This window comes from Budorcas taxicolor, chromosome 1 (assembly GCF_023091745.1).
Source record: "Budorcas taxicolor isolate Tak-1 chromosome 1, Takin1.1, whole genome shotgun sequence".
Classification (NCBI taxonomy): domain Eukaryota; kingdom Metazoa; phylum Chordata; class Mammalia; order Artiodactyla; family Bovidae; genus Budorcas; species Budorcas taxicolor.
This window is the reverse complement of record NC_068910.1, coordinates 181,474,550-181,540,318: the sequence shown is the minus strand read 5'-3', so window position 1 is coordinate 181,540,318 and position 65,769 is coordinate 181,474,550. Positions and strand designations below refer to the sequence as shown.

General features: G+C 40.8%; 1 protein-coding gene across 1 annotated transcript; it reads right to left on the bottom strand.

Moving 5' to 3' along the window:
• Positions 1–8,945: 8,945 nt before the first annotated feature.
• Positions 8,946–50,894, bottom strand: ERICH6 (glutamate rich 6). Its single transcript, XM_052648775.1, has 14 exons — positions 50,501–50,894; positions 49,589–49,646; positions 47,590–47,681; positions 43,786–43,848; positions 43,376–43,431; positions 43,161–43,277; positions 41,299–41,412; positions 32,082–32,239; positions 29,836–29,906; positions 28,045–28,190; positions 22,310–22,395; positions 20,170–20,325; positions 16,956–17,184; positions 8,946–9,209 (listed from the first exon to the last, which is right to left on the bottom strand). The coding sequence occupies exons 1-14, from the start codon at positions 50,892–50,894 to the stop codon at positions 8,946–8,948; spliced, it is 2,004 nt and encodes a 667-aa protein (XP_052504735.1).
• Between the last annotated feature and the right edge of the window lie 14,875 nt (positions 50,895–65,769).

Genomic DNA, 65,769 nt, shown 5'->3' with positions numbered 1-65,769 from the left:
AATAGAATAATACTAAACATATCCATCTGCCCTCTTGATATTTTCATTCAAAGTGAAGAGGTTTTGAGGGTTGTTCATATTGATTTAGGTAGGTCTAGTTCATTCATTTCACTGCTGTATGGAATTCCATTATATGGAATATGTCAGTTCAGGTTGCTTAACTAAGTGCCACCGACTGGATAGCTTACAAACACAATTTTATTTCTCACAGCTCTGGAGACTGGAAATGTGAGATCAGGGTTCCGGCATGGTCACATTTTGATAAGAGCCCTTTTCCAGCTTACAGACTAATTTTCTCTTTGGATTGAAGCCCCTCTACCCTCAGTGCCTGGAGTAAAACCTGTGACCCTCCACCCCTCTCTTTGCATGTTTCTGGAAATCATTGTGGCTTCTGTAAGTGCTTGGTCAAGGGTAAGGGTTTGCTCGAGTCATCTCTGGCTGTCTCCTGCCAACCTGATGGGGTGGAAAATTCCTCAAAGGCCACTGAGCACATTTCACTTACTCATCATCTGGACACAGTGACTCTATGGGCATCATTTGAATTACCTGCGATTTCTGCAGTCACCCTGCTTAAGGATTACTAGTTGCCTTAGGCGGGGGAAATTCTGTGATTATTCTGAGACTGGTTAGCTGACTCGCTCACCTTTGTGCCTCCCTCTTCTACCCGACACGACATTTAGCTCCTGGGCTGGGACAGGTGATCTGTTTTTGGTGCTCCCTATAATTCTGCCTCTGCACTTACCTCATTGCTTTGTCATGGTCTCTTTTCCCCTGAGGATAGAGAAATGTGATTTTTAGCTTTGTATCGCTAGTGCATGGCACAAAGTAGGCATGTAATAAATACTTATTAAACAGGTGAAGAAATGAATGAGTGGTATGACCTCTAGATCTGGAATGAAAACCTGGTTTATTAGCACCTTCAATCTGAAGAGAGACACAGTGTGTGCCAGGTGTTTCTGGTAGAAATTTGTAATCAGTGGCTATTCACGCTTGAGAAAAGCAGATTTTCCACAGACTGGTAAACTGAACTACACTTGGGGCAGAGTCAGTTTTAGTGTATTCTCAAGCTCCACCATTAAGCACAAATAGAGCAGTGAAGAGACACCCAGAATTTTGCTCCCTGGCCATGTCCATCCCAGGTAGAAACTTCATTCATTCAGCATTCATCAGGTGTAAATATGTTTTCACATAAACAAGAGAGAAAGAGGCTGGTTTTTTCCCCTAGTGTGTTGTCACTTTGCTTACTAGTTTCCCCACAAAAAGCCTGTGTTATTTGGAAAATGACTCAATGGGTCATCATCTCTGAGGAGTCTGGATGGATGTTACATAGTCATTTTCATTTCCCAAGACAAGTATGTAAAAAGTGGATGCAGATGGTAGAGTCATTCCCCCCGCCCCCCACAGGACTGACTCCTCTATGCAATGGTCAATGCTGGGTCACTACAGGTGTGACAGAGAAATGTACGTGATTCTCTTCCTGGCTGTGGACACAAGTCAGTCTTTTTATCACCTGAGTTTGATTTCCCAGTTTGGCTCAAATCAAGGTTTTCCTAATTCTTGGATTTTACTATGTGTCATGGGGGAAAAACTGACACAGACAATCCCTCCAAGGAAGCATATAATTTGAGGAGTTCCCACTAGCTCATTGGCTATTTTTCCATTATAGGTTGTCTTGGGCCAGCCTTTAACTTAGGCTTCGTCAAAGAGATGCATTTAAAATAAATTATTATGCATTTATATATTTGGCTGTCCTGTGTCTTAGTGCAGCATATGGGACCGAGCTCCCTGATTAGGGGTTGAACCTGGGCCCCCTGCATTGGGAGCACAGAGTCTTAGCCACTGGACCGCCAAGGAAGTCCCAAAGGGATGCATTTTGGAAATAATTTTACTCCTCATACTATTTTCTTAGTACCTGAATTATATTCACCTATTTAAAAATTGTTTTTCTATATTGATTATATTCTGAAAATATTTCTTATATTGTTTCTGGAATAAGGTAGAGTATAAACAAAATATACATACATGATCTTTGTTGTCTCACAGGAAAATGAAACAGTAGAATGATCATGATAAATTACTTGGATTAAGTAAAATCTTAATTACCCTTTGGGCATTTTCTAACATAGTTTTAAAAAAGGACTGTGCAGTTTCTATGTTTATAAAAAATTATTAAACTATAATACTTGCTTCTTCAAAACATAACATTGGCATCCAAAATGTTACCAATTTTATTTGGATACATCTATTGAAACAACTTAGACTCTGAAAGCTTTTGCTTTATTCATTCACTCATTTTTCATAAAGTGGTAGTACATTTACCAGTGAAAATGGAAATACTAAAGTTTCACGAGATATTTGTTTCCAGTTCACTAAGAAATAGTGTGCATTTAATTTTTTGACTTATTTTGTAGCTCTCTACTTAATAGAGTTTAACTTTCTACAGCTTTTCTTGGGGAGTAGAAATCCAGTTTTCTTCCTCTTTCAAAATTCTTATTGGCAATGACTAAATTCCCTTGTTTGAGAGGCTTCTGTTTTCGTTTTCCAAAAACACACCCATACACAAATACAGGAAAAAGACTGGAAAGAAAGCACAACATTAGAGATGGATATCTCCATCTAGTGAGACTGCTTTCAAGATCTTTATGCCTTAGTGGTGATCACTTTGTAACGTATCAGTCAGTCAGTCAGTTTAGTCGCTCAGTCGTGTCTGACTATTTGCGACCCCATGAATTGCAGCATGCCAGGCCTCCCTGTCCATTACCAACTCCTGGAGTTCACTCAAACTCATGTCCATCGAGTCAGTGATGCCATCCAGTCATCTCATCCTCTGTTGTCCCCTTTTCCTCCTGCCCCTAATCCCTCCCAGCATCAGAGTCTTTGCCAATGAGTCAACTCTTCCCATGAGGTGGCCAAAGTATTGGAGTTTCAGCTTTAGCATCATTCCTTCCAAAGAACACCCAGAGCTGATCTCCTTTAGAATGGACTGGTTGGATCTCCTTGCAGCCCAAGGGACTCTCAAGAGTCTTCTCCAATGCCACAATTCAAAAGCATCAGTTCTTCGGCGCTCAGCTTTCTTCACAGTCCAACTCTCACATCCATATATGACCACTGGAAAAACCATAGCCTTGATTAGACAGACCTTTGTAGGCAAAGTAATGTCTCTGCTTTTTAATATGCTATCTAGGTTGGTCATAACTTTCCTTCCAAGGAGTAAGCGTCTTTTAATTTCATGGCTGCAGTCAAAAAGTCATATCAATTCACTGTAGAAATGATGCAAGATTACAGAAAAATATAGCTGACCCCTGAACAGCTGGGGTAAGGGGCGCCAACCCTCCACATACTGGAAAAAAAAAAAAAAAAGGAGGGAGAGTATTATTTTTAGTCACCCCTCCCTACCTCAGGTTCTCTGCATCCAGCGTGCCTCAGGAGCCACAGTCCCTCTAGATCGGCAGTTCTGCATCTGTGGATTCAACACACTTGGGAACAGAGGAGTTTGTGGTGGTACTACTGAAAAAATTCCCCGCACAAGTGGACCTGAGTAGTTTGAACACCTGTTGTTCAAGGGTCAACCATATAAAGATTTTATGTGTTTTATTAACATAAAACATTGGCACATGCGCCTGGAACTAACATAGTATTGCAGGGCATATATATGTCAATAAAATAAAATCCACAGATGCAGAACTGCCGATCTAGTGGGACTGTGGCTCCTGAGGCATGCTGGATGCAGAGAAACTGAAGGTAGGGAGAGGTGACTAAAAATAATACTCTCCCTCCTTTTTTTTTTTTTTTTTTTTTCAGTATGTGGAGGGTTGGTGCCCCTTACTCCAGCTGTTCAGGGGTCAGCTATATTTTTCTGTAATCTTGGATCATTTCTACAGTGAATTGATATGACTTTTTGTTTTTTTGCCCACCCCTTGTGGCTTATGGCAAAACTCTATTAGTCTTTGCCCTGCTTCATTCTGCATTCCAAGGCCAAATTTGCCTGTTACTCCAGGTGTTTCTTGACTTCCTACTTTTGCATTCCAGTCTCCTATAATGAAAAGGACATCTTTTTTGGGTGTTAGTTCTAAAAGGTCTTGTAGGTCTTCACAGAACTGTTCAACTTCAGCGTTACTGGTTGGGGCATAGACTTGGATTACTGTGATATTGAATGGTTTGCCTTGGAAATGAACAGAGATCATTCTGTCGTTTTTGAGATTGCATCCAAGTACTGCATTTCGGACTCATTTGTTGACCATGATGGCTACTCCATTTCAAAAGTTGGCTTAAAGCTCAACATTCAGAAAACGAAGATCATGGCATCAGGTCCCATCACTTCATGGGAAATAGATGGGGAAACGGTGGAAACACTGTCAGACTTTATTTTGGGGGGCTCCAAAATCACTGCAGATGGTGATTGCAGCCATGAAATTAAAAGACGCTTACTCCTTGGAAGAAAAGTTATGACCAACTTGGATAGCATATTCAAAAGCAGAGACATTACTTTGCTGACTAAGTAAGGTGCATCTAGCCAAGGCTATGGTTTTTCCTGTGGTCATGTGTGGATGTGAGAGTTGGACTGTGAAAAAGGCTGAGCACCGAAGAATTGATGCTTTTGAAGTGCGGTGTTGGAGAAGACTCTTGGGAGTCCCTTGGACTGCAAGGAGATCCAACCAGTCCATTCTGAAGGAGATCAGCCCTGGGATTTCTTTGGAAGGAATGATGCTAAAGCTGAAACTCCAGTACTTTGGCCACCTCATGCTTAGAGTTGACTCAATGGAAAATACTCTGATGCTGGGAGGGATTGGGGGCAAGAGGAGAAGGGGACGACAGAGGATGAGATGGCTGGATGGCATCACCGATTCGATGGACGTGAGTTTGAGTGAACTCCGGGAGTTGGTGATGGACAGGGAGGCCTGGCGTGCTGCAATTCATGGGGTCTCAAAGAGTCGGACACGACTGAGCAACTGAACTGAACTGAACTGTGGCTTATGGAATCTTAAGTTTTCTGATCATGTACAGAAACCACACTCTCCACAGTGAAAGTGCAGATTCCCAACCACTGGACTGCTTCGAAATTCCCTGGTGTGACTTTCGTTAGCAGGAAAACCTAGCAAGGAAATGCACTCTGGAATATGCTGCTCACTCACTATTAGAGCTGCATGGAGGCCAATACACTGGACGTGTCTCATATGTTTCAATCCCCGAGGGCTTTACTGACGCTGCTGCCAGCTTTACCTGAAGCAAAAAGTTGTCTTCTTTTTTTAAAAAATAATTTTTTATTTATCTTATTATTTATTTTTGGCTGGGCTGGGTCTTCGCTGTTGCAGGCGGGCTTTCTCTAGTTGCTGTGAGCAGGAGTTATGGTGCATCCGCTTCTCACTGTGGTGTCTTCTCTTGTTGCAGAGCACAGCTTCTAGCACGCTGGGGCTTCAGTAGTTGTGGCTCTTCGGCTCTAGAGCACAGGCTCAGTAGTTGTGGCACATGGGTTTAGTTACTTCTGGGCATGTGGGATAAAACTCGTGTCCCCTGCACTGGCAGACAGATTCTTATCCATTGCACCACCAGGGAAGTCCAAAAGTTTTCATTTTTTTACTCATCTGTTACAGTGATGTGCATATATGTATCTTCTCAAAGATGATAATTTTATCTGTTCAAAATTGTACACATAAAATGTAAAATATGCATAAGCAAAATAAAATGATAATCCTGAGATCAGGAATAAAAGAATACAAGGATTTGTAGTACTACTGTAAGCTTTAAGTATATCAATAATTCCTTTGAAATTTACAAATGGGCAGACCTACACATTTAGTGTTTTCTTCTCCCTCAATTTATGCAGTATTACTATATGACAACTTTATGGCTGCTGCTGCTGCTAAGTCACTTCAGTCGTGTCCGACTCTGCAACCCCATAGACGGCAGCCCACCAGCCTCCCCCATCCCTAGGATTCTCCAGGCAAGAATACTGGAGTGGGTTGCCATTTCCTTCTCCAATGCATGAAAGTGAAAAGTGAAAGTGAAGTCGCTCAGTCGTGTCCGACTCTTCGCAACCCCATGGACTGCAGACTACCAGGCTCCTCTGTCCGTGGGATTTTCCAGGCAAGAGTACTAGAAGAGTTTAATTTTTTTCTTATGTCAAACTGTAATTGATTTATTTTATTATTTTCAGATGCAAAGTGATTTGGTTATATATAATCTATACATTTATGTATATTCTTTTAAAAAATTATTTTCCATTATAGGTTATTACAAAATATTGACTATAGTTCTTTGTGAAAGTGAAAGAAAGTGAAAGTGAAGTCACTCAGTCATGTCCGACTCTCTGCAACCCCATGGACTGTAGCCTACCACGCTCCTCTGTCCATGGGATATTCCAGGCAAGAGTACTGGAGTGGGGTGCCATTTCCTTCTCCAGAGGATCTTCCCAACCCAGGGATCAAACCTGGGTCTCCCACACTGTAGGCAGATGCTTTACCATCTGAGCCACCAAGGAAGTCAATAAATCCTTGTTGCTTAGCTATTTTATATATGGCAATGTGTATCTGTTAATCCCATACTCCTGATTTTCCCCTCCTTCCCCTTCTCCTTTGGTAATCATAAATTTGTTTATGTCTGTGAGTTTGTTTCTGGTTTGAAAATAAGTTGATTTGTACTATTTTTTTTAGATTCCACTTATAAGTGATATCATATGATATGTGTCTTTCTCTGATTTGCTTCACTTAGTATGATAACCTCTGGGTCCATCCATGTTGCTTGCTGCAAATGGCATTTATTTCATTCCTTTTTATGGCTAAGTAATATTCCATTGTATATATGTACCATATCTTCTAGGTTGCTTCCTTGTCTTGGCTATTGCAAATAGTGCTGCTGTGAACACTGAAGTGTATGAACTTTTTGAATTAGAGTTTACATTTTTTCCAGATATATGCCCAGGAGTGGGACTGCTAGATCATATGGTACCTCTATTTTTAGTTTTGTGTTTATTTTTTTTAAAGAATCTGTATGCTGTTCTCCAGCATGAAGTGGCTGCACCAATTTACATTCCCACCAACAGTATAAGATGGTTCTCTTTTCTCCACACTTTCTCCAGCATTTATTATTTGTGACTGGAGTCGGGTGATACCTCATTATAGTCTCAATTTGCATTTCTCTAATAATTAGTGATGTTGAGACTCTTTTCATGTGTTTCTTGGCCATCTGTATATCTTCTTTGGTGAAATGTCTATTTAGGTTTTCTGACCATTTTTTTTTTTTGATTGGGTTGTTTGTTTTTTGATATTGAGTTGTATGAACTATTTGTATATTTTGGAAATTAAGCTCTTGTTAGTTGCATTGTTAGCAAATATTTTCTCCCCATTAGTAGGTTGTCATTTTGTTTATGGTTTCCTAGGAAAGTTTAATTTTTTTGAAGAGGTTTTTCTTGTGAAAAATGAGAAAAAAATACCCTATGAATTAACAGAGTAGGTTATTAAAAAAAAACACCAAGCTTACTGTAAACAGCCATGTGAAAAAACAGGCATTGATAAATAAAATCTATGGCATATCCCAATATACTCTGGGATGCCGATATCCAAAGTAAAAATTATCACTGTTGTTTTAACAACTGAAACCCTTAAATAACAACTGTCTTTTAAAAAATTTTTTATAGAAGTTAATTTACAATGTTGTGTTAGTTAATGGGGTATAGTAAAGTGACTTGGTTATACACATATGTTTTCTTTTTCATATTCTTTTCCATTATGGTTTATTACAGGATATTGAATAGTTCTCTATACTATACAGTGAGACCTTCTTGTTCATCTATTTTATATATAATACTTTGTATCTGCTAATCCCAAACTCCTAATTCATCCCTCCCGCACCCCCTTAACCCTTTGGTAATGTGTTTGTTAAAGGCAGCTTAAAAAAAAAAGGTGGTGAATGGATTAATACCAAGGCCAACCCTTAGTCTCCAGTAGCTCACCCCCTTCCTGCGGCCCAGCACTCAGCCCTCCCTGGGACACCTCATCCTTCCACTCCTCCTGTGCCCTTCAGCCCTTCCCCAAGCTTCCTCAGCAGCCTCTTAGTAGGGAAACAATATGATTTCATCCTCACACTAACTGATGAATAACTAGCGGCTAGATTTACTTCCTCTTGCTACACACACTTAACATCAAATCTGTTATTCACTGTAAGGAATGGCCCCCTCCAACAAGATTCTTCCCTCTCCCAAGAACAGATAACTGAAAGTCAGGGAAGTTCAGGAGAGGGCAGGCTGGGCATTCGTCTTTAGGGTTCTCCACCTAAAGACTCTCACCTCTGCTTTCTGCTCTTCAGTAATTTTATCACTGAGCAGAGGCTGCTGTGCTGTGCTGTGCTATCCCTGCGGATCCAGCAACATCCCTCCTCCCTCCCCTCAGAAAGGGAAAGACACGTGGTCCCATAATCCTTTGCCAGTGGGATCCCATTATGTTTCCCCAGGGAGAGGCCCCTGCCTGAGGTGTGGAAGGTGGGAGAGGAGCAGTGGCCATCGCTCACTTCTGGCAGGAGGATGGTCTTTGGAGGATGGCAGTTGCTTGCCATTTCTGCATTGGAGTATGAGTAACTCCTGCCACTCTCTCCCTTGGTGCTGTTGGCTTTGTGGCTTCCTGAGATTCTCTCATTTTCCCAAACAGCAGGGCTGTTCCTTGACCTTCACTTTCCCAGCCTTTCAGGAGGTTGTGAAAGCACCTGCTCCCTCCCTGCTTTCTGTTTTCCTGATGGAACTCTGACTGAAAAATAAGGCCTTTGGCTGACTTACTCATTCTCTGTTGTCCCCAAAGTCAGTGGTTTAGTTTTCCGACCAAGAGTGCAAACCAGGGATGACTCAGGATGTGCTCCAAATTTGTATTTCCTAGTCACTGTATACACTTTTCTTGAGATCTCCCACACTGCCTCCCAGAAAAACACAACAGAACAAATGAAAGCACCATCGTCATTCGTTAAATGTTTTCATTTATCATAGCTGCTATTGTTGTTATTATATCTTGCTTCATACCAGAATTGTGACAAAGGGCAATTAGTTTTAGAGAAAGTGAAGAAAGGTAAGAAGGTTGCTTTAATTTTTCCCAAACCTGGCTGGAGGGGAAATTCACACATCCTTCCAGTTTATGAAACAGGCGTCGGATCTTTATTAAACTGGCCAGCAGAAGAAGGTCATCCCCGTTCAGGTATCGGAGCGCTGGAATCTCCTTGGCATTTAGCAGCTTTTCAGCAAAGAGAAAGAGAAAGGAAGCTCAGGGTTCCGTGTGGAAATAGTGACTGCAGAAGCAGGAGGTGGGAGGAGGCGAGAGGCAACACTAGTTAGGGGCTGGAGTCCCCTGTGAGTCTGCTGCTGCTGCTAAGTCGCTTCAGTCATATCCAACTCTGTGTGACCCCATAGACAGCAGCCCACCAGGCTCCCCCGTCCCTGGGATTCTCCAGGCAAGAACACTGGAGTGGGTTGCCATTTCCTTCTCCAATGCATGAAAGTGAAACGTGAAAGTGAAGTTGCTCAGTCGTGTCCGGCTCTCCACAATCCCATGGACTGCAGCCTACCAGGCTCCTCCGTCCATGGGACTCTCCAGACAAGAGTACTGGAGTGGGGTGCCATTATTATCTATAAATAGGGGCAGTGGTATTAATTCTGATCTGGACAGGAATGAGCTCTGGAGATTTGAGAGACTAGAGCAGACCAGACCAAACAGAATTTGCATACTTTCTTTCAAATGCTTACAATGCATTCAAGTCATTATACCAGCATATACTATTTCACCAGCATCTACGGAGGAGGGCACAGAAATGCTATAGTTATCCTGTCCCCGGGACACACCCAGTGTGGAGTGAGTGCTGGCCTGGAGGCTGGCAAGGCGGTGGGGAGCACCTGAGCTGGGCTTTCCAGAAGGCCCTGGGATGACCGACACTCCTTTTCTTCTCCTGAATGCGCCCCCACCTCCAGGAGCTGCTGCACATGAACATTCCCAAGACCCTTCCTTGCCCTCTGTGCTGCCCATGTCCTCTCAGCCTTGGGTGACTCAGGCTGATGCTGTCTCCTTGAGCTGCAGGAAGGTCAAGGGTCCCAAGCCTTGCCTGGGATGTCTCCAAGGCTGAGCTTTAGGACCAGCCCAGGAGGGGCATGTAGTTTCAGTGGGGTGGGCTAAAAAGCAAGCCCATCTGCTACCTCCTGCAGGCAGAGCGACCACTTATTCACCTGCCAGAGATGTGAGATCACAGTATTCTTCTGCATTCTCACCCCTCTCCACCTTGGAAGGAAGGGAGAGAGAAAGGAAAGAGGGATGGGGGAAGGAGGTTGAGATAGCTGAGAAATAAAGGGTTAATCACCATTTTTAGTTTTCCTTCAAATCCCATAAAATGGGAAACGTTTTCAAAGAGTAAATCAATAGGAAATAGGAAAGATTTTTATCAGCAGGAATAATCTTAAGGAATTCCTGAAAATTGAGAAGCAGCTGGGACCATGTCCACTGAGAGATAAATGATCAAATGAAACCACTAGTCCAGAACACACATATTCTGAGCTCAAAGTCAAGTGAATATTAGGATGGCATTTCAGGCAAAGAGCATTAAGAGGGACACATATTGATGATGTTAAATTTTTTTGTCAAAATAGAAACAAAACCCCTCAGTGATACTCTGAGTCACATAATGGACACAAAGCTGAAGGGCCAATAGGTGAAGGGCCCAGGGGTGAAAGGTGTAACTCACCATGAAGATAACACCTTGAATTTCTTAACCACAGAACTTAAAGACAAGACAAAGCAAAACCTGATAGAAATTATACAGAAAATGGACAAATTCACAGTTGTACTGGGATATCTTCATACATCTCTCAGAAATAAACCAACAATATAAGAAGAAAAGGATATAGAGAGAAGTATGAATAGAACAATTAAACATACATTATACAATTTGTGCCAATAAACATTCAACCATCTGGGGGGTCAAATATACATGGAACAGTCATAAATTATGTCGTCAACTACAAAGAAAATATCCCTGCATTCTAAATAGCAAGAAAAAATACAAGCCATATTCCTTGACCATTTAGAAGTTAACGAGAAAAGGTAGCAAATTTAAAAAACCTTATTTGAAAGTTCAGTAACTACTGAGTTGAAGAAATCAAAATAGCACTCATAGACTATATAGAAGTGAAAGGAAACAAAAGCACTATATGCATGCCACGGTAGGGGTGGGGTGGGCTGCTGGGAGTTAACACAGGGTGGTCAGGAAAGGACTCTGAGAGCAGAACCTGAGGGAAGTGCTAAGTGGGGTAAGGGGCATTTTAGGTTGAGGGAACAGCAAGTGCAAAAGCCCTGTGGCAGTGATGTGCGTGGCATTCTCCACAACAGCAAAAAGGCCACGGTGGCTAGAGCAAAGTGGGTAAGAAAAGAGGACTACGGAGAAATATTTAAAAAGGAAGTCCAGATCATGTATCGTATTGTAGGTGTTTTATAGGCTCTTCTAACATTACTCTGAGTAATGTTAGAAGTCACTAGATAGACCATTTTCATTAGTCACTAGGTATATTTTGATTTCCTCTTTGATTTCTTCAGTGATCCAATGGTTGTTTAGTAGCATATTGTTTAGCTTTCATGTGTTAGTGTTTTTTACAGTTTTTTTTTTCTTGTGGTTTATTTCTAATCTTATAGCTTTGTGATTGGAAAAGATGTTTGATATGATTTCAATTTTATTAAATTTACTGAGGCTGACTTTGTGGGCCAGCAATCCTGGAGGATGTTCCATGTGTACTTGTGAAGAATGTGTTTTCTGCTGCTTTTGGACGGAATGCCCTATAAGTATCAATTATGTTTTCAAAATATCACCCTTACTATCATGATAGAATTGACTTTGGGAAGAGTGGATGCTGGGACACTCGGGAGGAGGCTATTGTAATAATTTAAACAAGATGCATTAAGTAGATACATGAGGCAGATGAGGTAACAGTAATGAAGGATGCAAGGAGTGTTGGAATCTGGTGACATCTTGGTGGTAGCATTTAGAGGACTTGCAGATGAAAGACGCGGACAGAGAAGAGAGGACCAACCCCAAAGTTGTGGGTCTGAGCAAATGAAAGAAAGGTGTTGCCACTTCCTGAGACAGAGAAGACCGAAGGTAGAACATGCCTTCCAATGTCAGTTTGCTCTGTGAAGTTCGTAATACCCTTTAGATGCCAGATGGAGATGCAGGGTTGGAATCAGAGATATTCAAGTTTAAAGTTCCTGGGAGATCCACCTGGAGATCAAAGGAGGGGTTATCAGCAAGCAGATGGTATTTCAGGACAGAAAACTAATGAGGGAGTTAGTACAGAGAGAGAAGAGGTGAGCCCAATGACAGGCCCTGGAGCCTTTCAGTATTTAAAAGAGAGGAGGTGAAGACAATAGGAAAGGAAAAATGAGAAGGAGTAGTCCCTGAGGTGGAAGTGAAATCAAGGCAGAGTAACTCCTGGAAGCAAGAGAGGAAATGCTTCCAGGGGGAGAGGGGTGAGAAACTATGTGTGCCCATTGTCACTGAGAGGGCATTAGATTTAGCATATAGTAACCGCAGTAAACGTGTAATACTATGCAACAACCAAATGGACAAATTTACTTGGATATCTAGACATGAAAGATATTCCATTTAACTTGTGGAAAACAAAAACAAATAGAACAAGTCTAATAGTACAATCAGTGTAGACAGATGCAATTTTTATTTTTAAAAAGATGTATATGAATAATTTATAAACATATAGAAAAGAGAAATACACACCAAATTTTCAATGTGATTACCTTTGGGAAGAGGATTAGAATAGAATAAAGGATGGAAGGGAGGAATATCGTTTTTAACTCTTTTATGTCTATATTATTCGAATCTTCAAATATAACAGTGTGTTCACATGTCACTTTTGCAATTTTAAAAAACTGAAAGGGTCATTATGAGGATAACAAGAAAAGCAAACTTTTTAACATCAGATTCTTTTGCACCAACTGTTCTTCTGATTAAAACTCATTTCGAAGGAGAGAGGCGAGGAGAAAGAGACAGAGCTTTTTTGACATTTTTGCTAAGGATGCATTTACCAAGAATGTATTGAACCAAAAAGAGGCCATATTGTAGATTTCTAACCAAGGAAGAAACTTGTTTGGACTTGCCAGCTGACTGCAGTAGCTAGATTGACTGGAAGCAGCTTGAATATTGCTTAGCACAGTGTGGACCCTCGCTCTTTGTTGACTGAATCTGAAGTCTCCCTTTTGTTTGGTGTTTATGAAATATCCCTGCCTATATGGAACCCTGAAGTCATATTTCCACTTACTTAAATGTATAGACATTTTAGAAACTGAAGATGTCTTTGGAGTTTGGAGCCATCTCTTCCTTGAATAATTGATGGAACAAGGTCCTCGGAGATTAGGATACTTATTCAAAGTCACATATTATGTATGTTCTATATATAGTCAATCAGTCGTGTCTGACACTTTGTGACCCCATGGACTGCAGCACTCCAGGCTTCCCTGCCCTTCACCGACTCCTGGAGCTTGCTCAAACTCATGTCCATCGAGTTGGTGATGCCATCCAACCATCTTATCCTCTGTTGTCCCCTTCTCCTCCTGCCTTCAATCTTTCCCAGCATCAGGGTCTTTTCAAATGAGTCAGTTCTTCCCATCAGGTGGCCAAAGTATTGGAGTTTCAGCTTCAACAGCAGTCCTTCCAATGAATATTAAGGGTTGACTTCCTGTAGGATTGACTGGTTTTATCTCATTGTGCTCCAAGGGACTCAAGAGTTTTCTCCAGCAACCCAGTTTGAAAGCATCAGTTCTTCAGTGCTCACCCTTCTTTATGGTCCAGTTCTCACATCCATACATGACTACTGGAAAAACCATAGCTTTGGCAAGATGGACCTTTGTCAGCAAAGTAATGTCTCTGCTTTTTAATACGCTAAGTTGGTCATAGCTTTTCTTCCAAGGAGCAAGTGTCTTTTAATTTCATGACTGCAGTCACCATCTTCAGTGATTTTGGAGCTCCCCCAAATACAGCCTTTTACTGTTTCCATTGTTTCCCCATCTATTTGTTGTGAAGTGATGGGACCGGATGCCATCTTAGTTTTCTGAATGTTGAGTTTTAAGCCAAGTTTTTCACTCTCCTCTTTCACTTTCATCAAGATACTCTTTAGTTCTTCTTCACTTTCTGCCATAAGGGCAGTGTTATCTGCGTATCTGAGGTAATTGATATTTCTCCTGGAAATCTTAATTCCAGCTTGTACTTCATCCAGCCCAGCATTTCACATGATGTACTCTGCATATAAGTTAAATAAGCAGGGTGACAATATACAGCCTTGACGTACTTCTTTCCTGATTTGGAACCAGTCTGTTGTTCCATGTCCAGTTCTAACTGTTACTTCTTGACCTGCATACAGATTTCTCAGGAGGCAGGTAAGGTGGTCTGGTATTCCCATCTCATTAAGAATTTTCCACAGGTTGTTGTGATCCACACAGTCAGAGGCTTTGGCCACAGTCAATAAAGCAGTAGTAAATGTTTTTCTGGAACTCTCTTACTTTTTCGATGATGTTGGCAATTTGATCTCTGGATCCTCTGCCTTGTCTAAAATCCAGCTTGAATATCTGTAAGTCACAGTTCACGTACTGTTGAAGCCTGGCTTGGAGAATTTTGAGCATTACTTTGCTAGCGTGTGTTAAGTCGTATGGCTCAGATGGTAAAGCGTCTGCCTGCAATGACCTGATTGACCCTGGGTTCAATCCATGGGTCAGGAAGACTCCCTGGAGAAGGAAATGGCAACCCACTCCAGTACTCTTGCCTAGAAAATCTCATGGACAGAGGAGCCCGGTAGGCTACATCTATGGTGTTGCAGAGTTGGACACGACTGAGCAACTTCACACTTTGCTAGCATGTGAGATGAGTGCAATGGTGCAGTAGTTTGAACATTCTTTGGCATTGCCCTTCTTTGGGATCAGAATGAAAACTGACCTTTTCCAGTTCTGTGGCCACTGCTGAGTTTTCTAAATTTGCTGAGTGCAGCACTTTCACAGCATCATCTTTTAAGATTTGAAATAGCTCAACTGGAATTCCATCACACCTCCACTAGCTTTGTTCATAGTGATGCTTCCTAAGGCCCACTTGACTTTGCATTCCAGGATGTCTGGCTCGAGGTGCGTGATTACACCATCGTGGTTATCTGGGCTATGAAGATCTTTTTTGTATAGTTCTGTGCATTCTTGCCATCTCTTCTTAATATCTTCTGCTTCTGTTAGGTCCCTACCATTTCTGTCCTTTATTGAGTCCATCTTTGCATGAAATGTTCCCTTTGTATCTCTAATTTTCTTGACGAGATCTCTAGTCTTTCCATTCTATTGTTTTTCTCTATTTCTTTGCATTGATTACTGAGGAAGGCTTTCTTATCACTCTTTGCTGTCCTTAGAAACTCTGCATTCAAATGGGTATATCTTTCCTTTTTTCCTTTGCCTTTCACTTCTCTTCTTTTCTCAGCTATTTGTAAGGCCTCCTGAGACAACCATTTTGCCTTTTTGCATTTCTTTTTCTTGGGGATGGTCATGATCACTTCCTCCTGTCCAATGTCACGAACCTCCATCCATAATTCTTCAGGCACTCTGTCTATCAGATTTAATCCCTTGAATCTGTGTATATACATGTAATCCCTTTTATATACATGTAATCTATTTATATACATATAATATTTATACATCTAATCCCTTGAATCTATACATATACATGCATATATACATATTTCAGCTTTACTGAGATATAATTGAGAAATTCTACGTCTCTATTGGGGCTTGCTTGGGAAATTCCATGGACAGAGAAGCTTGGTGGGCTACATCCATAGGACTGCAAGAGAGTTGGACAGGACTTAGCAACTAAACAACAACAACAAACATCTCTATTGACCTATCATTTATTAAGTAGTTGGTGCCAAGAAACATGCTAAGCACTTTATATTCTCATTGAATCGTCACAGCAATCAATAATATAATGGAGGAATCATCCCCATTTTATAGAGGAGGGCACTGAAGTTCAAGTTCACCAGCTTAGCTAAGTGTTGAGGTTTGAAACTATGTCCTATAACCTGAAGTCTGTGTTCTTAACCATCGTGCAGCATTGCTGGTCACTGAGAGTGTTCTTTGGGCCATGCCCTGGGCGGTGTAGAGAAATCAGTAAGAAAGAGATTCTATCCTGCAGGAGCTCACCATCCAGTAGGAAAGGCAGCCACAAAGGCACGTAAGGCACATAGTTCAATAGTTCAGCAAGCACACACATGGACAGAGATGAGTACATGGACAACCTAGAGAAGGACATGATTGACCTTATTTGGACAAAGGGCAAGGAGGTCTGGGAAGTGTCTCTAAGGAAACAGGGCTTGTGTTGGGTCTTGAACATGGTCAGAACCCAGGTCTTCTGACTCAGCCAAAGGCTTTCAGCTAGAACACAGAGAAAAAACAATACAAAATACTAAAACCCAAACCTCAAAGCTGCACTACCCTGGTGGCTCAGATGGTAAAAGCGTCTCTCTACAACGTGGGAGACCCAGGTTCAATCCCTGGGTCAGGAAGATCCGCTGGAGAAGGAAATGGCAATCCACTCCAGTTCTATTGCCTGGAAAATCCCATGGACAGAGGAGCCTGGTAGGCTACAGTCCATAGGGTCACAAACAGTCGGACACAACTGAGCAACTTCACTTCACTTCACTCATAGAGTAGACACTCAGTAAATGTTATTTGGAATCAAGTTTGAACTAAAAAGGAATTTGAGGAAGAAGAAACAATAAGGCTGTCTCAATTCCGTATGAATTCAATTCCATATAAAACTTTCACTGTTTTTTCCTTGAATTTCAAAATTCATAGTGGTGCACCGTAGATTACACACAAGTATAATCTGTCAGTAATAACACTAACTAGCATTATTTTACTCTTATTATTCTAAATGCTTTAAAATGTTTATAAAAATGGACCTACCTTCACTTTGGTTCCAACACTGATTCTTGCCTGTTGGCCCATTGCTAGAAAAGTGATTGAAATCTTGTCTTGTTCTAAGATGCGGATTCCAACATAATGGTTCAAAGCCAGAAACACAGGTTTAAATGAAACAAAGGGTGAGGAAGTGACGGAACTTGACCAATTCCAAGCCCTTACTCTGTTGCCAGCTTGATCTGAATATTGACCACCCAAGATATTAATGTATACCCTGAGGAGAAAGGAAGTAAAAATCATAAACAGGAACATTATAATTCAACCTTGAAATTAGCTCTGCCACTTGCTAACCAAAGAGAGCAGCAGTTTATACTAGCCAATAGTCTACGGCTTCCCTGATGGCTCAGCGGTAAAGAATCCACCTGCAATGCAGGGGACACAGGAGACACGAGTTCAATCCCTGGTTCAGGAAGATTCCCTGGAGTAGGAAACGGCAACCTACTCCACTATTCTTGCCTGGAAAATCCCATGGACAGAGGAGCCTGCTGGGTTACAGTCCATGGGGTCACAAAGAGTTGGACACAACTGCACACAACACGATGTGCATATGAATAGTGGAAAACCTCATACAATCATAGGAGCCATATTATTGTGGCAGAATTCTATACTAATTTGAAGTACTGGGTGTAGTTTAAGACCTAGTGATAAACCAAAATGCATCCAGAGGTGGAACCAGGATGATAAAGGGATCTGGAAAATGATGTGCTGGGGAGGATTAAAAGGGAGCAGGGAAGATTTAGTCTGGACATGAAAAAACACAAGAAGGCAGGCTCTACCTGGAAGACGGGCGAGGACTGGTGCTTAGACTTTTCCTGTGCCAGTATGGATATCAGTGAGTGTAAGTTCTAGGAAAGGCTGTACTGGCCTCAGTACTGAGACTTGTTTTCTAACAGCAACTGGGGGGGCCAGGACTTCAAGGATATCAAGGCTGGTGTGGGTAGAAAGGGCTCAGGAAACATTTTTGAGATCACTGTGGTTGAGAAGAGCCCAGTAATGGAGTAGAAGGGGGAAGTGACACCAGCCAGGCGCCCCAATCTCTTAGAGTCGCTAATGCCACATTTTACTACATTACCAACAGAAGCAGCCCTGTACCGTCTGAGATCTGGTGTCACTAGTGACTGCCATTCTATTCCATGATCTCCTCTGCACACTCTATCACATTCTTCCATCTCGGCTCACCATGTATTTCTCGGGGAGGGAGGATAGGTAGGGTTCTAGGTACTTAGAAAGTTGGCTTAATTTGATAATAAATTATTTTTTAAAAATCAGATGAATCAGCCATGAGGGCCCCCTAGAATAGGATAACTCACGTCTTATTTTCCCAATTTTGAGTAGCAGCAGTAATCTAATAGCAAAAATACAAATGAGAAATTGAGGTGGTTATCTTATTGTTTCTGGGAAGGAGATTTAGTTTTATCATGCTATGTGGGCGAAGAAAACATTTGGTTAACATTACCTAGATAAATTGTGTGCCATTTACATAGTATGTGGTGGCAAAGATTCAGGGTGTGCCTTCAAGGAACTTCAATCCTACAGGAGAGGTGGGCTTGCTACACAAGAGGCTATGAGGGTGTTAAGGAGCCACGTCAGGGGGCCCAGAGTTCATTTGGTGGGTAGGAAGGGTTCATTGGTACAGAAAAGTCCTAGAAGCCAGTGAATATTTGGTGACAATTAATATTGTGCCCTACCAAATAAATGTAATACATAATTACTGCTGTTATTGTTCAGTTGTCAACTCGTGTCTGACTCTTTTGCCACCCCACAGAGTAAGGCCTGCCAGGCTCCTCTGTCCATGGAGTTTTCCAGGCAAGAATACTGGAGTGGGTTGCCATTTCCTTCTACAGGGGATCTCCCAGACTTGGGATCAAACCCAGGTCTCCTGCATTGGCAGGCAGATTCTTTACCACTCAGCCACCAGGGGAGCCCCACAGAATTGCTACTGAACCCTGAAGGATAAGTAGAAATCCTCCAATATAATTGGGGATAATGGTTTGACTACTCCTTTGAACTAAAAGTGCAATATTGATAGCTCCGTGTGTCCTAACTTTCTCAAGTACTGGCAGAGTATTCAAACTTTTGTCAATTTATTGGCAGAGTTTCTCAAGATGAGATTTTTATACTTGTAAATAGTTTAAAGGCAGAGAATATCTCTTTCTGAAAAACTTAAAAAGTTGAAATTGTATTTGAAGTTAGAACTCAAATTTCACTTTCTCAGGCTAACTGAAATAATACAAGGTCACAGAGCATATAAATAGTAGATCAAAGGCATCAGGACCTTAATCGCTAGAGATTTTATATATTGTTGTTAAGAATTAATTTTTAAAGAATTATATAGTTGCTCATAGGAAAAGTGCTGTTCATTGTAGCTATGGGGTGCCTTGTTGTTTAGTCACTAAGTTGTATCTGACTCTTTTTGTGACCCCATGGACTGTAATCCACCAGGCCCCTCTGTTCATGGGATTTCCCAGACAAGAATACTGCAGTGGGTTACCATTTCCTTCTCCAATGGGATGCCTACTTATTAGGACTATATCTCAAACAACAGAGTATGACAGCTGTCCGTTGCAAATTATTTCCATTGATGAGGCCAGCATTTAGGCTAAAGTGAGACTGCTGGGTTTATATCTCAAACATCCCTAGAGTGGTCATATAATTTATCTAGAGGGGTTTTTTTTCCTAATATTAAAATTGTACAGCTATATTTTCTTGCTGCTTATAGAAAAAATATGATGAGCTTTGTTTTATGTAACTGCCTGGGATTTTTCCACTGCATATGGGATGACATAAATAAAAAACTTCTCTGAATTGAACATTCCTATCCTATGACCACTAATTTAAATAAATCTTCTTAAATTCATTTTTGTCTTTCTAGTTATAAGATGAATAAAATCTGGCAATCTAATGTATAGCACAGTGATTTTCATTAACACTGCAGTTATGTAGTTGAAAGTTGCTAAGACAGTGGATCTTAAATGTCTTAGAAAGAAATGGTAATTATGTGACATGATGCAGTTAAGCTAATGCTACAGAAGTAATCATTTTGCACCATATAAGCGTATCAAATCAATAACCATTGTACACTTGTAACTTACCCAGTATATGTCAGTTATATTTCAAAAAGTTGAAAAAATAAATGGAAAAATAAAATTTCATGAAACTCGAGAAACAAAATAACCACAGGAGGAATCTAGAAGCCTACCAGACATTTCCATTGGGATGATAGCAGGAACTTCTGCCAGAAGAATCTAGCAATGCCAGGATTGCAGGGTTAGTGGGCATGTCTTCTTGGACTATACAAGTGAAACCATTTATCTTGTTGGGCACTCGGATGATGGCTAGGTTTCCAGATGGGTAACTGAGATCAGTTAAGGTCATTTGAGTTATTCTAATGGTCTTTGACTAGCCTGAGAATAAATTTAATTTATGAGAGAGTCCTTTGAAGCTATAAAGCGTCCTGAAAATGAATGGGAAGCACTGTTAATTACTAAAAAATTTTATGCTTTCTGTGTGCATCAAAATATATTTATGAGACATAAAAATCCTCACCAAAAATACCAGCAAATGGAATCTAGTAAAATATAAAAAGGATTATATGTACAACGACAAACCGGAGTCTATCCCAGGAATGTAAGGTTGGATTACCATCTAAAAATAAATTAACGGAAACATACTACATTGATAGAGAAAAGAGCAAAAATAGAGATGATCATTGCAATAGACACAAAAAACGCATCTGACAAAATCCAATACCTGGTTGTGATAAATGACTCAATGAACTAGGAATAGAAAGGAACCTCTTCAACCAAATAAGGCATGTCTAACAAAAACCCACAGTTAACGTCACACTTAACTGATGGCAGACTAGGTGTTCTCCCCCTAAGATCAGGAAGCAGACAAAAACGTCCACTCTCCCCACTTCCATTCAACCTCATGCTGGAGGTTCCAATCAGGCAAATATTATGGAAGAAAAAGAAATGAAGGCATCTGCATTGGAAACAGAAGAAGTTAACTCCTATCTCTAATTGCAGATAACACGCTCTTGTAAAAAAGAAAATCCTAAGGAATCTACAAAACAAAGTCATAGAACTAACAAAAGAGTTCAGTAGGATTGTAAACTAAAAGGTCAATATGTACGAAAAAAATTGTATTTCTAAGCAGTGAACATTTTGAAGATGAAATTAAGAAAATAATTCCATTTACAGTAGCATCAAAGAATGAAATATACTGAGGATAATTCACGGACTGTTAATATTCAGTCCAATCTAAACTGATTGGAAGTCCAGCAGTGAAGTAAACACAAAATTGATTCTGAATCATTTTGAAAATCAGCCTTAGTCTTCAAAGGAGTGAAAAGGAATTAAAGCCAGGGCAGGAAGTGATAAGTAATGCTACAAGTTGGAAAGTTATTTAAAAATTTTTTGATATAATGAAAGAAAAACCTACTCTCTTTCTCATAGGGCTTGGGGAACTAAAACTTCTTTACACTTCTTATGCCATAAAGTCATTTTTCTGGGTTCTTGATGGGGTTTGACTAAACATTTAGGCAACTATGGCTAAAAATGACTTTCTCCTACAAAGTGAGGCCCTTGGTTCACCAAAAACTCCTCCTAATTTCATAGCTTTGTTTTACTTTCCCAGAGATATTAAATGGCCTTTGTGTCAAAATAGCAAATGGCCTGGCCATCAGGCAGAAGTTCAAGTGATCAATAACTTAGTGTTCCATAAAATGGATATTGAATTTTTGTATTAAAAAACAACATACTGCTCATGGATGTGTAGACTGGTACACATTTTCTGGGGGACAAAATCTAGTAAGGCTCTTTTCTTACCCAGAATTTCTATCTCTAGGTATTTAATTCAAGGAAGTAAGTGACAAGTATGCAACAAAGTGCACACAAAGCTGTCCATTTAGCCATTGTATAAAACAGCCCCAAACTGTGAAACCACCTTTGATCAGCGCTAGTGGATAAAGGAATTATAGTTCCTCCCTATGATGGAATACCATATGCATATAAAGATGGTGGAGTATCTCTGTATTTATTGCGTATTACATACTCATAATGTTTATGAGTATTTATTGTCTAATATTATTAGGTAAAGGGAGCAAGTTATAAAATAATGAAGAACTTGTTTAGAATTAATTTTTAAAGAATTGTATAATTGCTCCCAGGAAAAAATAAGGAAAAATTTATAAACAGATGTTAATAGCTCTGCTCTGTGTGATAGGATTTGGTCATATCTATCTTTTTTCCTTCATATTTTTTTAATCTCTTTTTTCTTTAGCTTTCTTTTTGTGAAGAAATAAGCTAATGAAAATAAGTTGTTGAAAGAAAGGATACAATATTTGCGTTGTCCCGTCTGGAAATGAAGTCAGAAACTTGCTCCCATGCTTGTAGTGCTTTTCAAAGAGCTCATTCGTCACGATCTACACACCACAGAAAACAAAAGGATGGTTATATGATGACAACAGACATCCTTTGCTTGCTAGATAGTGATACAAACCATTTCTTAATTTAAATTTTTAGTCTGGCATCAGCAACAGGGGACAATCCTTAGGAATCATTAAAGATTGTCCCTAAGCTGTGCAGATAACTTAAGAAAATCTTTCTGGCAGGAAATCTGACATTACTTATCTGTTTAAAGGGTCTGTGTTTTTTGTCGTTTTTAATTTATTTAAAAGTTTAAAAAAATTTATTCAGTAGGACAAGATAGAAGAGAGTGCTTAGGCTTTAGTCAGGATTATATTTTAAGCAATTGTTCTCATCAAAACAGCAAACACTTAAAAAGAGCTTATCACATGGTAAGGTATTTTTTTTTTAAATTGAAGTATAGTTGACGTACAATATTATATAAGCTTCAACAGAGTGGTTCACAATTTTAAAGGTTATATTTCATTTATACTTATTATAAAATATGGGCTGTATTCTCTGTGCTGTATGGTATTATCCTTGTACCTTATTTATTTTATACATAGTTGTTTGTACCTCTTAACCTCCTATCCCTGTCTTGCTCTGCCCCACTTCCCTCTCCCCACTGAAAAACACTGGTTTGTTCTCTACATCTGTGAGTCTGCTTTTCATTATATTCACTAGGTTATTTTCTTTTAGACTCTACATATTAGTGATACAACGCAGTATTTGTCTTCTCTGACTTATTTCACTTAGTCAAATACCCTCCATCCATGTTGCAACAAATGGCACAACTTTATTCTTTTTTTACGGCTGCTGCTGCTGCTAAGTCGCTTCAGTCGTGTCCAACTCTGTGCAGCCCCATAGACGGCAGCCCACCAGGCTCCCCCGTCCCTGGGATTCTCCAGGCAAGAACACTAGAGTGGGTTGCCATTTCCTTCTCCAATGCATAAAAGTGAAAAGTGAAAGTGAAGTTGCTCAGTCGTGCACGACTTTTAGAGACCCCATGGACTGTAGCCTACCAGGCTCCTCCATCCATGGGATTTTCCAGGCAAGAGTACTGCAGTGGGGTGCCATTGCCTTCTCCGTTTATGGCTGAGTACTATTCATATCTGTGTGTGTTAGTCGTTCAGTTGTGTCCAACTCTTTGCAACCCTGTGGACTGTAGCCCACCAGGTTCCTCTGTCCTTGGAATGCTCCAGGCAAGAATACAGGAGTGGGTTGCCATTCTCTTCCCCAGAGGATCTTCCCAACCCAGGGACTGAACCTGTGTCTCCTGTCTTCCAAGCAGATTCTTTACCACCGGAGCCACCAGGGTAAGGCCATTCATATCTGTGTGTGTGTGTGTGTGTGTGTGTGTGTGTGTGTGTATGTAGCGTCTTCTGTATCCATTCATCTGTTGATGGACACTTAGGTTGTTTCTATGTCTTGGCTATTGTACAATAAATAATGCTGCTATGAACATTGTGGTGCATGTCTCTTTGCAAATTAGCATTTTCATTTGTTCATGTATACGCTCAAGAGTGGAAGCGCCGAATCACATGGTAATTCTAATTTTAGGTTTTTGGGGAAACACCATACTGTTTTCTGTAGTGACTGCACCAATGTACATTCCCTCTAACAGTGTATAAAGATTCCCGTTTCTCCACATCCTTGCCAATATTTGTTATTTGTGTTCTTTTGGATGATGCCATTCTTGACAGCTATGAGATGATATCTTATTGTGGTTTTAATTTTCATTTCCTTGATGATTAGTGACGTTGAGCATCTTTTAATGTGCCCGTTGGCCACCTTTATGTCTTCTTTAAAAAAAATGTCTATTTGGGTCTTATGCCAGTTTTTCAACCAAGTTTATTTTTTATGTATCTACTTTTACTTTATACACATATTGCTGCGAAAACAGAAGATTAAAAAAAAAACCAACCAGCTCTAGCACAATGGAGATATCCTATATCCTGACTGTAGAGGTGATTATATAACTATCAAAATTAATGGAGCTGTACATATAAAAAAGGTGAGTTTCACTATAAATTATACTTCAATAGAATGACTTTACACTCTAGTATAAGCTGTAGCATCTGGTGTCTCTTCAAGGATGTTCTTGAAATTGATTTGAGCAAAATACTAGTGAAATATGGGAAGATGAAGAAAGAAATATTGAGAGATATTCTGTATTATAGCTCTAAGCCTAACTATTTTATTATCTAGGTAATACTCAATAGGAAAATGAATTTGTACCCAACAGGGTTTTATAATGAACTAAAAATTCAGTTTAATTCTCTTTCTTCCTAATCTTGAATTATAATAAAATAGATATAAGAATTCCTAGGGCTAATCTAAATTTTCATGTAAATGTTGCCATTTATTTTGAAAGATAATATGTTTCTCATTTTTATGAAATATAAAATACATTCAGAGAAGCACTAAAATATGCTATTTTGTTAATGGACAGTTATAACATGAACATCCATGTTATCACCATCTGGGTCAAGAAACAGAACAGCTAAAACTCTAGAAGTCCCCTGTGTGCTAATCCAAAGTCAGTGTTCTATAATATCTAAACAATATAGTTTCTTTCCCATTTTGAATTTTATGTAAATGGAATCATATGATGGGAATTTTTTATATTTTGTTTCTTTTAATCAACATTACATTTGTAAGATTCATATGTGTCCCAGTGTGTAGCCATAGTCCAATAGCTTCCAATTGTGTATAGTATTCAATTGTATGACTTCATCATTTATTTATCCATTGTATTTTTAATGGATATCTGGGTTGTTCCCAGTTTTTGGCTTATAAATAATGATACTCTGAACACTCTTTTGCATGTATGCTGGTACCCAGTTCCTCTCAGAACTTGTATCCAGAGGAAGAATTGTTGAATTCCACTTTACAAAAGAATATGTGTCTTTCACTTTACAAAAAAACTGCCAAAATGATTCTCAAGCTGTTGTACCAATTTGCATTCCCACTACAGGCTAAATTGTAGTGACTGTTATTCTACATCCTTTCTAACATTCAGTAGTATCAGACCTCACAATTGATTTATTTAGCCAATATGATAGGTATGTACATACATGTGTGTGTGTGTGCTTAGTCGCTCCGTCCTGTCTTGCCCAACTCTTTGCGAGCCCATGGACTGTAGCCCACCAGGCTCCTCTGCCAGTGTACACTGATCTCTAACTGTGGTTTCAGTTTTCTTCTCCTAGGTTACTAAGGAGGTTGAGCATCTTTTCATATGTTTATTGACCATTTGGATTTTTTCCTTGGAGAAGTGGTCAAGTTTTTTTTAGTTCATTTTTTTCTACTAGGGAGACTTTTTTTCATGTTGATTTATAAAAATTATTTATACATTTAGGACAAAAGCCCTTTGTATATCATATGTGCTATAAAATATCTCCCTTCTTGGCTTTTCTTTTAAATTTTAATTTATCAATTCCTTTATGGATACTGCTTTTTAGAATTAGTAAATGTTTCCCTAACCTGAAATAATAAAGCTATTCATCTATTTTTTAAAAAATCATTATAGTTTTACACTTCATATTTAAGTCTTTAATCCACTGGAAATGAAATATTATTTCAACTTCACTAAAAAATATGGATATCTAACTGTCCCAGCACCAGGTGTTGACAACATTTTCCTTTCTCCATTACCTTGTAGTGTCACTGCTGGCACATATCAGATGTCTGTGTGTGCATAAGTTTGATTCTGTATCATGGATTTTTTGTTTATCCTGCCCCCAAGCTACACCATCTTAATTACTATACTTTGTAACGCTGTTGTTGCTCAGTTGCTCAGTTGTGTCCGACCCTTTGTGACCCCATGGACTGCAGCATGCCAGACTTCCCTGTCTATCACCAACTCTCTCTGTCATTATCTGAGGTTGTTGATATTTCTCCCAGCCTTCTTGATTCCAGCTTGTGAGTCATCCAGCCCAGCATTTTGCATAATATACTCTGCATATTGAAGAAGGGAATGGCAACCCACTACAGTATTCTTATCTGGAGAATCCCATGGACAGAGGAGCCTGGCATGCTACAGTCCACAGAATTCTCTAGCTCAGAATACTAGAGTGGGTAGCTATTTCTTTCTCAAGGGGATCGTCCCAACCCAGGGATCAAACCCAGGTCTTCCACATTGCAGAAGGATTCTTTACCAGCTGAGCCACCAGGGAAGCCCCAAAATACTGGAGTGGGCAGCCTATCCCTTCTCCAGCAGATCTTCCTGACCCAGGAATCAAATTGCATTACAGGAGGATTCTATACTCATATAAAAATAAATTTATATAAAAAGATATTCAAAGCAACATTATTTAGTAAAACAAAAAAACTTTTAATAATTTTTTATTTCCAATACCAGAAGAATGGTTAGATACTATATGAAAAGGCTCATAGATATTAAAATGATGTTAATGTAACCTATGGGCTTTCCTGGTGGCTCAGTGGTAAAGAATCCCCCTGCCAATGTGGGAAATGCAGGTTTGATCCCTGAGTTGGGAAGATCCTTTGGAAAAGGAAATGGCAACCCACTCCAGTATTCTTGCCTGGGAAATCCCATGGACAGAGGAGCCTGGAGGGCTACAGTCCATGAGGTTGTAAAAGAATAGGACACAACTTAGTGACTAAACAACAGCAATGTAAGTTATATAATATCATAGGAAAATTGTTGAAAATTACGGCAACCCATTCCAGTACTGTTGCCTGGAGAATCCCATGGACAGAGGAGCCTGGTGGGTTACAGTCCATGGGGTCGCAAAGAGTCAGACACGACTGAGCGAGTAACACAATAACACAAAGTTAAAAGTAGAAAAAATTACATATGTAATATAATTACAGGTCTGTTAACAAAAACCTATGCTTAAAAACTCTGGAACAGTGCTGTCTAATAGAACTTTTATTGACCATAAAAGTTTTCTATAACTGCCTTGAAATATGGTTACCATTAGTCACACACAGTTATTTAAAACTTGAAATTTAGCTAGTGTGACTGAAGAATTAAATTTAAAATTTATTTTATTTTAATTCCTTTAAACTTGGATAGCCATGTGAAATATTTGTTACCACATTGGGTGGTGCAGATCTAGATAATATTGAAATATTAATCATGATTTTGGGATGAGGCTGAGACTTCTGGTGGTTTTCTACCATTGATTTTAGGTTTCTAAAGGGTTTCAAATGTTCCTCACTATACAGTGTTCACATTTTAAAGTAAAAAGGCTTTAACTAAAATAGCCCCTCATAAGACACATGTAAGGTATTGTTATAAAGTCTGTGTGCGTGCATGCTAAATCACATTAGTCTTGTCTTACTCTTTGTGACCCTATGGACTGTAGCCACCAGGCTCCTTTGTCCATGGGATTCTCTAGGCAAGAATACTGGAATGGGTGGCCACGCACTACTTCAGGGAACTTCCCAACCCAAGGATCGAACCTGTATCTCCCACAGTTCCTACATTGCAGGTGGATTTTTTTTTTACCACTGAGCCACCAAGGAAGCCCATTATTCTAAAGTAGAAGTTAAAAGGCCAAGTCTGTACCGATTCTTTATGACTAATAGTTAAACGTGTCCTGTAACCAAGCCACCATCTTCATCGAGACAGCTTTTATAATTTTAGGTAAAACTGGTTTTTAAAGAGTAGCAAATAAAAAAAATTACAAGCTAATTACCTTTCCACATGCTATCCTAGAATCACAGCAAACAATGGATATATTTCTTTGGTCCAGTTGATAATCAGTTAGTTCTTCCTTAACTGACTCTCCTTCTGGAATATCCACGGAAAATTGATAAGAAATTGTTTTATAGTGTTTTGCATCTAATGGGACAAGAATCACATGCAAATACATATATGTTTAAAACTTTCCAAAATCTCTCTTCTAAAATGAAATTTCAAACTCTATTACAAATGCATTGATTCATTGGACACTTTTTTCCATTGGACATTTTTTTTTAATGAAAGAAGAATGAGGAGCTTCATTAAATTAAATTGAGGGGCCCTCTTTTGTTAAAAAAATGAGAACATTCTCATTTTGTTGGAAGAACAAAAATGATGATTTTCATTATGTGGAATTTTTTGGCCGTAGGTTTAGTATGAAAGAGTTGAATCCTAAGGAACTTTATACTAGGGGTTGAGTTGGGAAAAAAATGTTCTCAAAGTATCTTTTCAATAGCTCTGAGTTTCAGAGGAGCCTGATGCTCAGAAATATTAAAAATAAAATTTAACTCCAATGTGCAGCCTATAAGGAGAAAAGCAAAAATATAACTCTAGAACTTCTGATTCTAAAATTGATGCCCCTTCAGTTGTATTAGTACTGCAGCTATACTGGCCAGCTGACCAGTGGGGCCCATCTATAAGAAAGGAATTTGATTTATTTTTGACAGACTTTCCATATCTTAGCTTGAAACAAAATGGAATGTATGTTTCACTAAAAGAGAGACAATGAACTCAAAAGCTCTTTCTAGCTCTCTGTAAAATGCTCTATGTGCTAAGTCGCTTCAGTCATGTCCGACTCTTTGCAACCCTATGGACTGTAGCCCACCAGGCTCCTCTGTCCATGGGTATTCTCCAGGCAAGAATACTGGAGTGGGTTTCCATTTCATCCTCCAGGGGATCTTCTGAACTCAAGGGTTGAACCTACATCTCTTATGTCTCCCGCATTGGCCGGCGGGTTCTTTACCATTAGTGCTAACTGGGAAGCTCCCAAGTGCTCTCTGGTGGTGGTGCTCACTAAGTCCCGTACGACTCTTGCGACCCCATGGACAGTAGCCTGCCAGGCTCCTCAGTCCATGGGATTCTCTAGGCAAGAATACTAGAGTTGGTTGCCATTTCCTTCTTCAGATGATCTTTCCGACTAAGAAATTGAAGCTGGATCTCCTGAAGTGCAGGCAGATTCTTTACCGACTGAGCTACGAGGGAAGCCAGTCGAAGTCAGTGCTCTATGCTGTTGCTGCTGCTAAGTCGCTTCAGTCGTGTCCAACTCTGTGCGACCCCATAGACGGCAGCCCACCAGGCTCCCCCATCCCTGAGATTCTCCAGGCAAGAACACTGGAGTGGGTTGCCATTTCCTTCTCCAATGCATAAAAGTGAAAAGTGAAGGTGGAGTTGCTCAGTCATGTCCGACTCTTCATGACCCCATGGACTGCAGCCTACCAGGCTCCTCCGTCCATGGGATTCTCCAGGCAAGAGTACTGGAGTGGGGTGCCGTCGCCTTCTCTGCAGTGCTCTATAGATGCTGCTAAATTATTTCAGTCAATAACAGCAGTGAACTGAAGACTCATAACTTCAAAAGCTAGGTGATAGAAAAGTGGGGTTTTCTGACTTTTAGCCATTTTGACTGAGGCATTGACCAAAATGAAAAATTTTAATATTATTTTTAAAATACATCAGTTTTTGCCCTTGGTCAAACACATGAGCTCTCTGATGTATAACTGATCTATAACATCAGCTTTGAGGAACTTACCTTCTTCAGAGAAAGCAGGCTGTTCTTTTGTTAATATTTCATAGTGTTTGGCCATTTGTCGCTCTTGTTTTCTACAAAATTAAAAACATGATGCACAAGTCTGAAATGTGTTCCAAGTTTAAAACAGTATACTATAGTGTGGTGGGAGAAGGAGGAGGTGGTGGTGAATCACTTATAGATGACTCCAAAGCAGGACCCAGAGCCTAAATTCCAGGAGGATAATGGTCATTCATGACCCAGAAGGAAAGACCTGAGACATGGAATCAGCGGTTGTAGCCTTTCAGTGTGAGTCAGCAGGCCCTGAGAAAGGGGAATACCTGCCACCAGGCCTTCATTCGACTGCAGCCACTCCAACCACTGCCTCTGGTGAACCTAGAGGAAACTCTGAGAACGAAGGATTACAGGCCCCAGTTAGCTAAGGGCTATAAGAAATGCAAGCCAGCAGCTTGCCTTTTCCCGCCCCTACCCCGACAACCTCACATGTATTTAATTGGATAAAGCCTTCTCTAACTGCGAGATGCCCTGTGACCTGCAACCAGAGGATTATACATTCTGAAAAAGACATTATTCAAAGGACTATCTCCAACCTGGACAGAAGGACCCTTATCGGATGACACAGATTTACATCAAGATAGAGATGATGTGCAGAGAAAAACCAATGCCCCAAAGAGATTACAGCCACTCCCCCAAACAGATCCAGCAGGAATAACCACAAAAGTCACGCCAGAGCCCCTTATAGAACAGGGCGAGAACTCCATGACCCCACTGAAGTAGGGTCTACGAGTTCTGTGTAAGCATTAAAGAAGTTACAGAAGACTGACCATCTGTCCCTCATCACCCCAGTAAAGATTTCTTGGGGTTCATGTCTCAAGGAAAATTTGAAGTAGGAGACAGATGGGTCTCTGGACTGAACAGCTGGTGATTTTCAAACAGAGCAAAACTGAAGTTTGTCCTCAGCCAGACAAGAATGACACGTATTTCCCTTCCTCCATTGCTATGGAGGGAATAAACTAATGGGGGAATTTGTAGCAGTGAAAAGGGAAAAAGAGGAATGAGTTTTTCTTTTTCACTTCTCTGAGAGCAAAGAAGATAAAGAGAACAGTGAGCAGGCCTGAACATTCCTAGTTTATTTTACTTTAACTGCTCCTAATTCTGCACATCTGTAAGTTTGCTTTTCTGCCCCCTAACTGCAGGAGCTACACTTCACTTGACTCTATGCTAAATACATCCCCTATCCAGTGTCTACCTTTACAACAGCCTTTCCCTTGTAGTTACATGTCAGAAAGAAGGCCTCAGAGCCTCCAAACTGCCAGATGCAGTTACTGGGTTACCCACACCAGTTTATGACTGTCTTTGAAACAAAGCAAAAGGAAGAAATCTAGATCCCATCACGTTTGTTTCCTCTTCACCGACTCCTGACTGCGAGCACTTGCCTTAGGGGCACAGTTCTTGAGGCAGGAGCATAAGGTGTTCCTCTCTCTGCCAGCTGAGAATAAAAGCCACCATTCTATTTCTTTCAAAAAAAGAAGTATACTATAATTTTTTACTGTTTACATGCCATTCCTTATTCTTTGTATCTGTTATTACTTGTGAACCCAGTCATTTAATCAGTGCATGTGTTTTTCTACTGTACTTAGTGGACAAATTTCTCTAATATATTAATAGGAATTCCCAATTTCCCTGAGAATTTGGGATGGGTAAATTTTCTACTCTAAAAGTCAGTGAGCTCACTGAGTTTCTGACACCTTCTGACTCTCATAACGTCCACCAGGAACTGCATGAAGTTTGCTTTAGCCAATTTTTGTTTCTTCACTGGGAATGCATCTACAAAATTATCTGCTTTGGAAAAATGAGGTTTGTTTTTAGAAAAGGCTTTCTAGGGCTTCCCTGGTGGTCCAGTGGTTGACAATCCACTGCCAATGCAGGGGACATGAGTTCGATCCCTGGTCTGGGAAGATCCCACTAAGCCCTCAGACCACAACGACGGAGCCCACAGGACACAGTTACTGAAGTGCTTGCACCCTCAAGCCCACACTGTGCCACGAGAGAAGCCACCACAAACAGAAGCCTACGCACCACAGCGGGAGAGCAGCATCCGCTTGCTACAACTAGAGAAAGCCTGCGTGTAGCAATGAAGACCCGGTACATGCAAAAATAAATAAGTAAATAAATCTTAAAAAAAAAAAAAAAAGGCTTTCTAATTAAGTGGGCCTATCTGAGTTCCAATATCAAAGGCTCACTGTTACCTCCGCAGAGCTTTTTCTTTCGCTTTGAGTCTGTCAACTTCACTGCCGTGGGCGGCATGAGGGTTAATACTGATTAATTCAGCTTTAGAGCTCTGGATTTTTTGGTTTTCTTCACAAATGTAGTCGACCAGATTTTGGAAATAACCACAACAGGAGGTCTGAAAAACAAAGACGTTATTTTCTTCTCCTCGGCCCTAGATGAAGGTAATTAGAGGAGGGGAAAAAAATAAAACCCAAAATGGCTAATGGGATTTTGAATAACAATCTATCATATTTTTGGGGGGGCGGGGAGGCTAACAGCTTTATTGAGGTATAATTCCCATATCATACAATTCACCCATTTCAAGTGTACAATTCAATAATTTTTAGTATATTCACAGAAGTGTGCAGTGATCACAACAATCAATTTTAGAACGTGAAAACTGTACTCAGTAACAGTTACTCCTTCTCCTCCCCACATGGCTGCCACTAATCTATCTGCTGTCTCTGTAGATTTGCCTGTTCTGTATGTTAATATAAATGGAATGTGGTGCTTTGTAACTGGCTTTTTTCACCTAGTACAATATTTTCATTTATGTTGAAGCATGTTTAAATGCTTCATGTCTTTTTACGGCTGCATAAGATTCCATGGTATGGGAGGAGGAACAAGATGGCGGAGGAGTAGGTGGACATGGAATACATCTCTCTCCACTGATACACCTTCAGACACAGAAGTGCATGCAGAACACCAGCTGAGAGCTGACAGGAGTATCTGACCAGCAGAAAAGAATATACAGAGCCATGCAAAACTCAGTAGGATGAAGGAACTAGGGGGAAAAACAGGAGTGTTAGTAGGATGGACCTGCCCTTGGCGGGTGGGGGAACTGAAGGAGGGGTCCAATCCCCACAGCGGGGCAATTGTCTGAGTCAGAGGAGAAATATAAAGGCTGAGAGTGAAACAGCTGATCTGTGGCAGCCTAAATGGAATGAGAATCAGACAGTTTTTGCTGCAGCCATACGTACCCCGGACAGGGCCACAGGTCCCCTAGAAGGCGCAACAGCTGGGAGCTGGAGTTTAGGGATTGTGGAGCAATCCCAGGGCGAGGGCTGCTGTTGACTGTGGAGAGACGGATTGAGGGGATGTGAGGGAGGAGATTGTGATGGGAAATGCCTGTGGAGGAAAGCCGGGCAGCCACAGAAGCAAGCCAATACTGCTGAGTCATGTGTGTGGGGTGTAGCCATCACCATAGCCTCTCTCTCCCCACATGCCAGCATCGGCAGCTGAAAATAGAGAGGCTGGCCCATCAAACGCCTCACCACTGAACTACAGAGTAGGACCTCAGCCAGGGGGGCCCCCCTATGTGCCTGACATGCCTAACAGTAGAGAAGGACCTCAGGCAAGGGAACCCTCTAAGTGCCTGAACAGGCAGAGCTACAGAGAAAGACTGCCCAAAGAAGCCTTCTGATTGCCAGCTATAAGAGGCTTGAAAAAAGACTGTTAGGGCCATAAGTCCTGCAGTGGAGGCAGTCCGTGTCCCTGCACACGTGGTGCTGCCAGGGTCCCTGCAAGCCAAAAAGATGCACCACTTTCATGCTCAACCCTCACTGGGGCAGAGCTGCCACAGGCCAAAAAGGTCTTGCATCTATGCATGCAGGGTCACTTTGGTCATGTCCAATTCTTTAAACCCTGTGGACTGTGGCCCACCAGGCTTCTCTGTCAGGGGGCTTCTCCAGGTGAGAATACTGGAGTGTATTGGCCAATACTGGCTGCCATACCCTTCTAGAGCCCTATATTTCCTGCTGCCCTAACCACCAACTCCTCTGAGTACCTGGTGCTGCCAGAAGCCCTGGGACCCAAGCAGCACCACCTCCACACCTGGCCCTCACTGGGGCAGACCCAAATCCTCCAGGGCAGTCTCAGGTGCAAACCCCAGGGGATGACCCACACATTTGGAAATAAAAGCACAACTGAAACCCAGAGGCAGTGTGGCTAAGGAAGAAGACCCAAAATCTTCCCACCAACTGTACAAGCTGCAGATTAAATCCACGTGATCAACTAGGCAGACTCTGTGTCTATGGAATATATAAAAGGACATTGAGAGCTCCCCCAAAAGAAAACACACTAGTTCTGATAGCTGTGGACATTGGAGGCAAGAACACACAGGAGTAGGAGCAGATTAGACTCTGAGCTACCCCCACAGCAGGTCCAGTGACCGGCACAGTGTTGAAGGGCATCCTAGGGAGGTGAAGTAAAGTAGACTGTGACTCCCAGCAAAGGAAAGGACTCTGACAGCAGTGACTCAAGAAAAACATTTATTATTCTTATGTTTTGACTTGTTTTACAGATTCTTTTGGATTCTTTTTTTTCTCCCCACCCCACTTCTGTTTTAGTTGTCAATTTTATTGGCACTATGAAATCTAATTAAGCTTTTATTTTTCTCATCACATTTTTTATTGTTGTTATAAACCTCTGTGTTTTTGTCGGTTTTTGCTGTTCTGGGGAGTTTTCCTTTTTTTTTTCTTTCTTCTTCCCTTTTTTTTCCTTTTCTCTTTCTTAATTTTAATTTTCTTAAATCTGTTATTATTTTTTCTACATTTATTCCTTTGTTTGCTTTTCCTACTGTTCTTTTCCCCTTGCAGTTAATCTTTAATTATAAATCTTCTTTATCTACCTCTATTTATCTTTGCATATCTAGTCTTTTTTTCTTTCCTTTACTCTCAACATATTAGTTTTGTTTTCATTGCTTTATTCCCATCTTGGCACCTTGATTTAGTTATGTTTTCCAGTTTGTGCTTTAGTTTTGCTGTTAACTGGTAGATATAATTCTTGGTTTCCTTTGTTCACCAGATCAATCTATTTTACTTTATTTCTGTTGGACTGTTTTGATTTTCTTATGGGTGTATATTCCATTATTTTAATTATTATTTGCCTGATTTTGTAACTGCCATTTGTCTGGGGTTCATCTTTGGTTTCTCGTTTTGAGGTATTTGTTTTCATCCCACTTAATGCCATAACAAACCACTTGTGAAATCTTCATTCCTGACAAGAGATCAAGTCCTGAGCCTTTGGAGTGGGAGCACTGACTTGAAGACCGTAGACTACCAGAGAACTAACCCTAGGGAATATCAAATAGTGAGAACTCACACAAAGGAAACCACTTGAAGACAAGACCTGGCATCACCCAACCACCAATAGCACCCTGTGCAGGACACCTCATCTAAACAACAAACAAAACAAAAATTCATCAGCAGACAGGATTAGCACCTCACTCAGCCTTACCCAGCAAAGGGAAAAACAAAGAAGCAAACAAAAAACTCAGCACAAATCTCACCATATACAAAGCTTACACAGGCCACTGGACCAACCTTAGGAGGGAAGAAACCAAAAGAAAGAAAGAATTCAGCCTTGAAGTCTGGGAAAAGGAGACCTCAAACACAATAAGTTAAAAAAAATAATGAAAAGGCAGAGAAATACTACACAGATGAAGGAACAAACCAGAAAACACAGAAGTTCAAATAAATGAAGAAGAAATAGGAAAACTACCTGAAAAAGAATTCAGAATAATGGTAGTAAAGATGATCAAAAACCTTGAAAACAAAATGGAGAAAATGTAAGAATCAATTAACAATGATCTAGAGGAATGAAAGAACAAACATACAGAGACAACACAATTACTGAAGTTAAAAATACTCTAGAAGGAATCAATAGGAGAATATCTGAAGCAGAAGAACAAATCAGAGAACTGGAAGATAAAATGGTGAAAATAACTTCTGAAGAGCCGAATAAAGTAAAAAGAATGAAAATAGCTCAGGACAGTCTCAGAGACCTCTGGGACCATATCAAATGCCCCAACATTCAAATTATAGGGGTTCCAGAAGAATAAGAGAAAATGAAAGAGAAAAAGAAAAATCTTGAAGAGATTATAGTTGAAAATTTCCCCAACTGGAAAAGGAAATAGTCAATCAATCCAAGAGGCACAAAGAGTCCCATACAGGATAAATCCAAGGAGAAACATGCCAAGACACATACTAATCAAACTAACAAAGACTAAACACAAAGAAAGAATATTAAAAGCATCAAGGGAAAAGCAACAAGTGACATACAAGGGAAACCCCATATGCTTAACAGCTGATCTTTCAGCAGAAACTCTGCAGGCCAGAAGGGAATGGCAGGATATATTTAAAGTACTGAAAGGGAAAAATCTACAACCAAGATTACTTTACCTGTCAAGGATCTCATTTAAATGATGGAGAAAACAAAAGCTTTTCAGACAAGCAAAAGTTAAGAGAATTCAGTACCACCAAACCAGCTTTACAAGAAGTGTTAAAGGGACTTATATAGTCAAGAAATATAAGAGAAGAAAAAATATCTGCAAAATCAACACCAAACAATTAAGAAAATGGCAATAGGAACATACACATCAACAATTACTTTAAATGTAAATGGACAAAGAGTGGTTGAATGGATAATAAAACAAGACCCATATTTATGCTGTCTACAAGAAACCCACTTCAGACCTCAAGACTCATATAGACTGAAAGTGAGAGGATGGAAAAATATATTCCATGCAAATGGGAAGCAAAAGAAAGCTGGAGCAGCAATCCTCATATCAGACAAAATAGATGTTAAAATAAAGAAGATTACAAGAGATAAGGAAGGTCATTACATAATGATCAAGGGATCAATCCAAGAGGAAGACATAACAATTGTAAATATCTATGCACCCAACATAGGAGCACCTCAATACATAAGACAAACATTAAAAGACATTAAAGGAGAAATTGACAGTAACACAGTAATAGTAGGAGACTTTAACAACCCACTCACACCAATGGACAGATCATCAACACAGAAAATTAATAAGGAAACAAATCTTAAATAATACATTAGATGAAATGGATCTCATTGATATCTTCAGGACATTCCATCCAAGTGCAGAAGAATACACCTTCTTCACAAGTGTACATAGAACATTCTCTAGGATAGACAACATCTTGGGTTACAAATCAAACCTCACTAAATTTAAGAAAACTGAAACTGTATCATGCATCTTCTCTGACCACAGTGCTATGAGACCAGATATCAATTACAAGAAAAGAACTGAAAAAAACACAAACACATGGAGATTAAACAACACATTTCTAAATAACCAACATGTTACTGAAGAAATCAAAAGGGAAATCAAAAAATTTCTAGAAACAAATGACAATGAAAACTTAACAACTCAAAACCTATGGGATGCAGCAAAAGCAGTTCTAAGAGGGAAGTTTATAGCAATACAATCCTACCTTAAGAAACAAGAAAAATATCAAATAGACAACCTAACTTTACATCTAAAACAACTGGAAAAAGAAGAACAAAAAATCCCAAAATTAGTAGAAGGAAAGAAATCATAAATATCAGAGCAGAAATAAGTGGAAAAGAAATGAAAGAAACAATAGTAAAGATTAATAAAACTAAAAGGTGGTTCTTTGAGAAGATAAACAAAATTGACAAACCTTTAGCCAAACTCATAAAGAAAAAAAGAAAGAAGAATCAAATCAACAAAATTAGAAATGAAAAAGGAGAGGTTACAACAGACAGAAATACAAATGCAGAAATACAAAGGGTTATAAGAGACTATTATGAACAACTATATGGCAATAAAATGGATAACCTGGAAGAAATGGACAGATGCCTAGTAAAGTTCAATCTTCCAAGACTGAACAAGGAAGAAACAGAAATTATGAAAAACCAAATCACAAGCACTGAAATTGAAGCTGTGATTAAAAAAAATCTCTCAAAAAACAAAAGCCCAGGACCAGATGGCTTCACAGGAAAAGTCTATCAAACATTTAAAGAGCTAGTGCTATCCTTCTAAAACTCTTTCAAAATTGCAGAGAAAGGAACACTTCCAAACTCATTCTATGGGGCCACCATCACCCTGATACCAAAACCAGACAAAGACAACACACAAAAAGAAAACTACAGGCCAATATCCCTGGTGAACATAGATGCAAAAATCCTCAACAAAATTTTAGCAAACAGAATTCAGCAACACATCAAAAAGCTCATACACGATGATCAAGTTGTGTTTCTTCCATGGATGCAAGGATTCTTCAATACAAGCAAGTCAATCAATGTGATACATGATATTAACAAATCAAAAGATAAAAACCATATGATAATCTCAGTAGATGCAGAAAAAGCCTTTGACAAAATTCAGCACCCATTTATAATGAAAACTCTTCAAAAAATGGGCATCGAAGCAACCTATTTCAACATAGTAAAGGCCATATATGATAAGCCTACAGCAAACATTATTTTCAATGGTGAAAAACAGAAACCATTCCCCCTCAGATCAGGAATAAGACAAGGGTATCCATTTTCACCATTATTATTTAACATAGTTCTAGAAGTCCTAGCTACAGCAATCAGAAAAGAAAAAGAAATAAAAGGAATCCAGACTGGAAAAGAAGAAGTCTGTGCAGATGACATGATGCTGTACATAGAAAACCCTAAAGATAGTATCAGGAAATTACTACAGCTAATCAGTGAATTTAGCAAAGTTTCAGGATACAAAATCAATACACAGAAGTCACTTGCATTTCTATATACTAACAATGAAAAATCAGAGAGAATTTAAGGAATCAATCCCATTCACCATTGCAACAAAAAGAATTAAATATCTAGGAATAAACTTATCTAAGGAGACAAAAGAACTATACAGAGAAAATTATAAGATACTGATGAAAGAAATCAAAGATGACAAAAACAGATGGAGAGATATTCCATATTCCTGGGTAGGAAGAATCAATATTGTGAAAATAACTATACTACCAAACACAATCTACAGATTCAATGCCATGCTTATCAAATTACCAATGGCATTTTTCACAGAACTAGAGCAAAAATGTTCACAATTCATATGGAAACACAAAAGACCCCGAATAGCCAAAGCAGTCTTGAGAAAGAAGTGTGGAGCTAGAGGAATCAACCTTCCTGACTTCAGATTATACTACAAAGCTACAGTCATCAATACAGTATGATACTAGCACAAAAACAGAAATATAGACCAATGGAACAAGATAGAAAGCCCAGAAAAAAACCATGCACCTATGGGTACTTTATTTTTAACAAAGGAGTCAAGAATATACAATGGGGCAAAGACAGCCTCTCCAATAAATGGTGCTGGGAAAACTGGACAGCCGCATGTAAAAGAATGAAATTAGAACACTTCCTAACACCATATGCGAAGATAAACTCAAAATGGATTAAAGACCTAAACATAAGACCAGAAACTATAGAACCCTTAGAGGAAAACAGGCAGAACACTCAGTGACATATATCAAAGCAAGATCCTCTATGACCCACCTCCTAGAGTAATGGAAATGAAAACAAAAACAAACAAGTGGAACCTGATTAAACTTAAAAGTTTTTGCACAGCAAAGGAAACTATGAGCAAGGTGAAAAGACAACCCTCAGAATGGGAGAAAATGATAGCAAATGATATAACTGACAAAGGATTAATTTCCAAAATATACAAGCAGCTCATACAACTCAATAACAGAAAAACAAACAACTCAATCAAAAACTGGGGAAAAAACCTAAACAGACATTTCTCCAAAGAAGACACACAGATGGCTAACAAACACATGAAAAGATGCTCAACATCGCTCATTATTAAAGAAATGCAAATCAAAACTACAATGAGATAGCAACTCACACTGGTCAGAATGACCCTCATCAAAAAGTCTGCAAACAATAAATGCTGGAGAGGGTGTGGAGAAAAGCAAACGCTCTTGCACTGTTGGTGGGAATGTAAACTGATACAGCCACTATGGAAGGCGGTATGGAGATTCCTTAAAAACTAGGAATGAAACCACCATATGACCCAGCAAATCCACTCCTAGGCATATACCCTGAGGAAAACAAAATTGAAAGAGACACATGTATCCCATTGTTCATTACAGCACTATTTACAATAGCTAGAACATGGAAGCAACCTAGATGTCCATCGACAGAGAATGGATAAAGAAGTTTTGGTACATATACACAATAGAATATTATTCAGCCATAAGAAGGAACAACTTTGAGTCAGTTCTAATGAGGTGGATGAACCTAGAGCCTATTATACAGAGATAAGTCAAAAAGAGAAAGACAAATATTGTATTCTAACATATACATATGCAATTTAGATCTAGAAAAATGGTACTGAAGAATTTATTTACAAGGCAGCAGTGGAGAAACAGACATAGAGAACAGACTTAAGGACATGGGGAGAGGAGAGGAGACTAGAGGGTGAGATGTATGGAAAGAGTAACATGGAAACTTATATTACTATATGTAAAATAGATAGCCAATGGGAATTTGCTGTATGGCTCAGGACACTCAAACAGGGGCTCTATATCAATCTAGAGGGATGGGATGGGGAGGGAGATGGGAGGGAGGTTCAAAAGGGAGGGGATATATGTACACCTGTGGCTTATTCATGTTGAGGTTTGACAGAAAACAACAAAATTCTGTAAAGCAAAGATCCTTCAATTAAAAAATAAACAAATTTTAAAAATAAAATAACATTAATGATCAGGGAAAAAAAAGATTCCATAGTCTGGATGCTCCACGTTTCTTTACACTATCTTGATGAACATCTGGGTTGTTTTCACTTTCTAGCTGTTATAAATTATGCTGCTGTGAACATTTATATGTGTTTCTGGGTAGACATATGTTGTTAGTTTTAATGGGTATATACCTAGGAATGGAATTATTTGTTGGGTTATATGGTATCTGTATGTTTAACTTTTTGAGGAACTACTGTTTAGACTTGTCCAACGTGGTGGCATCATTTTATATTTCCCTCCAGCAATGTTTGAGAATTCCAGTTTCCCTACACCCTTGCCAACAGTTGTTATTATCTGTCTTTTGGGTTATAGCCATTCAAGGGGGGTGAAATGGTATCCCACTGTGGTTATGATTTGCATTGCCCCAAGAGCTAACACAGAACCCTTTTAAGAATGGCAATTCATGGAATTCCCTGGCAATCTAGTGGTTAGAATTCCAGTGTTTTCACTGCTGGGGGCCTAGGTTCAATCCCTATTCAGGGAACTAGGGTCCTTCAAGCCATGCAGTGTGGCAAAAAAAAAAAAAAAAAAGGTGGGGGGCGATGTAGTGGGAAGATGCAGAAGAACATGCTGCTTATGTTTAAAATAATGTCTAAAAATAACACTATTTCCTTGGTAAACCTGCTCTAGAACTTACATGCTCTGGCAGTTCAGAGGTGCTGTAATCAGAGGAAACATCCACATTGGAGAGAAATGTTCTTAGGTCGCTCCCACAGAATTCACACTTGGGTGATTCCTCCTCCTCTTCTTCCTTCAGAGAGGAGAGAAAAAATGAAGATATGCCCATATGGAGGCCCAGAGCCTCTCAGAGCAGGAGAAGCCAGAGCCCTGGGCAGGGCCAGCGAATCTACACTTTAAAGAGTGTGGCTGGAAAAGAGATCTGGCCAATCAGCTGCTGCCACCCCGAACCTAACTAGTGTCAAGGCCTGTCTCAGAAGACCTGAAAGGTCTGCCTGGGATTCAGGTGGAACCAGCCCTGCCCAGAGACCAGTACAGGGACAGCTCTGTGGAAGGCAGCCCCCAAGGCCTTCCTCAAGCTCAGGCCCATTTTTGGGTGTCAGGGGAAGAAAGCTCAATACAAGCTCTTGTGCTTCAGAAAAAGGAAGGTGCTGTGTTTGCAATGTAAGAGACCTGGTTCGATCCCTGGGTCAGCAATATCCCCTGTAGAAAGGAATGGCCACCCGCTCCAGTATTCTTGCCTGGAGAATTCCATGGACAAAGGAACCTGGTGGGCTATAGTCCATGGGGTCGCAAAGAGGTGGACATGACTGTGCGATTAACACTTATGTTTGAAGAAAGAATTTCTTCAAGAAAGAATTTACATTACATGATGTATTTAATGTGTCACGATGCATTAGAATTGCTTAGTTCAATGTGCTGCACAAAATAACAGTGAACACCAACCACGTTGTTGCATCCACAGGGCATTCCTGTCAACTCCTGCACACATACCTGTGCTGCCCTGCCTCACTTGGTGAATCTTATTTTCAGCAAACAAGGCTGTACCTTTAGTGTGCCCCAGAAGAAGTAATCAAGGAGGTTCCAGTCTGGGGAGTGTGCAGCTCTCAGCACAAGTCCAAGTCTGGAAATAATCATACTGCCAGTCAGTCCCATACCTCTTTGGCCAAGCAAGGTGGTGTGCATCCTGTCAGAATAACTAAAGTGACCTCTCCCTCACCCATTGAAAGCAGACATTAATTGGTCACTTAACACTATTAAATACAGGTAACGCTCACTGTGCTTCCAGGCTCATGGCCATTGTTATAGATTGAACTGTGTTCCCTCAAAGGCTATGTTAATCCTAACCCCTGGTATCTGTGAATGCGGCCTGACTTAGAATGGGGTCTCTGAAGATGTAATGAAGTCATCAGGGTGGGCAATAAAGCAATATGGTATCCTTGGAGAAGTGGGACATTTGGACACAGACACACGCTGTGGATGTAGCCACAAGCCAAGGAATGCCGATGACTGACGCCATCACCAGAAGCTCGGAAGAGGCAAGAAGGGATTCTCCCAGGCTGGACTTGTTGACACCTTGATTTTGGACTTTTAGCCTTCAGAACTGTGAGACAATACTTTTCTGTTGCCATAAGCCACCTAGTTTCTGGCACTTTGTTACAGAAGCCCTAGGAAATTAACATAGTCACCCTAAGTGCTATTCCAAGTGAGTGAGCTCTTAGTCTGCTTTTCTTTTTTTTTCAAGTAAGTTCACTGTTTGGACTTCCCTGGCGGTCCAGTTGTTAAGACTTAGCCTTCTAACACAGGGAGTGTGGATTTCAGCCCTGGTTGGGGAACGAAGATCCCACATGACTCTCGGCCAAAAAACGAAAATATAAAACAGAAACAATTCTGTAACAAATTCAATAACAACTTTAAAAATGGTCCACATAAAAAAAAAATCTTAAAAAAAAAGTATGCTCAATATCTTTTGTGTAAATCATCATGTGCCTTTTTATGTCATTTATGACAGAAATTTTTAAAAATGTAAATGAAAATTACCTTGAACTTAATGCCTAAATTGGAACTCTCTTGTTTGAATGTCAGAATAGGTGGTGGCCCGATGCTGGGTAATGTTCTCAGAGAGGGCTCAAAGAGTGTTATGAAGTCTTCCTTAAACTAAATTTTAAAAAGAGAGAAAGAAAAAAATGGAAGATTGAATAAGTGATTTTTACCATAAGTATGGTGTACTAGTTGGGTTGATAAACATCTCTTACCTCCAGTTCACATAAAATACTTAGTTTTGGTTCTTCTGGGTTAATTATCCATTTTGCTGAAGAAAAAAAGGGACAGATTTAGGAGGAAAGTTTAAAACTTTTATGCAGTGTAGTTTGAAAACCATTTTCTGTAAAGTCCTAGCCCATCACACACACACACACACACACACACACACACACACACACACACACACAGAGTCTAAATGCCCTGAAACCCTATCTTCACCATCTTCTTGCATATATTCTTTTTTTACTGGAATATAATTGCTTTACAATGTTGTGTTAGTTTCTGCTGTATTCTTAGGGGAGGTCTTTTCTAAAGGGGTTGGATGCCATCCAAGTTAAGGCAGGCTCCCTAAGGGCAGTTTGTCTTTGTCGGAAGGAGGGGTTGATGCCAAACATCCAGTTACCTCTTAACTTAGATGCTAGATTTTCAGGTTCATCCTCCTTCTTTACAGAGGGCACTTCCTTCCCTGAAAAAAAGAGTGTACATTCGTCAATCAGTCCTGACAAAGGAGGAAAGAAATCTCATAGAAAAGAAAATATGCCTCTTAGGAAAATAAGTTCCTTTATTGTGTTTGTTTATCTTTTAATGTTTTTCCTTTTCCCAAATAATATTTTATCAACAGTAAGTAACAAACAGAGGAGGTGCACCACTAATGAAACACATTAAAAATGTTTCCTGGAGCTTCCCAGGTGGCACTAGTGGTAAAGAACCCACCTGCCAATGCAGGAGACATAAAAGATGTTTCCTTGCTGCTTTTGAGTCTCAGAATACTACATGAATGCATATTTTACTTGATTATAATCATGGTTCGCAGACCCTTTTGTGTTCTGCCTTTTAAGCATACCATTCTGTCTAATTTATGACCATTATTCTGCAAAAGTCTTCAGCGAGAGGAGTACTGGGCTGGGGTCGAGGAGGAGTACCCCATTCAAAACAGTGAATTAAACCACCATGATAATTCCCTCTGCAGATTCCAGGGCAATACTGGGAATAGGAAAAACTGCCATCAACACACAAGCCACTTGGAGTAAATGTCTAGAAGGTTAAGCAAATGAGATTGGCGTGATGAAAAACCAATCCGAACAATCCACAATGGGACAGAGGTAAAGGGGGAGGGTGGGCCCATTTTCCCAGTACAGCCAGAGCTGGTGCTGGAGAAAGAGATGGATGTCAGAGGATGAGACCCTTCCTCTGTGGAGATGATGGTTTAGTTGCTAAGTCGTGTCCGACTCTTGCAACCACATGGACTGTAGCCTGCCAGGCTCCTCTGTCCATGGAATTCTCCAAGCAAGAATACTGGAGTGGGTTGCCATTTCCTTCTCCAACTTCCTATGTGGAGGATCTGAATACTTATATTTTTTCAAGTGGACCATTTTTTAAAGTCTTCATTGAATTTGTCACAGTATTACTTCTGTTGTTTATGTTCTGGTTTTTTGGTAGTGAGACATGTGGGATCTTAACTCCCTGACTAGGGATCAAACCTATATTCCCTGCATGGGAAGGTGAAGTTTTAGCCCCTGGACTTCCAGGGAAGCCCTTGAACAACTTAAAAATAAGTTTTAGGCATTTTGCCCAACAGAAACACCAGCACAGATATTTTTTCAAAAAAAGAGTGAGCAAAGGTTTTCATTAAGGTATATTTTGTTATAGCGAAGAGGTCAAAACACCAAACCAAACCAAATCAAATGACCTTGAAACATCTAACAATCAGATGTATTACATAAGTTACAGTAACTGTAGGTATATAAGGGAATGCTATGCAGTCATTTCAAGAAAGTAGATCAGTTGTTCCTGACATAGGAAGGTAAAAAAATTTTTTTAATTAAAAAAAAGATAAAACTGCTGCTAATCACAGGAAATATAATTGTCTGGTAGACTTTTAACTGATAAACTATTAGAATTAGAAAGTTCAGCAAGAGAATCAGATACAAGACTAATGCAATCAATAATTTTCCTCAGTTCAGTTCAGTCGCGTCCAACTCTTTGTGACCCCACGGACTGCAGCATACCAGGCCTCCCTGTCCATCACCAACTCCCGGAGTTCACTCAAACTCATGTGCACTGAGTCAGTGATACCATCCAACTATCTCATCCTCTGTCGTCCCCTTCTCTTCCCGCTTTCAATCTTTCCCAGCATCAGGGTCTTTTCAAACGAGTCTATACATGGACAATAACCAATTAGAAAATATAATAGAAAAAAATTCCAATTGTTATATCAATAAAAGACAACTGCAAAACACCTCAGAATAAATTAATTAGAGCTGCAAATAAGTTCTCTCTTAAAAGGAACTATAAAAGAAGATATGAAAAAAGTTGAAAATGTACATCAGGCTCCTGTTGTTAAAGTAATCAAACAAGGAAATTATTCAATGAGGTGGCTCTAATAATGCCTTGGTAGCCAACTGTTAGCAAAAGGGAAACCTAAGCCAGAGCCAAGGTTAATGCCTCAAGGTTAAGAACAGCTAACTGCAAATAGCCAACTGGGCTTTCCCAAATAATGCAACCTTAAGCAATAGCCAATCAAATAACTTCCTTGGTTTGCTCTTTCGACTTCTCTATAAAAACCTCTCCAGAGCTCTCCTCTGTGAAGTGCTCCTAACCATATCTGGTTTGGCGCTGGCCAATTCCAATCCATATCTGCTCAAATAAACTCTTAAATAAACTCTAAAAAAATGGAAAATGTCTGTTTATATTTCAATGCTGCAAAGCAAGATCAAAGAGTCAACTTGTCAAATTCCTCTGAAAAACCTCATTGCAATTACTTGGACTATATAGATTAATTTGGGAATAATTAACAAGTTTTCTGCTGCTGCTGCTGCTGCTGCTAAGTTACTTCAGTTGTGTCCGACTCTGTGCAACCCCATAACGGCAGCCCACCAAGCTCCCCCGTCCCTGGGATTCTCCAGGCAAGAACCCTGGAGTGGGTTGCCATTTCCTCCTCTGATGCATGAAAGTGAAAAGTGACAGTGAAGTCACTCAGTAGTTTCCCACTCTTAGCGACCCCATGGACTGCAGCCTACCAGGCTCCTCTGTCCATGCAATTTTCCAGGCAAGAGTACTGGAGTGGGTTGCCATTGCCTTCTCCAACAAGTTTTCTAATGGTAGGTTTAATATTATATTAACATATGATATTAATTCTACATCTGATTTTTATGTTAGATTGTGTCACTCCTCTGGGCAGGCCCTCCAGTGACTTCGGACTTCATTCTCATTGAATAAGATCTGGTCCTCACCATCTCTCTGACCTTTATTACCTAGAATTCACTTCCTTCCTCACTCCACTGCAGCCACTCTGGCTGCCTCCATTGTTTTAGAGGGAAGTGCTTGCTCTTCCCTATGCCTGGAACACTCTACCCAGAGACCATCATCACTCTCACACTTCGAGGTCTGTACTCAAATACTTCAGTTTCTCAGTGAAGATTTCCCTGAGCATCCTGTGTAAACTTTCACCCATCTGTCCAGCATTTCCCACCCCTTTGCCTGCTCTATTTTTCTCCTTAGCACTTACATCATCTAAGCCATTGTGCATTTACTTGCTTTGTGTATTATTTATGTCACTATCACTGTCACCTCCATCTCCCACACTTTAATAGAAGACCACTGACTGAGACAGGGGTTTGTCTGCTTTATTCATTGCTGTGACGCTAGAATAGGAAACTGACCTGTGACAGGTACTTGACCTATTACAGGTATGTGCTCTGTAAACATCTGATGAACATATGATCCAACATACAACAAATAATAACATTTAAAGGAAAGGCTATTCATAATGATGACTTCTGAGGAATATACTGGGTAAGTTAAAAACTTAACGTTCCCAATATATTTTTCTTAATGGTTTGATGTTTAAAAAACAGCATGCATATGTTACTTCTATAATAAAAAAATAGAGATATGTATCAAAATATGATGGCAGACTATCTCTTAATGTGAACACAGATGCTACCATTTACTGAAGACTCAGTGCCAAGGATTTTCAATGCTGAATCTCATTTTGATCTTCATAATGGTCCTATGAGACAAGGATTATTATGGCCAGTAGAGGAAGAAGGAGAGTCAATGAGGTTAACTGACTTGCCTCGTTGTCACAGTGTTGGTTTGTGTTGGTGCTGGGGTTTAATTCTACCTCTCCTGGTCGCCTACCCCCAGGCTCTTTCCAGCATGCAGTCCCACCTCCCAGCAAAAGCTTCAGAACCAAACCACTCACTGGGCTTCTCCATGCCAGCCAATTCTTGAAGCCAACTTTCTTCTGTTTGTATTGATACTGGAACTTTTGGATGCAGACTGTGATAGATAGCCCTGAAATTTAGACAAAATGCTTGCTTTCAGTATACCTAGAGAGTTGTTAGCAGTCCTTTTAGATCTGGTACATTTAACAATCAAATAACAAATGTCCCTAGAAGACCCTGATTTCTTTTTTCTTGGACATACTTTCTTCCATTCTTATGTCTTCAGTAAAGTCTGTGTTAGTGCCGTATCTATTCTTTGCAAAGTACTCCTTTCTAAATCTTAGTGGCTCCCAATACCATATTATTTCTCTCAGAGAGTAAATTACTACCCCTCTCTCTGTGCATGTGTGTCATTGTTGTTGGCGCTGGCAATGATGTTATGTGTGTTTAAACATTTATTTGAATTTAAATTAGAACATACTGTTTGTTTTAAAGTAGCTGTAAAATAATCCAGTCTTTTTAAAGGGCTGAAGTTAAATGCATTGTAATTAAGCATTCTGTATTCATCCCACAAGTATTGTGGAGCTTAATCAGTCAGTTAACACTGACATAACCGGAAGCAGGAATTTACTGACTAGCTAAAATGACTGTTACGGGTAACAAGTAAATAGTAAATATTGCTTTGCAAGTTCCTTTGCCTCTTTGAGTTTCAGAGTTTTTTTTTTTGTTTGTTTGTCTGTTTGTTTTGCTGTAATTTGCTGGCTCTTCTAAAAATATCAGACAAAATTTTCCCAAAGAGTTTAGTCAACTTTAGGACTGTTACTTTTTCACCTTTCTCAGTTCTATTATGTCTCCACCTTCCTTTTTTGAAGCTTTGTTTCTGGTACATTGTGTGTTTTAATTCTGAAATGACTGTACTGTCTGGAGAACTGCTCTGTTGAAGCCACTCCATCTGGGGGAGTCCTGTTTGTCTAACTTCCCAGGGAAACAAGTTATGAGACCAAGAGTAAAGCAACACTGAAAAAATTTTAAGACAGGCAAGAACTCAGAAATTTGACTATCCATGAGATCAATACAAAATAATTACCTGAGGAATTTTCTCCAGCAAAAAGAAGAGGAATAAAAAGAAAAAAAGCAAAATGGAAATCAAGAAAGTATGGCCATTAGCCCAATTCAGAAAAATTGAAGACAACTATAAACAACCAAGGGTTCAGAAGTTCTCCTTTAAGGAGCCAGGTTTTATGGACATAGGATTTCACTTTCTTGTACATGCATACAGTCACAGTATTGGTTTCTTAGCAAGAAATTATGAGTATTGGTTATTGGTTTTCAACTTTTAGAATCAACTTGCACCCAAAGCACTAAGAACTAATAATAATTACAAAACACACAATCACAATAAAACTTAGTAACGTAATATGACTCTATATGACTATATTATATATTTTAATTAAATCTGTTAAATAATTTATTGTTTATTGGGAAAGGAAAGGGTAAGAAGAGAGAAGGAAGTAGCAGTTCATTAAGGTGTTAATTTTTTAAGAGTTAATAGTCACTAAAATTGATAAATCAAGAAGTAGAGATTTAAATACTTTAAAGTCCTAAAGGTTAGAAAAATTAAAAATAATATAACTAATGAAAATGGAGAGGAGGGAAGTGGTGTGAGTTACATTCCTCAGCTTTCATGATGGGAGGTCAGTGGCTATGTTAAAAATTAATAAATCAAGTGATGAAAATCTGCTATTTAAATTTTACTGGAAACAAAACAAACTGTTAATAGTATGTTAACTCTGGTGAGTGGAAGAGGGAACAGAGAGGGGTACAGAAATCTACAGGTAGATAATAGGCCAGAGATGGGCAAGGACCCTGTCTCTATCTGCTCCAAAGTGTCTAACAGTGTAGATTAAAAATTCAAATATATATATATTAGTTGCAAATGCCCTGGATGATCTTACTCTACCTTCCTGACATGTTCGTCCCCAAAGTAAACATCATTTTCAAGAAATAATAAGATGAAAACTGAAAACAGTTTCTTACCTATCAAAATTCATTTCAGACATGTCTTTCCTAAATGTCTGAAATATTTTAGGAAAACCTGTTGAATAAAACACGAAACAATTTAGCCATTCTATTTGAATCGATGGTTCTCGAAAGGTCAATTTTGCCCCCTAGGAGACATTTAGCAATATCTAAAGACATTTTGACAATTTTTGATTGTCACAAAGCCTGGTAGGGGCTAACTGGCAGAGTCAGATGTAGACAGGGATGCTGTTAAACATACCATAATGCCAAGTACAGTCCCTCCTCCTGCCCTCAACACACTCAGCCCCAGGAAAGAGTGATCCAGACCAAAATGTCAATACTGGGGGATGGGCGAAATCTACTCTAAGTAACTGCTCTGCCTCCAAGTGGCTGGAGTGGTTTCAGTACAGGAAGTTAGGCACAAATGAGAACTGTTTATTTGGGGAGGGGGGGGGCGGGGAGGAGGGGAGGCAGAGCTGTTTCAATAGCAGCGCGTCCTTAAAGCACTACTCCTTCCTCTTCCTCGTGGTATGAGAGAGAGAGAGAGGACTACTCCTTCCTCTTCCTCGTGGTATGAGAGAGAGAGAGAGGCAGGAGGACATGATGAATATGAGAGAGAGGACACGATCACTGAATGCACTCGTACATGTTATAAAGCGAGCACTCGGTGCACTACTGCCTGTTTCCTGTTTTAGGAGGATGCTTCCCCTTCATTCTAAACTGTGAACCATCACAGCCGCTCAGCGAAGATTTCAGTGTCTCCGATAGAAGGGACTGAGATAGGGGTGTATGGGAAATGGTGAGTGTATCTGGAAACTGACACCCCGTAGACGAAGGTTCTAGAGTAGTTGGACCAGCTCTCCCCTAGGGATCGGGAAGCCTTAGAAGAAAGGGCTCGGCGTGGGGGCCGAGGTGGCGGAGCGGTACTTTTTTGGGAGGAGATCCTGGAGGGGGCGCTCTCGCTGGGCACAGACGTCTGGCTCCACCACGACAGGCTCGGCGTACTGAACGTCAGCGTTGGGCTCAGGCTGGGGCTGACGACGCTGGCTAAGCGGGGGCGAGGCCAGCCTTCCTCATTGGCATCTCCGAAGTCCCAAAACTTCCTGAAGTACTCCTCGCTGAACCTCCCAAAGGCCTCCAGCTCCTTCTCCAGGTCCGCCGCCGCCTGCTGCTCCTCTTCCTCCTCCTCTTCCTCCTCCACCACCTCCTCTTCTTCCTCCTCCTCTTCCTCCACGTTCACCTCCTGCTCCTCCTCCTCCTCTTCCTCCTCCTCCTGGCCTTGCTCTTTCTCGGGCTTTCCGAAGCTGCGCTTCGAGGGCATGTTGGCCGTGGCGGGCAGGAAGCAGGATCCCCGCTAGCACAAAGGACACTGGCAGGTCCAGGCCCGGGGGGCGCGCCGCCCTCTGTGCGTCCGTTTCCCTGGGCAACCGCCCGCAGTTTGGCCCGCGAGCCTGGAGATGAAAGTCGCAGGACCGCTCAGCCGGGAGGACTGGCGCTGGGGGGAGAGGGGCCGACGAGGAGGGTAGCCAGGACTCCTGCAGGTTCCTTTGGCATCTGCGTTCTGGACTCCAGCAGGAAATTCTAGCGGCCTGCTGCGAACTGATCCTCCTTTCTAATTTCTCAGCTTATTTGGAGCAAGTCTTTAAATTTGTTTTTAATTAAAAAAAAAAAAAGGAGGTGTGGTTGACTTAAAATATTGTATTAATTTCTAGTGTACAACACGATTCGATATTTTTGTAGAACTTACTCCGTTTTAATTTATTATAAAATATTGGGAAGCTAGTTTTTGGAGCCAGGGAAGGAGAGTGGCTACTAGTGATGGACCCCATAAGGCCACTTGGTATTGCTGATGCCAGGGTTTGGTTTTGGAGTGGACAAGTGCTTCTCGGAGCTTACGATTAAACTTTATTTACAAAAGCTGGCACAGGTCCACCGTGGTAGTTTGCTGGTTTGATTTTTTTTAAAACACTGCTTTAAATGTGGGCTTCCCAGATGATGCTAGTGGTAAAGAACCTCCTGCCAATGCAAGGGACGTAAAAGAGTTTCCATCCCTGGGTGGGGAAGATCCCCTGAAGGAGGTCATGGCAACCCTCTCCAGTATTCTTGTCTGGAGAATCCCATGGACAGAGGAACCTGGCAGGCTACAGTATATAGGGTCACAAAGAGTTGGACACGACTGAAACGACTTAGCATGCACACCTTAAATATTGTTTATCTTAATTAGTGAGATTTTTTGATGCCAGTTATATTTTGCCACTGAGGTGAGTGCCTTGCTGTAGTCTGGGGCCTGATTAATGCTTGTTCTATCCATCCATACAGGGGGTGGACAAGGCCTGAGGCATTTGGCCACCAAGGCATCTCCTGTGACCTTGTTTTCAGCTCATTGTACTTTTTACCACCTGGCTGGAAAACAGCTCAGGTATGGTTGCTCATTGCTCCAAACTTAGTGCTCAACAAGCAAGGATTGGTGGAAAAAGAAAGGTGCTTTGCTTGGGAAGCTGGCAATCTGGGGAGGTGGTGAACTAATGTCCCCCAAACCATCTCCCAGTGAGCAGATCAGGGGCAAGAGCTTTAGAGGAAAGCTTTAAGGATGTACAGGTAGGCGCTGTGCAGAGCAGCACAGTCAGCTCTTGACCACCATCTTGAAACTGGTCATGCTGTGGTTTGGTCTTGATTTTTTTAAGCATAATAATTCTCAGTTTCAGGGTGGTTTGTTGCCATTTTCTTGAAGCCAGCTCCTGGAATTGTGCTAGTCATAGATGTAGTACTGCGCAGGGTGCAGCAGCTTATATCATGGTTACAGTCTGGTCATTATGCTGTTTAGCTTTTTCCCTTTGGTGGTGGTTATAGTGTCTGCAAAATAACTCAGGAATGTGTCTCAGATACCGTTATCTATGTCCTTCAGGGCAGAACCAAAGATTCTGTGACTGCCTTACGGGTGATTTCCTGCTTAAATTGTTACCAGTTCTCTAGGCCTAATTGCTGTTTTTGTCACTACATGTCTACATCCTTTCAATCATTAATTCTTGAGCCAGGCTTTTGTGACTCAGGGGAGGCTCCTAGGGGACTAAAGCCTTTTTCTACAAACAAGAAATAGGGCACATGGAAGGGCTTTTGTACCTGGGAGAATCCTGTAGGATCCTGCTTGGTTTTGTTAGGGGAAGCACTAACTGAAACTGCCCACCCTGGCCAGGCACCATAGTAACTATTTGCATGAGTTGTTTTATGACAGGAGGTCCTGGTAAGGAACATGGAACTAATAAGCTACCACTAACCAGGAGAGTTCAGAAAAGGTCAAAAAGTGACACTATGTGTCCAGCCACCTCCCAGAATCCTTCTCATTGGCATCCATCTTGGCTGAACAAGGCGTGCACCACCAGGAAGGATTCTGAGTCAGAATGATTGGCTAAAGACAACCCAGAAACTAATTCCATCATCATAAAACCCAAGACTGGCAGAGCATTTCTCCTGGGTTCCCTTACCCTGCTGCTCTCTGTGCGGCTGCCCTTTCCCAATAAAATCTCTTGCTTTGTCAGCACATGTGTCTCCTTGGACAATTCATTTCCGAGTGTTAGACAAGAGTCCACTTTTGGGCACTGGAAGGGGCCCCCTTCCTGCAATAGTTTCATACTTACTAAAATTTGTGTAAAATATTTTTGTACACATAAAGTATACAGAATAATATAATGGACATCTGTTTACCTACTGCTCGGACTGCAAGTTATAACTTCACTGGTACAGTTCAACTTCCTTTTAAAAGCCTATTAAGACTGACAAGGGTTCCTGGTGGGAAGGATTGTGTTCTTGCTGTTTAACTTTACCTCTAATAAAGGAAGCCAGCTGAGACTCTATGTGGCTGAGGACATTTAGGTGTTGTGAAAAGGGTCTGGACTGACCCTTATGTTAAGTAACCAGGGTTAGGCTTAGAGTCCCCTTCTGTGTTCTCTGCTAAATAACCTTACATCTTGCAGCCTCAGTTTCCCTGGGAGTATATTGGGAATAATAACATTTACCCCTAAGGTGTCTGTAGCTTCCCTGGTGGCTCAAATGGTAAAGAATCTGCCTGCAGTGCAGGAGACCTGGATTCAATCGCTGGGTCAGGAAGATACCCTGGAGAAGAGAATGGCTACCTGCTCCAGTATTCTTGCCTGGGAAGTCCCATACAGTCCATGGGATCACAAAGGGTCAGACACCACTGAGTGAATAAGAAAGATGTATGTGAAGACAATAACTGTGAAATGACTGCCTATAGCTGTAAGGACATTTCAGCCAAAGACCACCAGGAATACATATATAGTTAAATAAGTTGGGTTTATTACTGTTACAGCAAGATGTTTTAGTAAGAGAATGTCAGAAAGAATCTAATACAGGATTTCATGTTTGGTTAGATGATTTGTGAGAGGTCTAAGGAAATGAGCTTTTACTCTGAAGTGGATATTGTCAGAAAGTGAAGTATTCTGCACCAAAGACCTATTGTATAGCACAGGGAACGATACTCAGTATTTTGCAATAACCTATAAAGGAAAAGACTATGAAAAAGAATATATATAACTGTACACTTGAAACTAACACACATTACTTTGTCAACAAAGGTCCATCTAGTCAAGGCTATGGTTTTTCCTGTGGTCATGTATGGATGTGAGAGTTGGACTATAAAGAAAGCTGAGCGCTGAAGAATTGATGCTTTTGAACTGTGGTGTTGGAGAAGACTCTTGAGAGTCCCTTGGACAGCAAGGAGATCCAACCAGTCCATCCTAAAGATCAGTCCTGGGTGTTCATTGGAAGGACTGATGCTGAAGCTGAAACTCCAATCCTTTGGCCACCTGATGTGAAGAGCTGACTCACTTGAAAAGACCCTGATGCTGGGAAAGATTGAGGGCAGGAGAAGGGGATGACAGAGGATGAGCTGGTTGAATGGCATCACCAACTCAATGGACATGGGTTTGGGTGAAATCCGGGAGTTGGTGATGGACAGGGAGGCCTGGCATGCTGCTGTTCATGGGGTCACAATGAGTTGGACACGACTGAGTGAACTGAACTGAATTCACATGCCGGAAGGAGAGAGGGAACTCTATGGGCCTCTTTTTTAAGGGCATTAATCCCATTCAGGAGGGCTCTGTCCCTAGGACCTAATCATTACCCTAAGGCCCCACCTCCAAGTACCATCACATTGGAAATTAGGTTTCAACAGATGAATTTTAAGGGGGCACCAACATTCTAGTTTGTAGCCCCTTGTTTGAGGTTGTTATTCTTCGAGAACCTTTCTATCCAACAGGAGGACTACATGGCCTGGCAGTGAGCACCAGCCTAGCTTGCAATAATATGGAGGTCTAGCTGTGAATATCTGGTCAGTTCCCAACAGGGACTTTCAGCCTTGAGTCTTCCATCCCAGGGCACTTGTAACAACAGGGCTTTCAAGGGAGCAGAAAGTGAGAAGTTAAATCTCTAGAATCACTAAGCCATATGTAATTTATTTATTTATTTTAAAAATATATAATTTGGTACAATTTCTTAATTTTTTGGCCACTCCATGCAGCATGTGACATCTTAGTTTCCTGATCAGGGATCAAACCCATGCTCCCTGCAGTGGAGGCTCAGAGTCCTAACCACTGGACCACCAGGGAAGTCCCTAAGCAGTATTTTATGATTGTCAGATCAAATTAATATTTACTAAGGACTATGAGCCAGCTCTCTATTGCCTTGGCCAGGCAATGAGTAGGAAACCTGTGGTCCCTGCCCTCCCTACCTGCCAGCAGTACCTGAGCATGGGGCAAGAGTTCAGTGAGCTCACAGGCATAGGAGCAGAACAAGGCAGGAGAGAGGCACAAAACTGACATGCACTTCAGGGAGTCAGAGAGCTGATATACAGACTATTGTTGGAAGAAGTGCTCTTATAGGCTATCGAAGCAGTCAACACAGATGAGAGGACGTTTCTAAGGCTCTGGAAGGAAGGGGGAAATGTGGGTGTCTGGAGAGGAGAGTGAAAAGCATTCAAAAGCATCTCAGGGTACCTAGGGTAGGGAAGGGGGCTAGCAATGGGAAGTGTGGGTGGAGATTCAAGGTACAATTAAGATAAATGAATTAAGAAAACAGCCCAACACTTTTCTGGGTATTTTGATGCCGGAAGGGAACCTAAAAGTCACGAAATTCAGCCGACCATTTCTCCTTAGGGACGTGACCTGTCTGAGGAGAGGCAAGTTGGTTTCCAGGGTCCTCAGAGAGCAGAATGGGAATCAGGATGTCGGTTAAAGTTGGGGCTGGAAGAAAGCCCCCACCAAGGGTAAAAGTGCTTCTTCTGAGCTGCCTGCCTCTAGCAAGTTTCTGTGGCTGGTATAGCATTTTCTTAATTGCATGGAAAAGTAATTTTTTAAAAACATCCCTTATTTATAATCTTCATTAAGGCCTTTTTGAAAATCTTCAAAACCTTCTCAGACCTACTCACTGCACAAAGAACGATTTCTTACTTCCTCACAATGGAATCACTTTTTTGTTTTGGCCATTCAGAGGCCAGATGATTCTGGGTCTTTCAGCATACTGGAATGGGTTGCCATTCCTTTCTCCAGAGGATCTTCCCAAACCAGGGATGGAACCTACGTCTCCTGCACTGAAGGCAGATTCTTTACTGTCTGAGCTACCAGGGAAACCCTTTTAGTGTTCTCTCCTCCTCTATTCCCCATGCCTCACTGGAGCTGGGGGGCTGGGGATTTGAGAACCAGGCACCGCCCTACCTACCTTGTGACTTGGAGCTTAATGGGCTTCGGCTCCCTTATCTGAGATTCCCAGTCGGTATACTTGACATGCTATTTTGAGATAAAGTTTAGTTTTGGTTTTGTTATGTTATAAATATATATTATAATTTTATTATTGAGAACTGATCTTGTATTGAATGTTTCATTTTTTAAGACCAAATAATTTTTTAAAAATTGAAGTATAGCTGATTTACAATATTGTGTAAATTTCAGGTGTAAAACAAAGTGATTAAGATATAGTTATATATTTTTCTTTTATAATTTATTTATTTTAATTAGAGGCTAATTACTTTACAATATTGTAGTGGTTTTTGCCATACATTGACATGAATCAGCCATGGGTATACGTGTGTTCCCCATCCTGAACCCCCCTCCCACCTCCCTCCACATCCCATCCCTCAGGGTCATCCCAGTGCAGTGGCCCTGAGCACCCTGTCTCATGCATGGAACCTGGACTGGTGATCTGTTTAGTTAGTTAGTTAGTTAGTTAGTTCAGTCGCTCAGTCGTGTCCGACTCTTTGCAACCCCATGAACTGCAGCACGCCAGGCCTCCCTGTCCATCACCAACTCCTGGAGTTCACCCAGACTCACGTCCATTGAGTCAGTGATGCCATCCAGCCATCTCATCCTCTGTCGTCCCCTTCTCCTGCCCCCAATCTCTCCCAGCATCAGAGTCTTTTCCAATGAGTCAACTCTTTGCATGAGGTGGCCAAAGTACTGGAGTTTCAGCTTTAGCATCTTTCCTTCCAAAGAAATCCCAGGGCTGATCTCCTTCAGAATGGACTGGTTGGATTTCCTTACAGTCCAAGGGACTCTCAAGAGTCTTTCCAACACCACAGTTCAAAAGCATCAATTCTTCGGTGCTCAGCTTTATTCACAGTCCAACTCTCACATCCATACATGACCACTGGAAAAACTATAGCCTTGACGGCCCTTTGTTGGCAAAGTAATGTCTCTGCTTTTGAATATGCTATCTAGGTTGGTCATAACTTTTCTTCCAAGGAGTAAGCGTCCTTTAATTTAATGGCTGCAGTTACCATCTGCAGTGATTTGGGAGCCCCCCCAAAATAAAGTTGATCTGTTTAACATATGGTAATATACATGTTTCAGTGCTATTCTGTCAAATCAGCTCACCCTCACCTTCTCCCACAGAGTCCAAAAGTCTGTTCTTTACATCTGTGTCTCTTTTGCTGTCTCACATATAGGGTCATCATTACAATCTTTCTAAATTCCATATATATGTGTTAATATACTGTATTGGTGTTTTTCTTTCTATATTACTTCACTCTTGTTTCCTTCACTCTGTATAATAGGCTCCAGTTTCATCCACCTCATTAGAACTGATTCAAATGCATTCTTTTTAATAGCTGAGTAATATTCCATCGTGTATATGTACCACAGCTTTCTTATCCATTCATCTGCTGGTGGACATCTAGGTTGCTTCTATGTCCTAGCTGTTGTAAACAGCACTGCAATGAACATTGGGGTACACGTGTCTCTTTCATTTCTGGTTTCCTCGGTTTGTATGCCCAGCAGTGGGATTGCTGGGTTGTATGGCAGTTCTGTTTCCAGTTTTTTAAGGAATCTCCACACTGTTCTCCATAGTGGCTGTACTAGTTTGCATCCTCACCAACAGTGTAAAAGGGTTCCCTTTTCTCTGCACCCTCTACAACATTTATTGTTTGTAGACTTTTTGATAGCAACCATTCTGACCGGCGTGAGATGGTACCTCATTGTGGTTTTGATTTGCATTTCTCTGATAATGAGTGATATTGAGCATCTTTTCATGTGTTTGTTAGCCATGTCTTCTTTGGAGAAATGTCTGTTTAGTTCTTTGGCCCATTTTTTTATTGGGTCGTTTATTTTTCCGGTATTGAGTTGCATGAGCTGCTTGTATATTTTTGAGATTAATTCTTTGTCATTTGCTTCATTTGCTATTATTTTCTCCCATTCTGAAGGCTGTCTTTTTACCTTGCTTATAGTTTCCTTTGTTGTGCAAAAGCTTTTAAGTTTAATTAGGTCCCATTTGTATATTTTTGCTTTTATTTCCATTAGTCTGGGAGGTGGGTCCTAGAGGATCCTGCTGTGATTTATGTCAGAGAGTGTTTTGCCTATGTTTTCCTCTAGGAGTTTTATAGTTTCTGGTCTTACATTTAGCTCTTTAATCCATTTTTAGTTTATTTTTGTGTATGGCATTGGCAAGTGTTCTAGTTTCATTCTTTTGCAGTGGTTGACCAGTTTTCCCAGCACCACTTGTTAAAGAGATTGTCTTTTCTCCATTGTATATTCTTCCCTCCTTTGTCAAAGATAAGGTGTCCATAGATGCATAGATTTATCTCTGGGCTTTCTATTTTGTTCCATTGATCTATATTTCTGTCTTTGTGCCAGTACCATACTTTCTTGATGACTGTGGCTTTGTAGTAGAGCCTGAAGTCAGGCAGGTTGATTCCTCCAGTTCTATTCTTCTTTCTCAAGATTGCTTTGGCTATTCTAGGTTTTTTGTATTTCCATACAAATTGTAAAATTATTTGCTCTAGTTCTCTGAAAAATACCATTGGTAGCTTGATAGGGATTGCATTGAATCTATAGATTGCTTTGGGTAGTATACTCATTTTAACTATATTGGTTCTTCCGATCCATGAACATGGTATATTTTCCATCTATTTGTGTCATCTTTGATTTCTTTCATCAGCGTTTTGTAGTTTTGTATATATAGGTCTTTTGTTTCTTTGGGTAATTTATTCCTAAGTATTTCATTCTTTTCATTGCAATGGTGAATGGAATTGTTTCCTTAATTTCTCTTTGTTTTCTCATTGTCAGTGTATAGGAATGCAAGGGATTTCTGTGCGTTAATTTTATATCCTGCAACTTTACTATATTCATTGATTAGCTCTAGTATGTTTATCTGTTTTATATATAGTAGTGTGTACATATTAATCCCCCAACTTCCTAATTTATCCTTCCCCTCAGCTTTCCCCTTTGGTAACCATAAGTTTGTTTTCTGTATCTATGAGTCTGTTGTTGTTGCTGTTTAGTTGCTAAGTCGTGTCTGACTCTTTTACAACTCCAGGGACTGTATACCTCCAGGGTTCTTTGTCCATGGGATTTCCCAGGCAAGAATACTGGAGCAGGTTGCCATTTCCTTCTCCAGGGGCTCTTACCAAGCCAGGAATTGAACTGATGTCTCCTGCATTGGCACATAGGTTCTTTACCACTGAGCCATCAGGGAAGCCCTATGAGTCTGTTACTATTTTGTAAGTAAGTTCATTTGTACCCCCTTTTTTTTTCAGATTTCAAACATATAAGCAATATCATATGATAATTGTCTTCCTGTGTCTCACTTAAGTCCCTCAGTATGACAATCTCTAGATCCTTCCATGTTGCTGCAAATAGCATTATTTTATTCATTTTTATGGCTGAGTAATATTCCATTATATATATGTACCACGTTTTATTTATCCATTCATCTGTTGATGGACATTTAGGTTGCTTCCATGTAAGACCATGTAGTTTTGTTTAGGAAAAAATATTACTTCTAGTATCTGTAAAATAATGTTTTATGGTTCCAGTGTAAGTAGATTTTTAAAAAATATTTTTTCCTATGGAACATTCTCTGTTGTCATCATTTGGAATTTTGTTTCCCTTTCTATTTGCAATTTTCTCTCTGAAGACTGCCATGAATACAGCCACTTTGAGAAAGTCAAGTAAGTGAATTTTTGCCCAGTGCAAACTTATTTGTATACAGAATATTTCAAATGTGCTATAAGACAGTTCTCTGTTCAGGAAGAAAGTTTAGGGTCTTTGGATGCTTTTACTAAGCATTGTTCTCATTCACAGTGGAAGAACAATAGCAAAAAACTGCAGCCTTAGTGAGGACTGATGAAGGATGTGCCTGGCATCGTCAGTGTCTTGGTCCATTTAGACTGCTGTAACAGAACACCATAGTCTGGGTGTTTATTTCTCAGAGATTTATTTCTCACAGTTCTAGAGACTGGGAAGTACAAGATCCAGGCGGTGATAGATTTGGTGCCTGGTGAAGCCCCACTGGCTGGTTTATAGACCTCTGTCTTTTCACTCTGTCCTCAGCGAGGAAGAGTGGAAGGGGGCCAGGGAGCTTTTGGAGGATCCCTTTTATTAGTGCACTAATCTCATTCATGAGGGCTTCACCATCATGACCTAAGCACCTCCCAAAGGTCCTAATTCCTAATACCATCACACTGGGTTTTAAAATTTCAATATATAACCTTTGGGAAGGTGGACGACAGAAACATTTAGATCATAGTAATTAGCTATTAGGAGCATCTTTCTAAATGTCAGGACCCTCTCCTTTTCCACAAGCTCCTTTCAGAAGATTTTTCTGAGAACATGTTTAATGCCTCTTAATTAGCAGCAATGCCCACTTTATCTTTCCTTTCAATGTTTTATATGAGTGCTCTCTCTTGATTGCCATGCAACCAGCAGAGACAGTCTTGGGAAAGGGAGATGTAACAAACATTCCTCTTTACCAAAGTCCTTAAATCCTTTTGCTGCTCTCCCCTCCCTGACTTCAAATCCCCTTATGACTTTTTTTTTTTTTTGCAGTCAAACCCAGCTTCAACTCTTTTGCTTCCATCACTTTCAGTCCTTAAGCTTAACTCTATTTCTTGTTTCTTGTCTCTAGACTGCCCCTGAAGTTCAGAGAAATAAATGCTCTTTATCTTTGCTGAAACTTAACCACTCCAGGATCATCCTTCCCTTTTCTGCCTCCCAGAGGACTCACCATCCACCACTTCATTCATTCATTTAGGGCACTCAGGAGTCATTCATTCAAAAAATGCTGAGTGTGTACTATATAACAGGGACTGTTCCCCACTCTAGGGGAGGAGCAGTACAAAAGGCTTCTGTCCTTAATCATGTTGCTTACACTAGGGGAGGACCACTCAATAAATAATCAGTATGTCTCAAGGTCATAGTGCTATGGAGAAAGTATGTATGGGAGGGACAGAGTTGTGGGCAGGAATAGTTGCTTTTAAGAGTGGGCCCAGAAGACCTCTGTTCTACTCAGTTCAGTTCAGTTGCTCAGTCATGTCCAACTCTTTGTGATCCCATGGACTGCAGCATGCCAGCCCTCCCTGGTCCATCGCCAACTCCTGGAGTTTACTCAAACTCATGTCCATTGAGTCAGTGGTGCCATCCAACCATCTCATCCTCTGTCATCCTTATTATAGATAGGGTAATATTTCAGCGGAAGCCTGAAGAAAGCCAGGGAGCTGGGTTTAGGGATCCTGGGGAGGAGTATTGTAGACACACAAGGGCCAGTGTGGCTGAAGCAGAGGAAGCAAGGGGTCAATAGTGTGGGCCTTAGCTTTTACTCTGAGTGAGATGGGGAGCCACTTCACGGCTTTGAACAAGGCCTGATTTACATTTAAAACTAGGCTCTACTAGACTCAACTAGATTATTCGACTAGACTCACTAGATTACGGGAGCACAGAGGCTTAATTAGTAGGGAGACTCAACTGAAAATTATTGTAATGGGTAATATGTTGGACAGTGTGTTTGAAGTGCAGCCCCAAGGGCAAAAGAAATACCACTGGGGGCACAAGTGAGTAAGGAAAGTCTCTGCCCCTGGCCAGCAGATGGGAAGGAGCTATGACTAGCTTCCAAATAATTCTAACAGAAAATAAAATGTGACTTATGCCACCACACAGGCATAAGGGGGTGTCTTAGAGTTTGATGACATTACTACTGGAAAGCACTCAGGTATGACCTGGCAGATCATTTCTAACTCAGAGCCCTAGACACTGAAAAAAGTATTAATAATATGTATTCCAATTGTACTTCAGTAAAGCTGGGGTGAGGGGACAGTAACACATGCTCATTGTAACAAATCTGAAAATTCAAAAAATAAAAGGAAGGAAGGGGAAAAACCTACTCCCATTTCTAACAGCCTGAAGAAAACACTATTAACATTTGAGGCATTTCCTTTACTCCTCTTTCTCTGTATATTCATTTGTTTTACATCTTGTGATTATATACAATTTTATATCTTGCTTTTCTTCATCTGACATGATATCACAATTGTTTTGTTAATTTTTGCAACACATCAAGTAAATATACCCCAGTTTATTCAATTATTTTTATATTCAGTTAGAGAATTATCCATTAAATACTTTATTTCAGTGCTTTAGGCTCTGAGGATACACATGGGGGTAAGACCATTGGTTACCTCCTCACAGAGAACTACCACTCAGGCCTCCATTACATTCTCCTCTTTTATTTTTTTGAAAGGAGCTAGCCCTACCAATGGGCTTCCCTGGTGGCTCAGTGGTAAAGAATCTGCCTGCCAAGCAGGAGACTCTGGTTGGAGCTGCCTTGGGAAGCCTGGCCTTGCCTTCATAAAGTTAGTATTCTGGAAGGATTTAGAGAAGGAAACTAGCTAAACAGTGCTATCTGTAAGATAATACATTTATGTTGTTTTAAGTTACCAACTTTGTAGTAATTTGTTATAGCAGTAATAGGTAACCAAGACACTAAGGTCCACCTTAGGGCTCTAGCTCTGGATCTTCCTTCAGTCCTTTGCAAGACTAGTTCCTCCTCACTCAGTTCTCTTTTTGGCCGCACTCCTGCACTCTGCAACATGCAGGATCTTAGTTCCCTGACCAGGGATCAGACCCACACCCCCTGCAGTGAAAGTACAGACTCCTAACCACTGGACCGCCAGGGAATTCTCATTGAGGTCTTAAGGCACATGTTACCTCCTCACAGAGAACTACCACTCAGGCCTCCATTACATTTTCCTCTTTTATTTTTTTGAAAGGAACTAGCGCTGCCAGTGGGCTTCCCTGGTGGCTCACTGGTAAAGAATCTGCCTGCCAAGCAGGGGACTCTGGTTGGATTTCTGGGTCAGGAAGATTCTCTGGAGAAGGAAATGGCAACTCACTGTAGTGTTCTTGCCAGGGAAATCCCACAAACAGAGGAGCCTGGCATGCTACAGTCCATGGGGTTCCAAAAGTGTGGGACGTGACTTAGTGACTAAACAATAACAAAGCCCTGCCAACATGGTGACTTTAGCCCCATAAGACTCATTTCAGACTTCTGACCATGAGAGAATACTGAAGAACTGGCAAAGGAGGGGAAGCAGTTGGAGGACCGGGTTAAATTCACTGTCTTAATTGGCTATGGCTGCTAACACCACAGCCTATTTAAGGGTGGCTTAAACAACATGAATTTATTTTCTCACAGTTTTAGAGGCTAGAAATTCATGACCAAGGGACCAGCAAATTTTCTTTCTGGCTGCCTTCTTGCTGTGTCCTCATAGTCCTTGCCTTGGTGCGTGATCACTTGGGGGTGGGGGTGGGGGTGTGTGGAGTGAGTTCTCTGGTGTCTCTTCTTGGAAGAACAGTAATCCTATCAGATCAGAACCCCTCCCCCCAAGACCTCATTTAACCCTAAGTTCTTAGCTGGACCCATCTCCATATAGAGTCACCCTTGGCGTCAGGGCCTCAACATATGAATTTTGAGGGGATGAAAACATTCAGTCCATAATGCCCACTTTGAGGAAAACAAAAGAGCCAAGGTTTCCAGTGAGCCATTGTAGCGGGGTGGTGACCAAGAAGCAGAAGCAAATTTAATGAAGTAAACACGTTAGGACAAGTTTTAATGACCAAACATTAACTAAAATATGTATAATTAATATAAACTTCTCCATAAATGGTGTGAAAGTGGTCATTGCTTTTCCCAAGTTAATCACTTAGGCCCTTACCTGCCTGGTTGGCACAATCTCAACGGCAAAGGCCGCTGCCCTGAGTTTTCCAAAGAGGATAATGCACATCCTGGTTGCTAAGTGCCCCTTGCTTGGGTTCACAATCTTACAGCTCTTATCCCATTCTGTTCCTATCATAGCTGCTCCGGACTGGACTCCACTACCCACCACCTCTTAGACTGGAACCACTGACTGCCTTCCCTCTTAGGCTCTGCCTTTGAGAGAGGAGTTTTCCCCCTTAAACATCCTGAGCACGAAGAATCTGAAATCGGTATGTGCCTTTCCCACAGACATTCTAGCTTGTTCTTCTGGCCAGGTCAGACACTCCTAGGAATTCCCACGTGTCTTACACAGGTCTTTAGGGAATCTGGTCCATTGAACACTAAGATGGCTGCAAATTCCTCCCGTCCTTGCTTTCACTGTTATGGTAACTTTGCAGCTTCTCCCTTCAAGAGGTTAGAGTCCATTTTCCCACTCCTTGAGGTTGTTTCTGGTCATGTGATAGGCTGTGGCCAATGGAGTGTTTGCAAACATGACATATGCCGAAGTATTTGGGAGGCTTACCTGTTTTTGCTGCTGGGAACGTGGAAGCCCTCAGGTGCTGAAGCCTGGGTTAAGCTGCTGGCGGGTGCTAGCCCCCTTCGAGCAGCTGCAGCAGAGGGTCCTGCACCCACTAGTCAGCCAGCCAGCTACTGTGAATGAACACCCCAGCCCACCCACCGGCTGACCAAAGGGGTGAACCCGCGGGCCCAGGTCAGAATCTCACAGCTGAACTCCAGAACTGCAAGTGAAGTAAAATGGTGTTCTGTTTTGTTTTTAAAGTCACTAGCTTTGTGAGTGGTTTGTTATTTGGCACAGGTGACTGAGTTTAAAGCAATTTTTTGTTCTAGCCTACAGAGTGCAGTAGCTGAGACTTATCTAAGAAAATGAACAAACATGCATTTGACACCTCTTAGGTAGCTCTTAGGTAGCTCTCCAGATACAGATGGAGATAAACACACGTACACACATACATGGGGCTTCCTGGGTGGCTCTAGTGGTAAAGAACCCACCTGCCAATGCAAGAGACTCAAGAGATGCCAGTTCAATCCTTGGGTCAGGAAAATCCTCCTGGAGCAGGAAATGCCAATCCACTCCAGTATTCTTGCCTGGAGAATCACATGAAAGGAGGAGCCTGGCAGGTTACAGTCTATAGGATCACACAGAGTTGGACAGGACTGAAGCGACTTATCAGGCACGCACACATACAGGCAGGAAAAGACGTTTTGTTTTTTAACGCTAAAAACAAATTCCTCTAGGGAACGGGAATGAAGGAGGGATGGAAGGAGTGAAGAAGTCCTTTGACTTTAGCTGTATGTATACCTGTATGTAGATAGTTTGCAACAAATATGTATTTAGAATATTACCTGAGTTATTTTGAAAAGTGAATAAATACCCATATAATGCTGAGGAACTTTCATGACGTCCCTAAGTTGTGGCCTGGAGGACTAATTCCCCTTCCCTCCCAGCCATACTCCTGTGGAGTATCCCTTCCCTCAGGAGGTGAGGGGAAGGGTGCCTAAACATGGCTCAATATGGGAGGCCTCAGAGCAGCTGGAAAGCTGCCTACTCCCCTTTCACCATCCCCACCCCCATTTCCACTGGTAGGAGTAGGGTGAGAGGCAGGTGTGGGTGGCAGAGAGAAGGTAGGGAGAAAGGCATGGAG

Excerpts from the sequence above, each read along its gene's own strand:
- ERICH6 (XM_052648775.1), bottom strand. The coding sequence starts at position 50,894 with ATGCCCTCGAAGCGCAGCTTCGGAAAGCCCGAGAAAGAGCAAGGCCAG. Across the intron at positions 47,682-49,588 it reads TCTGAAATGAATTTTGATAG|GGCTATCTATCACAGTCTGC; the intron begins GTAAGAAACTGT and ends TCTAAATTTCAG. Across the intron at positions 41,413-43,160 it reads ATTTAGGCATTAAGTTCAAG|GAAGAAGAGGAGGAGGAATC; the intron begins GTAATTTTCATT and ends TCCTCTCTGAAG.